At 36.4% G+C, this 72,089-nt stretch overlaps 3 protein-coding genes across 5 annotated transcripts; all 3 read right to left on the reverse strand.

Annotated features, from left to right (window-relative positions):
- Window positions 1-18,357: 18,357 nt before the first annotated feature.
- Window positions 18,358-46,449, reverse strand: LOC142344042 (ankyrin repeat domain-containing protein 13C-like). 3 transcript variants are annotated; one of them, XM_075395509.1, is made up of 5 exons: window positions 46,297-46,449; window positions 45,522-45,836; window positions 38,610-38,854; window positions 19,923-20,183; window positions 18,358-19,232 (listed from the first exon to the last, which is right to left on the reverse strand). In XM_075395509.1, exons 2-5 carry the CDS (start codon window positions 45,791-45,793, stop codon window positions 18,457-18,459), a joined length of 1,554 nt encoding a protein of 517 aa, XP_075251624.1. In that variant the 5' UTR covers window positions 45,794-45,836; window positions 46,297-46,449; the 3' UTR covers window positions 18,358-18,456. The 3 variants fall into 3 exon arrangements, with proteins under 3 accessions (XP_075251624.1, XP_075251626.1, XP_075251625.1); XM_075395511.1 differs by having other exon boundaries at window positions 46,282-46,441; XM_075395510.1 differs by having other exon boundaries at window positions 46,256-46,439.
- Window positions 46,450-52,086: 5,637 nt separating this feature from the next.
- LOC142344043 (histone H2A.Z) lies at window positions 52,087-53,103 on the reverse strand. Its single transcript, XM_075395512.1, has one exon. The coding sequence runs from the start codon at window positions 52,944-52,946 to the stop codon at window positions 52,560-52,562; it is 387 nt and encodes a 128-aa protein (XP_075251627.1). The 5' UTR covers window positions 52,947-53,103; the 3' UTR covers window positions 52,087-52,559.
- A 1,537-nt stretch (window positions 53,104-54,640) lies between these two features.
- LOC142344641 (tropomodulin-1-like) lies at window positions 54,641-56,400 on the reverse strand. Its single transcript, XM_075396455.1, has one exon. The coding sequence runs from the start codon at window positions 56,361-56,363 to the stop codon at window positions 54,762-54,764; it is 1,602 nt and encodes a 533-aa protein (XP_075252570.1). The 5' UTR covers window positions 56,364-56,400; the 3' UTR covers window positions 54,641-54,761.
- Window positions 56,401-72,089: the final 15,689 nt, after the last annotated feature.

Here is a 72,089-nt window from a genome sequence, read left to right on the forward strand (position 1 = left end):
GTAGGTAATATAAGTACAAAAAACAACTATTGAATATTTTTTTTGGAACCGGTCTTTCAAATGCGTTATCGCCGGTAAAGTACATATGAAACTTTCTGTTTAGGCCCGAGAGAAAATTGGTTTAAGGCAAAAAAATTTTTGACTCGAATTTTTGAAGTTTAGCTGTGCGTTACCCTCAGTAGGAGTGCTGTTCTGCTATAGAATGCTTCTTAAATGGATCGAAAGGCTCACCAAATTGACATTTTACGATTTTCGACATGTACAAATTAAATCAACAAAAAACGTAATTTTATCGCTATGCAAAACGTAATATCAGCTTTTCTGCCTCCCATGCCTGTGTGGTCCAATTTATCGCACTACTGTTAATTAATGTTCATGGTATTTAAACACTATTTGTAATTCAATGTGACAGGAGTGTGTGAAAAGTCTCATTTCAGGAAAAAAATGGTACAAAACATCATAAACACCAAACTGGAAGTCCCTGGAGGCTATATTGCTACATGTTTTCGTGCCCAATACACTAGTCACACTTGGTGTAGGCAATATAAGTAAAAAAAAACAACTATTGAATATTTTTTTTGGAACCGGTCTTTCAAATGCGTTATCGCCGGTAAAGTACATATGAAACTTTCTGTTTAGGCCCGAGAGAAAATTGGTTTAAGGCAAAAAAATTTTTGACTCGAATTTTTGAAGTTTAACTGTGGGTTACCCTCAGTAGGAGTGCTGTTCTGCTATAGAACGCTTTTTAAATGGTTCGGAAGGCTTACCAAATTGACATTTTACGATTTTCGTCATGTACAAATTAAATCAACAAAAAACGTTATTTTATCGCTATGCAAATGGTAATATCAGCTTTTCTGCCCCCCTACAAGTGTGGTTCAATTCATCGCACTACTGTCAATTAATTTTCATGGTATATAAACCCTATTTGTAATTCAACCTGACAGGCGTGAGTGAAAAGTATCATTTCAGGAAAAAAAAATCGTACAAAACATCATAAACACCAAACTGGAAGTCCCTGGAGGCTCTATTACTGCATGTTTTTGTGCCCAATACACTAGTCAAATTGGTGTAGGCAATATAAGTCAAAAAAACAACTATTGAATAATTTTTTTTGAAAACGGTCTTTCAAACACGTTATCGCCGGTAAAGTACATATGAAACTTTCTGTTTAGGCCCGAGAGAAAAATTGGTTTAAGGCAAAAAATTTTTTGACTCAAATTTTTAAAGTTTAACTGTGGGTTACCCTCAGTAGGAGTGATGTTCTGCTATAGAACGCTTTTTAAATGGATCGGAAGGCTTACCAAATTGACATTTTACGATTTTCGCCATGTACACATTAAATCAACAAAAAACGTTATTTTATCGCTATGCAAAAAATAATATCAGCTTTTCTGCCTCCCATACAAGTGTGGTCCAATTCATCGCACTACTGTTAATTAATGTTCATGGTATATAAACACTATTTGTAATTCAATGTGACAGGAGTGTGTGAAAAGTCTCATTTCAGGAAAAAAATGGTACAAAACATCATAAACACCAAACTGGAAGTCCCTGGAGGCTATATTGCTACATGTTTTCGTGCCCAATACACTAGTCACACTTGGTGTAGGCAATATAAGTAAAAAAAACAACTATTGAATATTTTTTTTGGAACCGGTCTTTCAAATGCGTTATCGCCGGTAAAGTACATATGAAACTTTCTGTTTAGGCACGAGAGAAAATTGGTTTAAGGCAAAAAAATTTTGGACTCGAATTTTTGAAGTTTTACTGTGTGTTACCCTCAGTAGGAGTGTTGTTCTGCTATAGAACGCTTTTTAAATGGATCGGAAGGCTTACCAAATTGACATTTTACGATTTTCGCCATGTACACATTAAATCAACAAAAAACGTTATTTTATCGCTATGCAAAAAATAATATCAGCTTTTCTGCCTCCCATACAAGTGTGGTCCAATTCATCGCACTACTGTTAATTAATGTTCATGGTATTTAAACACTATTTGTAATTCAATGTGACAGGAGTGTGTGAAAGGTCTCATTTCAGGAAAAAAATGGTACAAAACATCATAAACACCAAACTGGAAGTCCCTGGAGGCTATATTGCTACATGTTTTCGTGCCCAATACACTAGTCACACTTGGTGTAGGCAATATAAGTAAAAAAAACAACTATTGAATATTTTTTTTTGGAACCGGTCTTTCAAATGCGTTATCGCCGGTAAAGTACATATGAAACTTTCTGTTTAGGCCCGAGAGAAAATTGGTATAAGGCAAAAAAATTTTTGACTCGAATTTTTGAAGTTTAACTGTGTGTTACCCTCAGTAGGAGTGTTGTTCTGCTATAGAACGCTTTTTAAATGGATCGGAAGGCTTACAAAATTAACAATTTACGATTTTCGACATGTACACATTTAATCAACCAAAAACCTTATTTTATCGCTATACAAAACGTATTATCAAATTTGCTGCCTACCTTACGTGTATGGTCTAACTCAACGCACTGTTTTCGATTATTTTTCATGGTATTTGAACACTATTTATGATTAAATGTGACTGGAATCAGTGAAAAGACTTTTTTCGCCATGTACATATTCAATCAGTAAATACGTTGTTTTATCGCTACACAAAACGTTTAATCAACGTTTCTGATTGTTTTCAAGTTTAAAACTACTAAATTTTTGTGACGGTTATCTTGCAAGATCTTGCAAGATTCTTGCAAGATAAACGTCTGGATCATGCATCTTGCAAGATAAACGTTGTTTGCAAGAGTCTTGCAAGATCTTGCAAGATAAACGTTATTTGCGAGAATCTTGCAAGATCTTACAAGATAACCGTTGGAGTTCGTATGGGGCAATTCTTTCACATCGCTCTTCAATCAGTGAAATTTTCTCCAAGCAGTTTAATTATAGCTTGAAGTTTTGCTTCTTAAATACAGCATTACTGCGCACTAAAGCAATTATATTATGTTTTAAAGTTGAATTTTATGTTTCATTTTAAATAATTGCAATCAGATCAAAATTTTGCGAAATGGTTGATGAGCAAGGTCTCATAAATGACGCTTTAAATATACCAAAGGAAAAATATAGCAAGTAAGGTTAAACTTTTTTTGACATTAAACATTGAAAAAGCCGCAGAAGTAATTGAAATAACAAATTTGACGAAAATACATATCTGATAAGTTGTAAACTTGTAATCAAAAGGATAGACAGTTTTTCGTGCCTGACACTTGGCAATTCAGATAACAATATAAAAGTTCCATTTAATAAATTTCTTTGTTAGAGCTCGAATAATGTTGGTTCATTGATGAACCAACAATGATTGAAATCGCAAACACAGATTGAAACCGGGCAATAAGAGACGAATTACCAAAAATAGTTAAAAGCGTTGAAAACTTAAGAAGTATAAAGAGAGAATTTAGAGTGAAAATCAAGAAGCCTCAGCAATTTCAAAATAGAATAACATAAACTTAATCTGATTCTCGCCTGACTTAACATTTTGAAACTATTTGCTTTCAACAGGCAGTACAAGATTGATCACAAAAGCAGATTCTTTAAATGCATTTTTGATAAATGTAGCATAAATTTGCCTGTAAGCGAAAATGTCTAAATAGCTGTCAATTAATTGCAAAGCACAGGCCGCATAAAAACCGTAAACTCTGAACGACAGATTAAACAATGTTGCATGAAAATGTTGCTTCTACCCAATGTGCTGAAGAGGTGGGCAGAAAGAGTCGATCGAAGCAAAAATCTGTTTGACGAAATGAGAAAAAGGTACCCGGATAAGTCCTAAAACGCAATTCAATACATTCAACTAACAAAAAACCACGCCACCATTTTTTGATTTGATAACGAGAGGAATTTTTACTATTGATTAACCAATTGAAATTTAAAACTCGGAACAAAGTAGTGAATCTAATGAAAGATCACTTCCTAGAGCTATGATTGTCAAAAATTCATTGGAAACTTACTTGTTTAGACGCTATTAGAAATGTGCGCTCTACGAAAGTAAATACAGAGCGCTATCTAAAAAGGTAATAACCAATTAACTATGGCAAAATGAATCGAATAAAGTAATAACGAGTTCATAATAAATTTTGGCCTTACCATCACAACTATAATGACACGTGATCAATAAAATAAAATATTTACCATTGAAAAGCATCCTAACTCAATTTTAAAAATTTCCTTTCGTACATTGTGAAAGAACTATACAACAAAAACTTTTATTAAAACTCTAAATTGCTTAAAATTGTCGGATCAATGCCTTTCGAAATTTTGAAGGAGTTAAGCATGTGCAGCAGGGCTGAAAAAGTAATTATCACTAAAAGGAGCACAAACTAATTTTAAATCAAACAGGGTAACCAGAAACTAACAACCGAAAATTCTTAAAGCTCGCTTCTCACCATTTAAAAAATGTTAAAATTTCGCTTCAGAGCAGTGTCTGTCGAAATTGATGTAAAGAACAGAGACGTACGATAATCTTAACGCAAATGAAACGCATTTTGTTTTGCAAGTGAACAAATAAGTGATTCTTCTGAATTTCAAAGTAGATTTTCACGCCCTATGATTATAATATAAAGTAATAATTATATATACTTTTAATATTTGAATAACTCCACCTTGAATTAAATCGAGAGTAATAAGTAATTTCAACAAAACTTCCAAAATATTCAAAATGTGTGAGCAGTTGGAAAGGGACGCTCCTACCGAGCTCCAAACTCCATGAAATTTAAATTTTGGAACCTTAAAATATCTAACTGAGCAGATGACGCCTCTTGTAACAAATTTAGTTTGATAAGTGTTTTTTTCAAGAAACAAGTTCGGACAAAGACAAAACTCATTGTTGAAAAATTTTGGTTAATCAATAAAATCCCCTGAAAACAAATTATTTGTTGCTTCTGTTCGAAATCTTAAGGTTGCAAAACTAAGTGCTTAATGCACAACCTATTCATGTTTGGTTGGCGTTCTATCCTTTTTGATTTTGGACCAATCAGTTTCTGGAATGTGTTCATGTCCCTTTCAATGTTGGGCATAAGTTATCTTCTTACGTTTTGTGATATTTCTTGAATTCTTTTGAACATTTCATCATTTTAAGGCCCTCGGATTTTGTTTCTTTTGCAGTTATCTTTTACAATAAAGCTGGCCATTCATGTTAACGGAGGTAAATGATTTGCTAACTGTCAATTATTTGCAGCACACAGGCCGCAAAAAACCCAAAATTCTGAATGAAGGAATAAAACCACAGTGATGGAAAACATTAACTTACCTTATGCGTGTGAACAGGCGGGGAAAAAGTCGAATAAAGAAATGATCTGTTTGACAAAATGAAAAAGCATACAGTGATAAGTTAAGATGCTTAAAAGGTTTAAAAAAACTTAAAATGCAATTCGAATACTAAAAATCTCGCCAACATCTGTTTGATTGGATAACAAGAGACAGTTAAACCCTAAAAGCCTAGAACAAAATAGTAGATATAATATAAAACCACTTCCTAGATTTCCGATGGTCTAATGTTCATCAGAAAAATACTTGTTGGGATACTGGTAGGAATATGCGCCTTACGAAAGTAAATACTAAACACTATTTAAAAAGTTAACGCCAAATCAATTATGGCAACATGAATTGAAAAAACGAATAAAAAATTCTTAATTATTTTCGGCGTCAAATTTATAGATAGAACTATCTTTTACACTCGATCAATAATAAAAATAATCTACAATTGAAAAGCATACAAATTCCTAAACAAATCTCACTCCAGACTATGAGAGATTAATGTACAACAAAAGGTTTTTTTAATAAAATTCAAAATTGTTTATATTAGGTATCTGCAACACCGTTGAAAAATATTAAAATTCACAAAAAGGAAAACATTAGATTCAACATCAGACATCAAAAAATAATGAAACTACGACCGCAAACTCTTAACAATCGCTTATCACTATTTAAAAAATCTCTAAGTTTCGTTTCAGAACAAAGTTCTTCGAAATTAATGCAAACTTTAGCGCAAATAAAACGCAAGTACTTCAAGTGAAAAAACATTTGTTTAACACTGTAACGGCTGCTCTCCTACCAAAGTCAAGGGAAACTTTACACCGCCCAGTTCGTTTCAGCGGTTTGAAATCTGTCCGGATACTGTGTTTTGCAGGTAACTTATGTGATCTGTATTATCCGCTATACTGTAGATTACCGTTGCATTACTTGTTGCTCAATTAATCCCAATAACTATTGTTTCAGCTGTGCTGTTTAACAAAATTGTTTCTCTCAGAATAACAAAATAACTCAATTTTTTTTAGTTTTTGTTGATAACGAAACTTTTAAATCAAAAATAGAAATTCTAATACAGACAATTTCTAGCCCTATAATGTTGCTATACTTCTGAAAGTTTCTATCTCAAAGATTGCAAAAACAGTCCGAAAAAATGTATTTTTAACTGAAAGAAAATAATAAATTTTATGACTATAATGTTAGCAAGTCTCTCTATTGATTTCAAGTAACACCAATATTAAACTAGAGTAGCCTTCGTTAAAGCCATTAAAAGAAACTGACTCTATGCTTTGCACAAAGCTTCTCTCACTTAGGAACTTTGTTCCTCAGAAATAAAGATTGAGTATATCGAAGTTAGTTCTCTTTTCACAAGTCAAAATTAAGTCACAACTGTACAATAACTAATACGATTTACAGAGACACGACAAGTAGTTTACCGCTCAAGAAAGTTTGCTTCAATACGCACTGTATGTCAGTTTAATAAGACAAAATTATTGAGTTTCAATTGACTTTTGGTAGTTTTTCAAGCTTTATTTATACTGCCGTACATGTCAAAATTTCATCTCTGATTGGTTGTAGATCACTATGTCGTAAGATTCTCTGAATACACTGAGTTTGGGATTTGGGATGACATATAGGGTGCCCCGCAATATCTGAAGTGGTAAGAAAATTGCAAAATTCAACGAATCTGGAATACAAGTTGTGTTTCTCTTACTTCATTTGAGCTCAATTTTTTTTATTTTGAAAACTTGAATACGTGGCAATAAAAGCGTAGTTTGATTTTGAGATCCAGTTTAAATTCATGTATGACAATTGCGTACTAATAATAGTTACTAAATATAATTGTTGAACAAAGTGAACAAATCCGGATGGCTTTGACAGATTAGATTGTAGCATTAAATTTCGCTTGTCATGCTATTCTTGCTTTCCTACTTGAAATGGCCCTGAAGCGCTGTTCAATTTGGTTGTTGAATTGGTAAGCTCAGCTGCCACATCAACGGCCCAGTTTGTCATCGCGAAAACAATTTTTACATGTGGTACTGGCGCGAGCTTAACTACTGGTCTCTTGTAAACTCCGTCGTTTGTTCTAAATTTCGCTGATCAAATCACACCGTCGATTCCACCGATGGTCTCCGTAACTCGACCTAGGTGGTTGTAATATCCACGCTTATTGCTGTTTTCGATCATTCAAAAGGGATCGCCTTCTTTAAAGGTTTCGTTCTTCGTAGATCAACAATTTTGCCTGTTATTCAGAGTTGGCAGGTATTCTTTACGAAATTTATCCCATTTGAGATTTGCATATGCTTGAGTTTGCCGGAAGAGCTTCCGATGATCCACAAATTCTTCTGCGCTTGGTAGATAGCGTAAGCAAGAGTTCTTGTTGCCAAGCAAGAAGTGATTGGGGGTCAAGGCTTCTAAGTCATTAACTTCTGAACTGACAGGAGTCAAAGGTCTTGCGTTCAATGTCTGCTCTACAATACACATTGTAGCTGAAAGAACGTCCACGGTGACTGATCAGTTCCCCAACAGTACAAATATTGCTTTCTTGCAACTTCTGACCAACCGTTCCAATACTCCTCCAAAATGAGGTGCTGCGGTTGGGTTCAACTTTTATCTGATTCCTCGTTGAATTAGATGTTCTTCGATCCCTTCTTCGTTCCATGCCCCAACAAATTCTGCAAACTCTCTCTCAGCTCCAACAAAGTTTGTCCCGTTTTCAGTGATAATTGAATTCGGTTTGCCTCTTCCCGCAAAAAATCTCAATTGCATTGAGTCAACTATCTGTGTCCAAACTAGGTGCAACTTCTATGTGCACCGCTCCCATAGTTAGACAAGTGAGAGAAAACACTGTCGCTTTTCATTTCATCGCTCAGTCTTCACAATTAAAGGGCCAAAGTAGTCAACTCCATCATTTGTAAAGGCTGTTGAAGCCTCTAACCCCTCTTGGGGTAGATCAGCCATTAATGGTCCTATCGTTCGTGCTCTGCTTTTTCTACAGGTAACAAAATGGTTCTTGGTTGATCTTAAGGCGTTCCGTATGCCTAGGATCCACATCTTCTGCTGAACAATGTTTCTTACATGCTCAGTGCCTTCGTGTTGATTGTCCTTGCGCTCGTTTCGCAAGAATAATTCAACCGCGTGATGTTTCCAATGTAGCAATAATGGATGCTTTGCATTGAAATCCAATTGACTTTTGCCTATTCTGCCTTTGGCTCGAATAAGTCCTTCTTCGTCTAAGAAGGGTGAGAATTGTAGGATTTTGCTGCCTTTTGGAATTTCCCTTTCAGCTTTGAGAGATTTCGTCTCTTCACCAAACTGTTCTTGTTGTAGTAACTTGAAGATTGTTGCCTTTGCTTTTTCTCTTTCTTCAATGTTGACTACGAGTGTTGCAGGTTTGTCTTTGTTCAATGCTCGCTGTACGTATGCCACTGTATTCACTATTCTGTTAAAGTTTTTGAATCTTTCTCACTGGATAACAGATTTCTTCTCTTGAGCCTGTGTAATGAAGACTGATGAGGGTATATTCTCTTCATCTGAGACAAATTTTAGGTTCACTTGATCTGGCCAATCACTTTCGGGCCGCTTCAACCAGGCCAGCCCAGTGAGCCACTCACTGCTCTTGAGATCCTCAATTTTGTTTGCTTTGGTGCCAATGTCCGCTGGGTTGTTGACACCGCTCACATGTTTCCACTGTGAAACATCAGGCGTATCCAGTATCTCAGCCACTCAATTGACCATAAACACCTGTTGCTTACGATGGGAACTGTGTATTCACTGCAATACTGTAATTGAGAATGATCAAAAGCTGCAACTAGTTATCTTTATTTTGTGTTCCTTGACTGTCTGTTCCTTCAATCTCACTGCCATGACTGCCGCTTGAAATTCCACTCGTGGTATTGAAAGATGTCTCATCGATTCCACTCTGCATTTTCCTTTAACAAGTGCTAACTCAGATGAGTTTTCTTTTGGTTGTGAAATTAAATATGCCACTGCACACATCGTGTCCTCAGATGTGTCAGCAAACACATGAAGTACAGTTTTATTCCTCTCTTTGTTGAAGTACCTTCTATCAATGCTTGTCTCAGCTACAATTGGAAGTTGTTTTTTTATTGGTATTTCCATCTCAGGAATTCTTCTTCTTCACCAGGCTTCATTTGGTTGTCCCAATGTTTTGCATTCTCGGTTCAGATACTTTTCAGAAGTCTTCTCATGTGAACACTGAACGCAGCAAACAATCCGATCGGGTCGAAAACTGAGAAGACCAGTGACAGAGTCTTCCTCTGTGTTATGGATGCGTCAAATTCCTTGTTCGTACCTCTGCCGACTTGAAGACTATCATCGGTAGCAGTCCATTGTAGTCCTAGCACTTAGGATCCCTCCGTATTGGGTTCCATTTCGACTTGTTTCGTGTTGCTTATTGACTTCAAGTCTTCCGGGATTGCTTTCGTAACTGCATCGTTGTTGCTTATCCACTTCTTTGGTTCAGATCCATGTTGTGAGAGACAAGGTTTTAGTTGATTGAAGACTTCGAATCCTGCTTCCGGGGTTTCTACCGACTTGATGAAATCGTCCATGTGGAAAGTGTTTTGTATTGCTTTTACTGCAATCGGATACTTTTCTTCGTTGTCTAGTCCCATTCGCTTGAGAGGGTATATTTTACTTCGGATTCGTCTAATATCTTTATGAATCCCATTTCTACAATTTTATATATTGACTGTTGATACAAATCCTTCTAGTTTGGGTCCCTTTGGCACCTTCACTCCAGTTAGTAAGTAAAGCTGATCCAAGGCCGAGCGGTAGTTTTTGGGTAGGTTTAGCTCTGGTTCTCCACGGCATTCCCACTTCGTAACCGCTTGCCTCTGAATTTTGTCGCACCTTTTAGCATCTTTTGTGCCTGCAGTTCCTTGTTTGACTGACTGACGACGTTGATTTTGGAAGCATAGGTTTCAATGTCACACCAGGTGCGGATAGTTTCAGCCTTTTTCACATCTTCTGTTAAAGCAAAATGACAAACATTTTGTTTTCTTTTGCCTGTCATGGGTCCACTGACTACCCATCCTTGCTCTGTTAGAACGGCGAAGAGTTCACTTCGTGTTCCTATTTTTTATTCCAATGGGCGTTGTACCTCGTAAGCATCTTGACCAAGGATGATGCCAGCTTCCATCAAATTGAAGCTTTTGTTGGGTAGAACACTCAAGTGATTGAAGCTTTGCTTCAACTTGTTGTAGTTGTAGTTTGTGTTTCCCAAGGAGATTGACGTATGTATGAACGCTTTGATTGAAAGCACCTTTGCATGTAGTCCCTTTATTTTGAGAGGAACCTTTTCTGTCTTCAGATCCTTTGTTCCGTGCATGCCAGCTATGTTCAGCATCACATCAGTGCCTCGGGCTCGTAACTTCTCTTAAACACTTTGATTGATGAATGAAACCGTTGATCCCCTATCGAGGATAGCATATGTGTTCAGCCTGTTGCCACAGCTCTGTATTGAGACAGGAACTATCTGAAGAAAGCTCGTGACTTCGTTACTCCGGTTGATTAGTGCTGTGCTTACGTCAACTGCGTGATTGGCCTCATCCACTTGGTTTTCTGAGTGTAGCAATCGGTTGTGCTTCTTGATGAATCCATTGATGTCGCACACATTGACTTTACAGTCTTTGATTGCATGTCCATTGCCTAGATATCCGTAACATAAGCGTTGCTTCCTCACTGCTGCGTACCGATCATTCACACTCGTGTTCCTGAGTAATGAGCAGTTCCATTTCTTATGAATGCCATCAGCTAGCCTTTAGTGATCACTTTGCATTTGCTTCGTTTCTTTCACTTTCGAACTAGCACTGAAAATTGAGAGAACCGTTTTTTTTAGAACCGTTTGTCTCTATCTGTGCCCTTTCGGTCTTCTTCTCTTCGCTCTCCCTTGAAAGCTGAAAACCCTTCGTGCACGAATGCTATCCTAGATAGCCATTTTTCAAACATAATCAGATCAGGCCAATCTTTATTTTTATCATCAACATAGAACAACATTCTCTTTCAGGAATTGAGGTAGTTTATCTACAAACATATACAGTGTCGAGCTTGATTGCCGATCACTAATCTGCTTGTACTCTTTGAAAACATTCACAAAATTCGGAACAAAAACTGAGAAACTATTCAGACCTGTTGAGTCGTGAGATTTCACCTGACTAGCCTCGCGAAGGTTCTCCAGCTGTGCATCAATGATCACATGAGGCCCTCCAAACTTCCTCTCCAGAACGCTCCATGCAGCACCATGAAACTGTCCAGAATAGCCTATTCCAAAGATTGCTGACCTTGCTTTGCCTGTCAGTAGAGTCTTCAGATGGCTCATCTTCCCTGAGTCTGGTAATTGGCCTTGATCCACTGTAGCAATGAACATACTTGGACACTCTGGCCATTCCAGAGGGTTTCTGTCGAAGCTGTTAACCTTCAGTTTTGGTAGATTACTGCTATTTGAATAGCCAATGTTGCATCGTAGACCAGCTCTGGATGAAATGTCTCGATCTTCAACAATTGAGGAACGGTCTCGTGAACTGCCTTATCGTGTTAAGTGCCTATGCCTGCTCACTTCAGGGGTTACATCGAAGCAAGCTGCTGATCGAACTGTTGTTAGAGGATGGTCGATTCTACTGGCCCTGTCTGAGAGATCTCTCTTTTTTGGGGTCCATTTGAAAGGTGACTTGTCTCGAGCACTGGTTGACTGAGGACAAACATCATTCTTCTGTAATGCTGTAATTCACTTTGCGCTGTAGCTCACGCTCTTCCTCCAGTAGCTGATGCTTGGTTTCCAGTTCCTTCATTTGCATTTTCAGCTGTAGCCTCCTCCGCTTGAACCGTGCGTGTTCTAATATCATTTCGGTTTCGAAATCGAGATCAAATTTTTCATCTTTTTCTCGCGCCTTTGTTTTGCTGAAGATGTTTCCGAAACATTCTGCATCTCTTGACCGCTTGCTGTTGCTACACTTTGCACTGTTTGAGCAACTGGATTGTCTGTTGGGTAGTTGTTGTTACTCTCGGTGACGTTCACTGCTTGAGTTGCGTTGCTTTGCTCTGCATTCATTGTTGTTTGCTTGCTTTGGCTTATGTATGCAAGCCAACGATAGTCCAAACCTGATTTACACTTCTTTGCCTCTTTCAGATGTTCCTCAACTAAATTTGTTAGTTAGGGCATAAGCTTGTTTCGACTTTGCAGTTGCTTGGATATTTCTTCCGATAGAAGGTGAACAGTCTGTTGGAAGAGGACCTTTAGTTTGCTGGGTCGATCTGAATCTTCAATTATTTTGTAGCCAATCCTTGTTTTAGTGTTAACTTCTTCACTAAATCTTCACTAAATCTTGGAACTTCTTGTCGTACATCGAGCTGTTGATTGAAGCTCCTCTCTGTGGGTTGAGCTGTTGATTCTTGAGCTAATGATTCTTGAGCTGTTGATTGAAGCTCCTTTCTGTGGGTTGTGCTTGATTTGCCTATTTGCTGTTTGCATTGTCTTTGCATATTCTTTGCTAAGCTAGGTAAATTCTTCAACGTCTTTTTTGAGTTGCACTCGCATCTTTCGCTCTGCCTCCCTGGCGCTGCGCTGATGACTTGTTTGATTCTCTTTGGTGGGCTGCCTTCGGCACTCTCTTTGTCAGATTGGACAGCAGTTTGCCTTCCACTGTCCGGGTAGGCAGACCAAAAGTAACAGTTGCTCTCCTATCAGAGTCAGTGAAAATTTTACACCACTCAGTTTGTTTCAGCGATTTCTAATCTGTCTGGATATTGTGTTTTTACAGTTAAATTTTGTGAGCTGTATTATCCGCTACACTGTAGATTGCCGTTGCATTACTTGTTATTCTACTAGTCTGAATAACTAATCTTTCAGCTTTGCTGTTCAACAAACTTGTTTCTCTCAGAATAGCAAAATAATTCAAACTGAAACAATCAAATTTTTGTTGAGTTTTTTTGTTAATATCACAACTTATAAATCGAAAACAGAAAATCTATCGACACGTTCTAGCTCTGTAATGTGGCTATACTTCTGCAAATTTTCAAGGTTCTATCTCAAAGATTCCAAAAACCGTCAAAAATACTGTAATTATAACTGAACGGAAATAATAAATTTTCTGAATATAGTGTTAGCAAGTCTCACTATTGGTTTCAAATAACACCAATACCAAACTAGAGTAGGCTTCGTTAAAGACAGTCAGAGAAACTGACTCTATGCTTTGAACAAAATTTTTCTCACTTAGGAACTTTGTTCCTCAGAACGAAAGATTGAGACAACATTAATTCTATTTTCACAAGTCAAAGTTAAGTCAAAACTGTACAGTCAATAATATGATTTACAGAAACAAGACACAATAAAAATCAATTTACAAGAAAGTGTGCTTCAATACGCACTGTATGTCAGTTAAATAAGACAAAATTAATGAGTTTCAACTGTTTTTTGGTAGTTTTTCAAGCTCTATGTATGCTGCCGTTCATGTCAAAATTGCATCTCTGATTGGTTGTAACTTCATGTATGACGATTAAGTACTAATGATAGTTACTAAATACAAATGTTAAACAAAGTGAACAAATCCGTATGGCTTCGATAGAGTGTAGCTTTAAATTTCGCTTGTCCTGCTATTCTGGCTTTGCTACTTGAGTGGCCTTGAAGCGCTATTCAATTTGGTTGTTGAAATGATAAGCTCATCCGCCACACACACATCCATTGTAGCACTTCATGCCCTAAAACTATTCGTGCTATTCGTCTTATTATCGAGCTCCAAATTTGACGTCAATGATAATTCCAAAGCATTCAAATTGAGTGAGCAGTTTAAAAGAGTTGCTTGTACCTAATCTTATTGTTCGTTTGAGCACTGTTTTTACAAGAAACAAAGTTGGGCAGAGAGGAAACTCGTCATTGAAAAACATTGTTTACAAAACGATGTACTGTTTCTGTTTTCAGATCTTAAGTTTGCGGAATCTAGTACTGAATGCACATTCTATTTTCTGTTTGGTGAACGTCCAATCAATTTTGAATTTGTACCAAGCTAACATTTGTTTTCGTTTGTTAAAAGTTGGTAGAGTTATCTTCAAGCTTTTTGTGCTATTTCTTGAAATGTTTTTACCAGCTGATCAGTTTGGCCAGATCTGACATTAATGGACTTTTTGATTCCCAAAAACAGAACAACTGCAAAACAATTATATAAATGGGTAATGTAACTTTAAAAAGCTGATCAAATTGACTGCAGCCAAAAGTTGTCATTTATTTTTAAAATCTTTTCGATACATTCAATTACCGGAAACAGACAGCGGCCTGAAATTAACGTATCGCTTGGTCTGTTACGATGCTCAAAAAGTTGTAACCTATTCTTAAGTTTTAGAAATATGAGGGAACAATTATTGTAGTATTAAATGACCAAACTGCTGTTCAGGAAATATATTCCATTTTTAAAGCCGTTTTACCATTTGAAGAAACGCTAAGAAGCAGGTTATCTTTGTGTCCCTTCATTATAGTTCATATTTTATGTTTTAATTCCTGGGCTGAGGTGTCGACCCAGAAAAAAGCAAAATTGCGTAAGATTGGCGCTGAATGCGTTGAATTTATGTATTGCGGCTGAGCTTAACAACTCAGAAATCAAATTGAATAGCGCTGCAAGGTCATTTCAAGCCTTAAAGCTAGAATAGTGTGACAAGCGAAATTTAATGCTACATTCTATCGAAGCCAAACGGATTTGTTCACTTTGTTCAACATTTATATTTAGCAACTATTATTAGTACACAGTCGTCATTCATGAAGTCAAACTATAACTCAAACTCGAACTACCTCAACAACCAGCAAAACAATACTACGACTTAACAGTATTGCATCAGATTCTTTGCGATTGGATTGCGAATCAACCTGTTATTGATACAGAATATTCGACAAAACTTCTACATGGTTAACAAATTTCCCATGACATCAAATTTACACTGAAAAAGTGACGTTATGGAAAAGTGTTCACATTCTGTCGACATCATTATCTACAACCAATCAACAGTTGAATTTGACATGTAAATCCACGTGACTAGCAGCATAAAAGGAGCTTGAAAAACTACCAAAAATCAGTTGAAACTTGTGAAATTTGTCTTATTAAACTGACATACAGTGCGTATTGAAGCACACTTTCTTGAGCGGTAAAATACTTGTTATCGTGTCTTGTTTCTGTAGATCATATTAGTGATTGTACAGTTTTAACTTTACTTTGACTTGTGAAAAGAGAATTAACTTTGATATTCTCAAAACTTTCTTTCTGAGGAACGAAGTTCCTAAGTAAGAGAAACTTTGTGCAAAGCATAAAGTCAGTTTCTCTTACTGGCTTTAACGAAGCCTACTCTAGTTCAACATTGGTGTTATTGAGGCCAATTGAGAAACAAAAGCTGATGATTAAATTAACTCAGTATATTCAAATCTGAGGTGAAACTTGTTGTGTTATTTCTCAAAGACAATTCTACCGATTCCGTTCATTCCTTTTTCGTTTGATTACTTGTGTGACAATGTTGTGCACTGCCAAGTTTGCTCAATTTTGAATCATTACTTACCGAGTTATTCAACATTGAAATTTTTGCCCATGTATTAAGATTGGGTATAAAATATAAAAGGTAGCCCCACCGACGCAGTTTACCCAGCGTTGTTTAAATTTACATCAGATAGTAGGCCTACCTAACGTTCTTAACCCTGTGAAATTTTATCTCACTAGCTTTTGTGGTTAAGGAGATATCACTGAAAAACCTCTAATTTGAACTAATTTGCTTATTTGGAATTTTGGACTTTTGCTTAATTGAAGCAAAGTTATTTGTTATTCAGCAAAGCTAAACAATTAGTTATTTGAAATTATTGAGTATCAAGTAATGCAACGGCATTCTAAAGTATAGCGGATAATACAGTTCACAAAAGTTAACTGCAAAAATACAATATCCGGACAGATTTGAAACCGCTGAAACGAACTGGGCGGTGTAAAGTTTTCCTTGAGTTTGATAGGAGAGCAGCCGTTACATTATGTGCGATATACCCTTGAGCGTAGATCGTACATAATTTTGCCTTGAATATAACCCAGGTATTACATTATTTTGCGTTGAATTGAGCGTTGATCTTACATAATTAAAGAAATTTTGATCTTCACATAAATAATAAAAAATGTGGTTCTTTGGAGCAATAACGGTATGGTGGCACAGTGGGAGAAGAGGTGGCAAGAACACAGGAGGTCAATAATACCATTATCGCAAAAATAGCTCTAGACGTTGCAATTTTGTAAGATCTACGCCAAAATCTACGCAAAATCGTGAAAGATCTACGCTTAAAAACGCAAAATTGTGTAAGATCAAGGCTTAGAAATGCACAATTCAACGCATTCATTGCAAAATTTATGGTGATTTTTCTGACTTGTCAACGCATAACAGTTATAATTTAGGCCGAATTCATTGAGATAATTTCGGCAGGGTTTTAACGCAGCAAAACAGATCAGTGCCGGCAATCTTTAATTATTATACGTTTATCATAGAGACGTTTTGGATAAGGCTGAAAAATGAACAAAGCTGATTAAGGCCCTCAGATTTTGTTTTCTTTTACAATTATCTTTTACATTGAAGCTAGCCATTCATGTTAATGGAGGCAAATGATTTATTAATTGTCAGTTATTTGCAAAACACAGGCCACAAATAACCCCAAAGCTCTGAATGAAGGAGTAAAACCACGTTGTAGGAAAAAATTAACCTACTTAATGTGTTTAACAGACAGGGGAAAAGTTGAATGAAGCAAGGATCTGTTTGACATGATAAGTTAAAATGCTTAATAGGTTAAAAAGCTTGAAAAGCAATTCGAATATTTTAAAGTGACGAAAGATCGCGCCAACATCTTTCTGATTTGATAACGAGAGATAGTTGAACCCTACAAGCCCAGAAAAAATTAGTAGATCCAATATAAGATCTCTCACTAGATTTCCGATGGTCTAATGTTCATCAGAAAAATACTTGTTGGTATAATGGTAGGAATATGCGCCCTACGAACGTAAATAGTAAACAATTCTTAACAAGTTAACGCCAAATCAATAATAACCGCTTGAATTGGAAAAACGATTAACGAATTCTTCTTTACAGATAGAACTATCTTTTACACTCGATCAATAATATAAATAATCTACAATTCTCGGGCCGAAGTGTCGACGCTGAAAAAACCAAAATTGTTTTGAATTGGGGATGAATGCGTTAAATTTATGTGCGATTTACGCTTGAGCTAAATCTTACATACTTCTGCCTTGAATGTAACGCAGGTTTTACATAATTTCGCATTGAATCTAGCGTTGATTTTTAAAAAAAATTTTAGGAATGTTTATTTTCAGATAAATTATAAAGAATGTAATTTTTAAGAGCACTAACGTACGGTGAAACATTGCGAGAAGAGGCGACAAGAACGCAGGAGGTCAATGGTACCAGTCTCACAAACAGAGCTCTAAACGTTGAAATTTTGTAAGATCTCCGTTAAATTCCACGCATATTTATGTAAGATCTATGCTTAGAAACTCAAAATCGCGTAAGATCTACGCTTAGAAACTCAATATCGTGTAAAATCTACGCTTAGAAACGCAAATCTATGTAAGATCAAGGCTCAGAAACGCACAATTCAACTCATTCACCGAAAAATTTTGTAATAAATTTGTGGTGACTTTTCTGACTTGTCAACGCTTATCTGTCATAATTTCAGCAAAATTCCTAGGCCTGGGTTTTAACGCAGCAAAACAGAACGGTGCCGGCGATCTAAGTTTTATACATTAATTATAGAGAAATTTTGCAACATTATTTAACCACTTAAATTATTTGCCTCTTACAACTTTAATGGCTGAAAGCTAGAACAATTATAAAGAGCCTAAATAGTCTTTATGAATACATTTCAATACCTATTATTAGTAAGTGGTATCGACAAAATGCAATAAAAACCTGTTTTAGAATCTATGCTGCTTTAAAGAACGTCTTCGTAATGTTTTCACGCATAAGTGGTCACTATTTGTAACGAAAATATTTATAACAAAAATTACCGAGAAAGCTTAAAATTGAAAATAAGGGTTTTAAACGGCTTAAGGGCGGGAAAGACTGAATAGATCCAATTTTATTCAAGAAAAAAATATGAAGCATCCCTTATTGAATTCATTCTTTATAAATTTAACTGACATTTCAATCACTTTTTTTAAAGTTCGCTGACTAGTTCACAGTCCGCTGGAAGTTTGAAGAATTCCGGGTCGCTCTGTGCCCCATCTGGTAGGTTCCAGTCAAAATCTGATATTTTGATATAAAACTTTGTAGTAGGTATTACTGGAATCTCAAGGTATACTGGAAATCCGGGCGGAGTTGGAACTGAATTGGTGAAAAATTCTGCAAAATCGTTCATAAGCTTTTTGAAGTCTTGCGATTCGACGCCAAAAAAATCGGTCAATTTTTCAGAACTAATTGGGAAATTGTTTGCTAGGGCCACTGACCCTTTCAAAGGCTTTTCCCAAGTAATAACTTTCATGGCCCTTCCAACGTAACATTTTCTTGCCATGTATTGCTCAAATGTTCCGGTTGTTTCTTTCGGGGGTTGCAAGTTACGCTCCGAAGCTGAAAAACTGGAACTTCGTTTGGATTGTTCTTGTATTTCGGAGACCAACTCGGGAGCTAAGTGTTCGTGTCGTTTGTGTATTGTTAGCTTGATTCCAGCCCATTTGTAAAAAAGTGTTTGGTATTGACCAATCTGTTCAAATTTCAATTTCCCCCGTTTGGTTTCAGCTGCGAATTTGATATGTTCTGTCCCGACATTAATGCACTCAACTGGTTGGCTTACAAGTTTACAAATTTTCGCCTCCAACTCTTCGTCTTTTGGCTGCTCATTAAAGTTTTTCACCTTGTAGACATTTCGGATCCTATCAATAATGGCAAAACTGTTTTTGCCGAATTTTGCAGCGTCGTATAAAAATGTGGTATGACCTTTAAGTGCACCTGTTTCCTTCTCCAATGCAGATATTTTAATTTTTCTTGGGGGTATGATCTTTTCTCAATAAAATGAGCCGAAATGCGCTATTGAACAGCACATTGTAACTCTTTCTATTGAGTTGTTTTCTCTTATTGCGCCTCCTAATGAATGCAGAAATCTTTTCCAATGTAGACCCCCCAGATGAAGTCCTCGACCGAAAAGTTATAGGTCAGACTGACTTCGGTCGTGGACAGGGGCTCAGACCGAAAGTCGGGACCTTTTGTTTTGGGTCGAAAACCTCATCCTGGCTCCTAATCACTTGTATCCTATTCCATCCATGGCTATTTTACCAGAATGGGGGTCTAATTTTAATACTCACATTTTAATCGATGAGTCTATATCTCTTTGTAAAAGTTTCTACTTTGCAAAAAATTACAGGTATTTATGTAAAATCCCACCTACACAACTCCAACTGCAATTACAAACATTCAAGGACTTTAACTGTTTGTCTTCAGAATCTCGGCCTAGCGTGTTTATCACTGCCCCAAAGCGCAACTGAGTTTGTCATTCATTCTGTTAAGCTGATATACCAGCTGGTGGTTAGCTAGAGCATACTTGTTGATAAATTATTGTTTCAGGTTAAAATAGGAAAACTACATCTAAAATGCTCGTAAAAAGTAAAAAGGAAACATTTGCAAAAAGACCTTTCATTTTGACTGTTTTCTGACTGATAGAGAATCCTGTGTCAATACGCATTAATTGACCCCTTTTGAATATTGTTACAGTATCACTTGGCAAAAATCTGGACACCAATGGAATCCATGATTTGACGCGCCATTTCATTTGGAGAAAGAGATCTCCAGTTTTTCCAAGAAACTTGTCAACGAAAGGCCCAGACTCCTCTGCAAATGCGGATTCATGTTTGAACCTCATTTTGAGAACTTCTTTAATGAGTTCGCGGTTTCCTAAAATGATCAGGTCGGTACTTACCTCTCTTTATCGCAAAAAATTGAACTGACAATGAACTTAGTCAATCAATGTATTCATGATCAACAATAATGACAATTAAACGCTACGGTACCAAAAAAATACGTACACCAGTAGTAAATAATAAGAGCGTTAAGAGCGGGGGGGGGGTATTCATGCGACACTAAACATGGGAATAAAGGGAGGGAGTGATCATGAGTGGGCATTCCTAGGATCTTGAGTATGTGATTTCAGGAGGTCATGCTGAAAGGGTGATCCTGTGATACTTAAACATGGGAATATAGGGGGTGATTTTAATTGGGTCTTTTACGATACTTAAACATGGGAATATAGGGGGTTTTTAAATGGGTATTTTTTACGATACTTAAACATGGGAATATATGGGGTTATTTCAAGCGGGTATTTTTACGATGAATAAACATGGGATTAAACGGGATTATCCTAAGCGGGCATAACAGTATAGGGTTGGAAGGATGGGGGGTGATCGTAAACGGGTCATCGTTGAAAACCATTGAAATAGGTTTGGTTGGATTTAATTGCAATTTCTTTCTCAATATTTTTTTGTTTTCTATGTATCTACCTATTTGCTTAACAACAAAAATTGGGTGATTAGGCTTCAGGTGTCATTTCACAAGGAGCGCTCAATGGCAACGATTGCAACGTTAGATTTGAAAAGTATTCACGAGCTATATCTTGAAGTGAAAAAAGAATATTCAGGGTATAGTGAAAGGTATCTGTATTTCTTAGCTACTTGTTTTTACCTGGATCCTGATCTGAATTTGGATATTGCTTTGAAGTTAAAACCCTATGGTGGTCTCATTGGCATTGACAATTCTACACTTGACAAATATTTCAAATCATACAAAATTTTAAGATTGCATGCTAATCTCCATGACGCTTACGGTTTTGTCTTTGAACACAGCGAAAAAGGACCGGGTTATTCTTACGTCTTGCCCTGTCCAGTCACAAATGAGTATCTCGGTCACGTGACAGGCATAGCTTTCTGCCTCTATGTGAAAACTTTTAAGAAAAATTTGTTCAGTTTATTGGAATGTTGAAACTGCGACCAGTTGTTCTTGATATTGAAGGCTTTCGACATAAAAAATCGGGTTTTATAATCAAAGAATTTTCTGTATGTACTCATAATTACAGCGATACAGTTTCTTTCCGACCCCCAAGTTCCTTCAATATACTTTCCTCAAGTGAACAAAAATTTTACCAGTGGGTTTCAAAATTTCTTCATGACTTGGCTTGGGAGAGCGGAGATTACCCCAAATGCTATTTGCAGCAAATTATTCAAAGCATCAAACTTCGTTTTCCCTGTGCCGATTTTTATGCAAAAGGAACTGAAAAAGCGGACACTTTGAAGAAGTTACTTCAAAACGACGTTATCAATTTGAAGACGTTGTTATGTCCAAAGGTTGAAAGCCTAAAATTATATCGCGACATACCAATTTGTGATCTACATGCAGTAAGTTGTCCCAAACGACAACGAAGCAGACACTGTGCTACTAAGAACCCCAAATTGTTTTACCAGTAGCTGACGAATGAGTCGTCGTTTGGAAAAATCAACTACATCTCTCCTTCAAGTGAATTTGTCTCAAAGTTTGACAGTTTACGGTTACATAACGGCTGAAGACCAGCTAACCGTTACATTTGTTAAAGAAGAAATAGTTGATACTCGTGGTCAAACTGTGCTAAGGAAGCAACAAGTTACCTGTACTGACACAAAAATAGAAACACTGAAAAAGTACCTTTAACTCTTGGAGTATTTCAAATTATACCATGTCTGTGCAAGAGAAAGCGCGAAGACTGAAACTAACCCCTTTACCTATGCCCAAGCATGCAGTACCAGTTCAGATATCTCCAACAGATGAAAGTCTTCCGGCTGAAATCAAGGAGCGCATCAGAGACAGCAACGTAGAGTCAGTTGTGTTTAGAGATAAAACTGACAATGTGAATGCAAACTATACTATTGCCTACCAAAAAACTGATAAAAATTCGCAATTTGTTTGTTATGAAATTTTTATTGTCAATTAAATTTGCATGAGCCTGACCTTCAATTGATTGTTTAATTTGAAAAACTGTTTCAAATGAACCAACCCGAGAACAACATTGACGCTGGGGGAGCTATAACTGACTTAGTTTTTGACGAAAATCACCAAGAAATCCGATCTTGGCGGTTTTGTAACTCTAGAGTTCCAAGATCTGAGGTCGTTTATTTTACGCAAATTTTCATAATGCTTTTTCTTATAGGGGTTTCTTTAGTCAAATTGGTGTTTTTTAAACTCGATTGTGAAGAATCAACATTCTGGTTTTCACTCCTCTCGTGCACAGTTGGATACGCTCTACCTAACCCGAAACTATGAACAAAATAATTTCAACTACCGATAGACTTTTTATGGCTGTTTGTGGCCCGTCATGTTGTCGAAAAACAGAATTGATTTTCAAAATGTTACTTCAAAACGCCTTCTCACCCAAGTTTGAATCAACATTCTATTTCTACCAGCATGACCAACCTAAATTTCAGTTCATTGAGAGAAAAATAAACATACAATTTAAAAAATTTTCCAGTTTTGAGCAAATATCAGAACTAGATGATCGTTTTTTGGTATTTGACGATTCATGTGAAGAAATTTGTAATGATAAAGACTTTTCTAAATTAGCGGTCATAAAAAAATCAGTGTGATTTACGTGAAGCACAACTTATTTCAACAGAGCAAATGGTCCAGAAGGATTGATTTTAATACAACAAACATTGTTTAATTTAAATCGCCCCGTGATGTTCAACAAATTGGTTTAATTGATCGACAACTCAACAACACACAATTTTTGAGAGAAAGTTACGAGTTAGCAACAAAGAAACCTTTTGGTCATTTATTAATTAATCTAGACCCAAAAACAACTTCAGACACATTACGTTACTCTTCTAATATTGTGCCTCCAGGCCCCTCAGTTTTTTACTTACCTTCAGCAAAAGCTGTTATTACAAATCTAACCGATGAAAGAGAAAGAAGTATGTATGCTTCAGCAAATGCTACAAGTATCGGATATCAAGCTAAAAAATTAATCAAGTCAGCTACTAAAAAATTTATTTATTTTCTTTGAGAATGCTTCCTGAACGTTGTTAATGGTAACGTTCCCATTAAGAAAAACTTGATAAAAACCGAAGAAAGTTCATTCAGAAAAATTTTATCTAAACAGACAAGTTTGAAGGCAAAAAAGAAATTTTTTGTAAGAGAAATAGAACTCATAGAAACGGTTAGCTTTGCTTGTTATCTTTACCTGAAAAAACAATAACGCATGCAGAAGAATTCGTTCTGATTCCGAAGCGATTTTTCATGTCAAAACAACCATTAAAAAGCGAAATTCTTGACAACCCTGCCTATAGAAACATAGCAGCTCAGCTAACACTCATGCAAAGAAATATGCCAACGGCAGCGTAGAAAGGGCAGATGGAGTAGTTCAAACAGCGCCAGTGTTAAGTGAGCGGGAAAAAGAAGTAGAAGGACCCGAAAAAATGGACTCGATTAGTGATGACAGCGATATTGATCTAGTTGTCACAAAGAAATCGGAAAGTTCCCCCGCAACTTTTGAATCAATAATGGCATTAGTGAAACTGAAAGAAAAAGACAAAATCCAACGTGCAGAAATCTTGCCTGATCTTATCCTCCAATCAGAAGCAGTAACAATTGGTGAGGAAAGCAAGGTACTGTACATCAATCAAGAACCAACAAGTGTACAAGTCTCCAAACTTTTGCATGATCTACAACAACCTACTAAAAAAATTGATCAATCAGAATACTCCCAAATTTTAAATGTTCTCCCGATTGAGCCTGAACTTGTTGCAAACACTTACGCCAAGCAAATCCTATGAAAGTGAACAAGAATTCCTCCCAACCCAACAAAATCCACAATCAGGAAGTGGTAATCCAAAACGGGCCACAACAGGAAAAAATGACAAAATCAATAAGACAAACAAAAAGAGAGCAAACCAAAAAAATGGGATCCCTGCTTCTTCTGAGATAAAAACATTGGAGCACCTTTATTCAAAAGGCCCTGCTTCTTTTGGTAGCCCAAAGCGACTTCATACACAAAGCAAAATGTCAATGGCTAAAGTGAGGTCATATTCAGAAACAAAACCGTCCTTCACAAAATACCGCTCAATTCGTTTAAAGTTCCCAAGACTAAGAGTCATTGTAAAGGACATTAATGAAATTTGGCCTCTGGATTTAGCCCATGTTGATAAACGTGCAAAGTACAATCGAGATGTCAAATACCTTTCGGTAGCAGTTGACTGTCTGTCACGATACCTAAGAAAGGAACCAATGAAAACGAAATATGCGACAGAGGCAGCCCAAGCATTCAAAAAAATGATCAAGTACAAACAACCATTAAAGGTATGGGTTGACGATGGTAAAGAGTTTCTTGGAGCTTTCGAAAGCTTGTGTGAGAAAAGAGGGATTCATTTATATAGCACCTTTAGTGAAAAAAAGTCTGCGTTTGCAGAGAGAAACATTCGCTCGCTAAAAATTTTCATCTACAGATACCTTGAAGAAAAATGGACTTACTCTTATATTGATAAATTGGGTTAGTTTGTGAACACAATTAGTTCACGTGTTAACCGGGTCACCAAACTTGCCCCCAATAAAGTTACAAAGAAATATGCCCCAAGACTGGTCTCCCTAAGTGCTCAATTAAGTATCCTTCAAAAACCCAAGTTTTATATCGGAGACTTTGTTGGAATTGTCAAAAAGGACAAAGCGTTCAGAAAAGGATACAAACAATCCTTTACTGACGAGGTATTTGAGATTATAGATATTCCAACGTTGTCACCGCCAACCTACTCTATTATTGGCGCAAACAAAGCAAAAATAGAGGGTAAATTCTATCAGACAGAATTACAACTGGTTCGTGAACACAGCAAATAAATTGGCGCGCAATCAATTTGAAGATGAGTTCACAGTTTATGTTATATCGTCTGCATCGATGCAAATATTCAAATCAAACACTCTAGCGTCATTTAAAAACTTTCTTAATGATGAAATTCAACTTTCTGGCGATTGGGGGGTAGCGTTAAGTGAAATTTTTTTTCCAACAAAAATTGAAAACGTTGTGGAGGGGGAATTTATTGCTTTCAGCTTGAAAGAATATGAAGAAGCTACGAAAAAGGCTGCAGAAGCCAATGTTATCTCACGACCATACAATGGATCAAAATTAGGGTTTATTCCAGGGATACTTGACAACGTAAGTCAACTTCTAGCGTTAATTAGGCGTCCAGCCGGATTGCCTCACTTTTCCTTCAGAGAAATAAGAAATTCTGGAAAATACGAAATTTTGTACGGAAAACATGAAGGGATTACGTTTTTTTAAGCAAGGAAATTCCAAGTATCTTTGGTTTTGAGGGAGTTCCTGATGGCAATGGTATTCATATTGGCTATTAAATTAACACGACTGCAGATAAGTTAATGAAAAGTGACGAAACGAAAGCTCATTATGGAGAGCTACCAGCGGATCTGTTGGCTGGTAAACATTTGATATTTGTATATGCAAACATTATTGAATATCAGTAGGTGGGTGATGCCAAAGCGCCTTTTTTACGAGTCATTGATTCAAAACAGCGTTTAAAAAACGGTAGTGTGTGCGAAGTTGAGCCAACACATCGAATAGTTTTTTCGAACTTGGATTACAAAAAGCTAGTGACAAACACAATTCAGTCCATTTCTATTGAACTGCGAACAGAAACAGGTGACTTGGTTCCCTTCTCGGGAACAGGACAACTTCTCTTGACGTTACAATTCAAAAAGTTTTCAAGTTAAAATGGATTCATATTAAGCAAATCAAGCAACTTCTTTGCCGCATTTTTCTGGCCACTATCGACAATAAGGTAGTGGCTTTTGAGCTTTGGCTTCGGGCATTGGTCGTGTTGCTCTGCCCTTAGCACGTCGATTCATTCTACCGACTGCCAAACGTACTGGAAAGGAACTGTTGAAACAGAGTGTTCCAGAGCTACTGGACGTAGTAAGCAGTAAAAAATCTCCAAAGCAAGCGCTCAAAAACACAATTTCTAAAACAGTTAAAAAGCAGACTGGTGGATCACGAAAAAGAACATTACGACAACGTAGACTAAGAAGTTGGTCAAAGAGCTAATCCAAAAGGTCAACAGCAGTAACCAAACGGAAAAACATCAATTCCATTCGGAGGCCCCTAAAAAGAAGTCGGTCAGATTTTTTCGCCAAAGTTAAGATGATCTCTAATTTATTGCCAATAGAAGCAACTCACAGTTCTCCGGATTTATTTGAAAAACCAGCTCTCTTAGTAACGTTTGATGGAAGTTTCTGCTAAAAATTGGGACCTGTCTACAGTCCAAATGGACCTATGTTAGAGTTTGAAGTCTCTGGTGATCGGAATAATTTTATAGATTTACAAAAGATTTTTCTCGAAATCAAATGTAAAATTGTTCAGTTGTCTGGAGCTTATTTGAAACACGATGCAGGAGCTCCCACTGACAAAGCGAAAACTGATGCTCCATACTTTTGCAAAAATGTGTTACATTCATTGTTTTCTGATTGTACGGTATCTGCTAATGGACTGAAAATATCAAATTCCAACGGAAACTGTGCGCACAAAAATTTTACCGAGACCGAATTTTCTCACGACAAGGACGCAAAAAACACATGGCTAGCATGTCAAGGCTACTCATTCGAAGAAAACCCGGCTACGTTATCGACAACAGAAATTGACAGGAGGAAAGAATTAGTTAAAAAATCAGCCGAATGCGCTTTTTATGGAAAAGTTGCCGTTGACTTCTTTACCTGTGATCGAAATCTGCTTAGCGGTGTTACGCTTCGCATTGCCTTCCGACACTCTATTGATGATTTTGTCATCATGTCCGATGACCCTGCAAAACATTACAAGGTAGAAATTTTAGAGGCCAATTTGTATGTAGTCACGATCTTATCCCTACTCCGAAACCTTAACAAAAACGTTTTTGGCTTCAGCTGGTCTTCATAGTTGGAAGCAAGAGGATATTTTCTCGCGGGAACCAATCCGCAGACTTGCAATTTGTTTAAACACTAACGAAGCTTTCTTAGGCGATAACAGACTCAACCCAGTTCATTATCGGAAATTTGGTCTCGAACAAATATATGTTTATCGCAACGGACTGCCTGTAGCGGATAGTCCAATATCAACAGATGACGATAAACGTCTTTTTTTAAACACAATATCCGACTTGGCTTTTATTGACAACGGTCATGGAATTAAACTGAGCGAGTATCCCAGCCATTTCCTTATGGTTTTTGACTTAACCAGCACGCAACAAGCTTCCCATAATTTTATTCATCCCGAGCTGACAAACAGTTCAATAACCGTTGAGCTTAACTTCTCAGCGGCTCTTCCAAACAACATTGAAATTTTTATAATTGACGAAAAAACCAGTACAATTTAGGTTGACAGTGCACGACGTGTGTCGAAAAACCATATACTGACAAACTAATGAACGAAGACGAAGTAGGTGATTTAATTCAGCACTGCAAGCTACTGAAGCACAAATTTCTGGGTGTCTTTGCAGCAAACAATTTCCCTAAAATTTTGCAATCAAATTCATTTATAATAGTCAATGCATCAACGTCTGATAATGCTGGAACACATTGGCTCCTATTATGCGTCAAAAACAAGACGCCGATTTTTGCCGATCCCCTGGGGCAACCAATATTGTTCTATAAGGATGTATATCGAAGACTGGTTTCTACCCAATGAGACGTTCAGCTATGTCAAGTTCTAGAAAACCAGCCCATTCAAAGTCGTGGACTATTTTGTATTTATATTGCTCATATTATTTTCAGTTTTCAGCCCATTGTTAAATGCACTGATAATGATTTGATACGGTTTCCTCTTCATATGATGATGATCTAACACTACTAATGTTTGAAGTAAGTGTTTGACGTAAAGTTTCACTACTGAAATTATCTGTTTGAGTTTGTTTGCCCGGCGAAATCATGTTGTGCAATGACTTCTGCACCACCGTTGTTTTCACTGACTTGACAACATTTTCATTATTTTTGTTGGAGTTTCCAGTAGTTTTGGTCTGGAGGAGTTGCTGTTGTGATGATCAGGTTTTTCTTCGTTTTAATGTTGAAATCAACCGCTAATTTCAATTTAAAAAAGACATCGCCTTTTGTCTCCAAATCGGTTGCTGATGAAAACAAGTATCGAAAAGTTGTGAAAAGAAAAGATACGGGGAAAGCTTTGTTTTGCTTAAAAATGTCATCGTAAGTTGTTGCTGTCTGTTTCTGATGTTTAGATTTTGTTGTTGTTGTCAACTGACAAAATGCTGAATCAAAATGAGAACACACTGCAAAAGTTTTCACGCTTGACAAATTAATTTTTTAATTAGTGACTAAAAATTTGAAGTGCTTCTGAAACAGTTTGAAGTAACTAGGTGAACGCTCAAACATTGCTTCAACCATGACTTTTACGTTGAGCTTATTTTCAATTTTTTAGCAGGAGAAGGTCCGTCAGTCTTCAATTTTGATTCTGCTTCTTGTGAACTGATTGGAACAATTTCCCTAATTTTTGGTGCTTTTTTTAATAAGTTTGTCAAATTCTTCGGTAGTCCATGAGAGACGTTGTTGAAATTCGCAATTGTCGTCATTTTTCGTGAATAGTTTCAGAAACACATATAAAAGAAACACATACAAAGAAAGTTCAAAGATCAAATTGATAAGAAGACATAAAACAGGTATCAGAAAATTTGGGGTCATAAGAATACATGTAGAAAAACTACTATTCTATAAAGCCCTTGTTTGTTTTGCACGTGCAGTAAACATATTTGTTTCATGAAACTTTATTACTATTAAGGTCAGAGATCAATTTGATAAGAGGCTATAAAGTTTACATTTACGTAGTAGGAAAAGTGGGCAAAAAAAGGAAAATTCAAAACATATGTAGAAAATACTATTCATAAAACAGCATAAACCTAAACATGGGACATATAAGTATATATGTCGTTAAACGTTGGTTTTCTGGTGCACAGATAACAGCTAACTTCAATAAGTTTGTCTTCCTGTGGGTAATATGCAAGGGATCAAAATCGTAGATAATTGATTGAAAACAAATTTGAACTAAGGGAACCATATAATCAATTTAGTTATAACACTTGAGACCATTTTCCTCAGAAGTTAAAGTTGCTCTCTCTCTCTCAATCTTTCTTTATCTGATTTCTGTTGCTTGTTTAAACAATTCTTCAAACTTCAAAACTTCAGAATGTCTTTTTACATGATCTCTTATTCTGACGAGTCCTGGCAAAAAACTATAGTATATCAGACCATGTACGAAAATTATGTTGTTTTTAAATTATGTTGTTTCAACAGTACAAAGACATTTCTATGAAAAATTGGATTAAATCAGACCGCTTCATTATACCAAAATCAATTATCGATTTTGTTGCTACTTTGCCGGGAAAAAGGTTACCTACTCATGGAAGTGTTATAACTTCTGGTGGTATAGTGATACCACAAAAACTGCAGTCGTGTGAGCCTCAAGACATTGCAACATTGCCCGATGAGACAAAGCAACTTCTCTGCAAGTACGATTGCGATTGCGTGCAACTATTCGAAAACCAACTTGGAGCTCAAAATGCTCGTGACAATTTAGCCAGTCTTTGGGGCATTCAATTGTCGCCCACATCACCAGCAAGTTCTTCAGGACAAAGCTTACTGACAACTCCGCTGAGTGACCCTAGCGCTACAACAACGCCTCATAGCAAAAGCCCGTCATTTTTTGAAGCACTCAGTAGAGATCAAGTTCCTTGGATATTTGGAACTGGACAGACAAGCCAGGAAACACCCGATACTACAATGTTTTCAGAGGCAAATTTTAAATCGCCAAAAACACCAGTTCTAGAGAGCGATGGAGAAGACAAGACTATCACACCAAACAATTTGAAGACGCCTAAAGTATGCAGAGCACCTAAAAAAAGAAAGTCGGACACTTCTCTGTCGGTGCTTTTTGAAGACTAGACTTTTCATCAGCATCACTTGCTCTGCTTAAATATAGAGCTTCCCATAATTTATTTCTCTTGTGTGTTTGTATGTAAGCGTTTATTTGATGTTTATACATGAAAATTTTGCAAAGATTTCAAGTTTTTTCAAATTGAACATGTTTGAACTTGTTCTGTCTTTTAAATTATCCCATAAGCAAGAACCTAGAAGAGTTTTAGCCAATGGAAATTACGCTTAAAACTTAAGTATCAACTTTTGTTTAACTATACTCCTTCATGGAGTGCTTTGACTTGGATTTTACAAAGTTTTTCAACGTACAAACAGTAAAAATTAGTTGCTTCAGCATATTAAAAAAAACAAGAAAAACAAAATTTTTAACAGTTTTTCTCTGGTTACGCAATACATTGCATATAGTTCTTCGTTTGCAGTGTTGAATAGCAGCTAATTTTATCAACTTATCCCTAATAAGCACTATTGTAAAACTAAATAAAAAAAATTTCACAAAAAAAAAATTTCTTGGAATGAAAAACCAGCAATTCGTCATAAGATTTTTAAAATTTCTTTGGATGCAAACGATAGGTGTCTTGATATAAAAGGTAACAATGCTAATAACTCGCTTTGAAAAAAAACTGAATGAAAAGCCACTAAAAATAATTTAAAAGAGCCAAAAAAATGTAAAATTCAGGCTGAAACTTTGACGTTGTACTAATTATACATCAAATGACAAGGCTAAACTATTAAAAATATGGTAAAAGAAGGATTTGGTATCATCAACTAATTGCCAACCGGCTGTTCCCATGCTAAAAAAGAAGATGTTTGAGAAAATATTTTTGAGAAAAACTTTAAAAAACGCAATTTTTTGCTATTTTTTTTAACATATTAACAGTAACTTTTGACCCCAAAAAAAGTGGGCTCCAAAAAATAGTTGGGATGAAAAGGAGTGTTTCATTGGCATCCGCAGACAATGAGCTAAAAAACTCTCATCACACTCGTCAAATTTAGACAAATAATTAATGAGTTAATTAGCCTTAATTAAGAGCTAATTAGTGCTTAATTAGCCTAATTACTAATTAACAAAAAATTTGATATTTTTGCAGATTTTTAATGCCCTCGCTATGCTTGACAAGTTTGCTCATAAGCATCGAGGTCGAAAAACTGCTCCTTAACCGATTTCCAAAACATCTGGCCATTCATGTCCCATTAACATCTGGCATTAATTAGAACACCAACTACCTGATAAAAAGGAGTTAGGACCCTGTTTTTCGCAGTTTTGCACTCCCCGGCGGCATCATGTGAAGTTCTATTCTGAGACCTGTCATCGAAAAATGCGTTTAAAGAAGAAACATGTGTAACTGTCATGTAATTTTCATGTTTTGACAATTTACGACTTGATTAACAGAAAAAAACTAAATTTTTTCTGATGATGTTGGAGCAATTTTTTCAACGGAGCCCTACGTTTCATGACGCCACAAGCATTTTTCATTCCCACAACTTTTGCGTAGCGTTGCTGTAGCATCCACTTTCAGAAAGTAGTCAAACAACGCCCTCATATGGGATTTTATTCAAAAAGAACATGTTTAATTGCAAACCAATTACATTTTTTGCATTTAAAAAGTCATCGCATTCTGTCTATCGGTTGCCCGCTCACCTATTCTCATGGTATCTAGAGAAATAAATTGAAAAAAAAATAGCTTTAAGATATAAAACTTTACAAAAATTTGAAATAAAATAAGCCCCGCCAAAACCGAAAACCATGTTGCAGTATTTTAAAATTTCAAATTTGGCGCGCAAAGTATTCCATGGTCTACATTTCGGTAAAAACCGAGAAAACATTATCTGTTCTTTCGTCTCTCAAGTTGAATTGTTATTGTTCAAGCAAAAGCTTTTGTTGCTACCCAAATTACAAAACTCAAAAATGGTGTACCTTTGCCGTTATTGCGATTCTGCACTCAGTACAGCTAGCAATCGGACTAGACATGAACATCATTTCCACCCGGATGAACGTGGTTTACCCACTTACCGGCGTTCATTATGCGAATTTACTTCGTGAAAAATCTCGAATCTCGAGCAGCACATGAGGACCGAACACTCGCGATTCCTCAACTGTTGCCGCAGTTGTCATCTTGGGCTTAATGACTCTCACTTGTATGCTCAGTATATGAATTCTGTGCACTCTCTACCCGTTTTTGGCGAGGAGTTTGAACCAAGAGATACGCCGACGGAGAGTGCGTTCAACGGTCTCCTGCGAACCTTTGAAACAACTGACGCAGATGAAGCACGTGATCTTGAAACCTTCATGCGTGCTCAAAAACCCAGAATCGACAGCCTCATAAATGAGCAGTTATGCCATGGGCCACAAAAGGTTCAGTTGTGTGCAAAACAACAGCTGATAAAGTACCATAACGACCCGCCTGATAATGCAGAAGGTGAGCACATCGAAATATACGCCAACTCACTTATGACTCCAGTCTATGCAAACGGTCTCACGATTACAGCCTACTGGGGATTGGTCGAAAAAATGATGAGCGTTTTAACGACATTTGCTTCGATGGGTAGTGGATGGGTACTGGAAAAAGTGTTGAAAGTTGATGTGAAATTCGCACGTTTCAGACCAATTCGCGGCTCGTCCTATATTGCATTGCCTACTAAAATTGCCAATTGTCGCTGTCTGCTCGACATTAGAAATCATGGCGACCAGCAGTGCTTCAGATATTGCTAAGTAGCAGCATATCATCTACATCACGTAATAAGTCTGGACAGAGTTGATCAGAACTACCAAAATGCCGAAACATCCACAACCACTTACAATCAACCGGGAATTCATCAACCATTAGGTGAATTCGATATGCCTATGGGCTTCGAGGATATTCTCGAATTCGAAAAACTGAATGATGTTCCAATTAATGTGTTTGGCTACAATAACGGGCAACTTTTTCCACTCAAAATTTCGTCGCATGAATCTGAATTTGTAATGGATTTACTTTTGTTGTATGATGGCGATCATCACCACTATGTACTGATTACTGACCTTGTAAAAGTCGTTTGCTACGTACGACTTATTGACGTTCATTATTCTTATCAAATCTGTCGGAATTGTTTTTGGATATGTCGAGACGGCCTCGAAAGTTACAATGTGCACATGACTAACTGTGGCAACAACGCTCCCGCAGTTATCCACATGCCTTCAAGCAATCAAAATTCATACAACTTTACAAACCTCTCTGCAACTTGTTTCGTACCTTTAGTAATATACTTCGACTTTGAGTCCTTTCTCAGACCCGTGTCAGGATGCAGAGCAACTAGTAGCAGAGCATTTACACAAATAAAGGAGATTCATGAACCGTGTGGGTTTGCGTTAACAGTAATTGATCACCACTCTAGCAAACCAATTTTTTACCAAGTTTACAGTTCTGAGGACTGTATGGCTAATTTTGTGAAATTGCTACACAAGCTTGCAAGAGATATCCACAAGCAAAAGAGAAAATATCCGTTTTTCAAAGGCGACAGGAGAAGTTTGGACAAATCTCAAGCTACACAATGCTGGATTTGTGAGAAACCGTTTTCGAAAGTCGAAGATCAAGAAAACTCGATTGACTTAGACCATTCTCACTATAGCGGCAATTTTCTCGGGTGGGCGCATGAAAAGTGCAACCGAGCAAGGAGACACATCAATTTCACTCCCGTCGTAGGTTATAATACACAAAATTATGACCTACACCACATTTGCCTAGCTCTGAACAACTGTGAACCAACAACGACCATCAGCGTCATACCAGCCACGGACAAAAAATACATATCTATGACCTTTGGTGTGCTCATTGACACATTTTTTAACAAAAAAGGGACAACGGTGAAGGTGTATGAATATCTACGGTTCATCGACTCCTTTAAACTGATGAATAGCTCACTTGAAAAACTCCTGGAAATACTCCTGGAGAATCAATTTGCAATAATGAAGTCAATGTTTCCGACGGTCTCAGGTGAAAATATTCAGCTGCTAAAAAAGAAGGGCTACTATCCCTATTCGTATATGAGTAATCGTGCCAAGTTCTCTGACACACAACTACCACCACTAGAAAACTGGGAAACACCTTAGACGGTGGCAATGTGAAAAATACAGATAGTAATTTAGCTCATGCAGGCAGGATGTGTGAAATTCTTGGCTGTGGAACACTTCAAGATTACCACGACGCTTACTTAAAATTAGACTGTGCACTATTGGCCTGCGTCTGTGAATTTCACCGAGAATTGAGTTTTACTACCTATAAGTTGGACTGCATGAACTTTTTTACTTTACCCAATATGGCCAAAGAGGCTTCATTGAGGATCTGCAAAGCAAATGTCGAGTTACTGACAGAGCGAGAACATCTAGATATGATCGAGCCTGCAATCCGCGGGGGCGTCACATCTGTCTACGAAAACCGGCGCTTCATTGCTAATAACCAATACATTCCAAACTACAATAGCAAATAAGATCATCAATTCGGTTTCTGTGTTGATGCGAATAGCTTATACGGTGGAGTGATGCAACTTGAAAAACTCCCCCTCGCAGAGTTCGCATTCAAAACAGAAGTTACAATTCAAGAGGTCCTAGACACACCCGACAACGCCAGCGTGGGTTATTCTGTGGAGGTCGATCTTTCATACCCACCAGGATTGCATGACGATCACCGGGATTTCCCCCTGGCCCCTACCAAGGACATTGTTGAGGAGGAGTGGTTGGGAGAATATCAACTCAACTTAAAAGAGCAACACAACCTGCCCACATCAAAAGTGATGAAATTATTACAAACGTTTTCTGATAAAGAGAGATATGTGGTTCACTACAAACTGCTCAAACTGTATATTGAACTTGGACTTGTAATCAAAAAAGTGCATAGAGTGCTGCAGTTCCGCCAAGAAAGCTGGCTATCACCGTTTATTACGTTAAACAGTGAAAAACGACAAGTCGCAGCTAATAAGTTTGAGGAGAAATTTTACAAGTTAATGAACAACGCTGTATACGGCAAGAACTGTGAATCTAAGCGACGCCGCATTAAAATTACAATCACGCGTAATGCTGAACAAGTGCTGAACGTAGTGTCTAAGGTCAAGTTTGACCGCTACATGATATTTGGTGACAACATGGCTGCTTTGACGACACGCCCAAAATCTATCTTTTAGAACACTCCGACTATTGTGGGAGCCACTATCTTAGATTTGGCGAAATATCACATGTATTATTTCCGCTATCGGGTCATGCGTCCAAACTTCAATTGTCGCCAATTATATAGTGATACGGACAGCCTCTTATATTCTGTTCAAAGTCCAGACTTCTACAAGCATTTATCAGAAAAGCCGCAGTCAGTTCTGAGCCATTTCGATTTTTCAAACTACCCGACTGATCATTTCTTGTTTAATGCCTGTAACAAGAAAGTAGTCCTTAAATTTATGGATAATTTCGCCGGCGACTACATTACCGAATTCATCTGCTTAAAGCCAAAGCTATACTCCATTCTGTCAACAAGTAAGTTTGTTCTCTTTGAAATCAATAATAATAGTCTTACTATAAATATATATATAGTTGGTTAGTAAACATCTGGAACTTGTTAGTTTGTATTGTTATTATATAGAGGGTTAGTAATTAAAATAGCGCCTATTTTTTCTCATTTTCTTTCTATTTTTTCAGGTTGTATAAAACTCTCAGCAAAAGGGGTGATGAAGGCTGCGCAACTACATCTACGGCACGCAGACTTTGTGAATACCTGTCAGGCAACAGTGTACGTGCAGAGAACACCCGGATTGTTTCTGACCACCACTCGTTGAGCACAGTAACTGCAAAAAAAATCTGCTTGTCGGCGTTTGATAATAAACGCTACATACTACCCGATGGCATAAAAACCCTCCCTTTTGGCCACTATGAACTGGGCGATTATGCCATAGATGAAATAAATTGGAGCGACAACGATGTGGAGTGGGATTATGAAAATTCTGGCGATTTTAGTGACTTACAGCTTAGTTCAAGGCCTGAGTGGGATAACAGTTTCGTTGTGCCACAATCGTCTCCAAAAACCAACACCCAAAGCTCCCACACATGGCAGCCACCCAACCCTGGTTTTCTAGCTGCGGAGTTGATAAACGATTCGGATATTGAGAGCAATGATATGGTCGATTTTCATGCAAGTTGGGATGAAAACTCCAGTCCCGATAACCCGTTTATTAATTTTGAAGCAGAGGAAGCCAGTGAAAGTGAACCAGAAGAACCAGTGTTTAAAACTGCAAGGCGTTATTAGACCATGTAATTAAATTTAATAGCGCAGAAAAGCGCACGCAAAACTGAACAGGTCTTGATTTTGCATGGAGTTAGGTAGTTGGTTTTAATTTAAATTGATTGAGTGTTTTGAAAGCGCTAAGACTACTGAGAAAGCGGCAAGAAAGAAAGATTTGAATAAAGCGGAAAGGAAAGGTTTTTACATGTACAAACTATTCAATCCCTCCTAACCTAATTCCCACTCATGATCACTCCCTATATTCCCATGTTTAGTGTCGCATGAATACCCCCCCCCCGCTCTTAACGCTCTTATTATTTACTACTTACACCTAAATGTAACAATTTTTTGAGAAAACGTCAGAAACAGCAAATAAAGCCATATTTTCATTTCTAATCAGTTCGCTACTAAACGAGTTAATATGCCTTAAGCGTTTTAGTGTCTTGTAGACTATCTGTATAGTTTTAATACATGTGTCTCTTCCAATTTTATTCAAAAATTCTATCACTTTCTAGATTATTCTAAGTGTCTGTTTTCGCAATCGCTGCTTCAAAATCACTCATACGTTTCCAATTGGATTTGGCCCAGACTATGTGCACGAAATTCCAGCACCTCCTTCTCAATTTTTTGAATAAATTGTTGACGATTATTGCTTTTTCTTCATAATTTCTCAAAATTTTTACATGAGCTAAAACGTTTAGCTTGTTTAGACATTGAAGATGTTTCTGTCCATTTAATTTTATTGCACCACAAACCATAAGAAAGCGCTTGTCGGTACTCTAATTAACAGATTTTGTGTTCCATTTCGTGGCCAAACTCGTAAACTCCCGTTTCCCGAGATGTGCACGCTAATCTTGTTAGATAACAATCATTGAGCCAAGAGAAGAAAGGTTTCTTGAGAGCAATTAAAAAATGAATTTAAGTGAAAGCAATTGCGTTCTCTCCATTGCATTTCTTGACAACACTAAAACATTTTTAAGATCTCATCTGAGTGTCCTTCGGTAAATGGTCTCATATCAGGAAAATGAATATAGGTCATTTTGATGCGCTCCAATAAAGTTAATTTAGGCGTTCGCCTGCTCCATTTCTCAGTATCTCTCATGTAAGTTTTTACACATTCTGTTCTGGATTTTGATCTCACGTTGAGCAGTTCAGTTTCACATATTTGTTCGAAAAATCTCGCATTTTGCAGCGTAACAGACAGGCAGGAAAAGAACAAAGCTGTACATAGTTGTTGCTATGATAGTTTTTACTATGAATTAGTTTGAAGAATCACCCAGCACCAGTTGGTCTTGGGACACAAACAATCGATGGCTTAAAATAATGCAAATTGACTAACACAATTGAGTCCTAACTTACAATAGTTACCTACCACCAGTTTATACTGCCCAAATGATTGAAAAGCACCCAAGCTATTGCAGTTCTGGATTATCACAAAGTAGAATTTAGATGTTTTTGGCGTTTTTAGGTATAGTATTTGTAATAAATAGTTGGATCGTTTGCCTGCTTTTATTATTCAGTTAGACTAGACTTAGTACAGGATTTGGTATATGCAGATGTGGCAGTAAATCTCGAGGGTATCGTTAAGGTAACATGTTATCAGCTTTATCGAGGAAAACTATTTGACTATTGCGCAATTAAAGAATGAAAGCTAGCATATTTCAGTGAGAGGCATCTAAAATTCAACATCCATACTGAGTCGCCCAAAAGTGGGGATACCTTATATAGTTGAACCAATTGTGCGCAGATCTTGCAGAATGATAGCTGAAGTATTAGCGCTTAAATCATGTGTCACCCAGAAAGAGGGGATTTTTATTCGTCAATTGGTTCCCTTCAACACACCCAATGAGAGAGAATTGGAAAAAAAATGTGTTGACGGAAAATATGAAAACAGCAATTGAAGAAATTTGTGAACTAAAAGGAGCACTTTAACAGAATTAATGGACTAAAAATTTAAATTATAAAAATAATGTTTAATCAAGTAATTTTCAGCTTTAAATATTATTTCAGGGATGAAAATTATTTTGAGAAAAGAGCACCTAGCTAATTATATGTAACAAAATTAAAACTCGACAGGTTCTTGATAACTTCACTTTTCCTCATCTATTATTAGTGATTTGAACAGATGCTTTCTATTATTTAAGTAACATACCTAGAACCACGGCTTCATCCAACACAGACCAGCTGAGAGGAGGCTGTGCCTTGGTGTGCATGTGGAAGTATTTGGGATCCGCCTTCTCCAGAAACAACTTGATGAACTCCAGCCTTCCCATTCTGAATGCCAAGTGAAGAGGAGACAGTCCGTGAATATCATGGATTTTTAGTGCTTCATTCAGCTTCTCCACATCGTTTTGCCACACTGTCTCTATTTTGTCCACGTTATTATCAAATACGTCTCTGATAGCAAATTATTGTTTCTTTATGACAGTTTCAAACAAATCAATATTTCTCTACATGACATGCCATATTTGAAATCTTGTTCACACAGCATAAGAAATGAACGTTTCTGACAGGTAGCCGTAGGGGGAAATGGTGGAACTTTTACGTTTTCTGACTGGTAAGATCGTTTTTGACCGTTTTTAAAATTGAAATCATAGTTTTTGATCGCTTAGGAAGTGACCGTTTCTGAGCAGTTCTTAAACTTAAGAAATGACCGTTTTTAACCCTTTTATTCCATGAAATCAACAATTTTGAGAACTTTCTGAAACTAAGAAATGATCGTTTTGAAAATTTTTCTAAAGCGCAGAAATGACCGTTAGTAACCATTTTTTATTGGCATTTTGACCGTTTTCAGCCTTTGCTCTAACAATGTCTGTTTCTGATAACAAAGAATCATGGAATTGCAAAAGTTGTGAAATATTTGAAACTTCTACGTACATAAAGGACTTAAATTGTCGGAAGTTGAAAAAAAAATCGAGAAATATCGACCAAAACTTTGGAATTTTTTTTTTCATTATGATAACAAAAACTTTTCCGGTTTGCATTTTGGTTTTAGAGGAGCCTTTATCACCTCAAACTCAATATACACTTGGCTGATGGTTTGTCGAAAAAATGGAACAATGCAACCTTTTTGATTTTCATTTTCTAGTATTTTGGTGGGAAAAATAATACTGAATATCTTGACCAAAAAAAGCAACGAGTTATTTTTAGTCACCAAATTTTATGTTCGCTTTTGTTTGGGAAAAGTGAAATCAAATTTTTTTTCTTCCCAAATATGCTACAATTTAAATGTTTGTACATCTCATGCTATCAACTGACATTGAAATGATGAAAACGATGAACCCAGGCCCAAAACCGATAATTTGATTAAGGCTTCCTGTTACTTGCAGAACAGAGTTTCAGACTATTCGCCATTATTTTTCCGCAATAAGTATCAGAACCTAAAAAACTAGACTGAAGTTTTCAAATTTTTGGCGAACAACGCCCATTATCAAGTCTCTCGCTGTAACTGAAACATGGCCGACCTAAAAGTTTTATTCTGAAAGCAACATTCTAACGGCTTCAAAAACTTTCATTGGACAAGCAGATCAATCAGAACGAGGGCTTCAAAGGGAAAAGGGGTAGAGAAGAAGTTTTTGATCCAAAAAAGTTACAACCGGTTTTTGGTCAAATTTTGTATCAGTTGAGTGACATATTTTCGAATGCGTTTGGGTTCAAAGAAGTGAACATCTGAATAATATACTATTTGCTAACGAAAAACTTTTTCTAATGCCAGAACAAACGTTTTCTAATGTCTTGGGGTCTATTTCATTTATCAATTTTTTTAATCGAACTATGAGGGGCATATACTGTAACGTACAGCCTTATTTTGCTAGGAAATTTTAACTCGAACTATATGAATAATACAGAAAAAGGTAAAGTAGACATCGTTGGGTCAAATTCAGGACTAGAATTTTTTAACATCAGTGATGTAGTCAGATGTACTGAAAGAATTTTTACGGTAATTGATCACTGTTTCATTTGAAAATACCACATTTTCGAACAACTCCTTCTAACAGCGACCAATTTCTTGTAATCTTGATACTCAAACCTTGCAATGTGAGTGATAACGTGCTAAAGACAAGAAATTTGAGACTTCTTTAAAGCTCTAAACTTGTAAGAGATTTTGCTCCTGCAGAGTGGTGGAAAATGTAACAATGTGGTAACGATAATGTTATGTTTGGATCATTAATCAATAGTTCTGAGAAAATTGTTGAAAATGCGTACCCAACCACAACATTAGGTGATCGAAATTTTAATATCTCTATAGCACTCAGACCATGACTAACACAAGTATTGAGGAACTTGATTTTTCATTGAAAACATGGAAAAAAACGTGACATTGAGACGTACAAAGAATATAGGCGTTGACGAAAAACATAAAAAGGGACTAAGAGAGGCGCACAGCAATTACTGCATCAATTTTTTTTCACTGCCACCAACAAGTAAAGAACAGTGGCGTCTAATATAGAGGAAGTAGTACAACTGCAAAAGAAAAGTATGAAGTTTGGTCCAATCAGATTAGATTGGATTGTGAATGTTCAGACCTGGCATACAATTACTCTGATAAATAAATTTATTCAAGATGCAAATAGAGAAGATTTCTGTTCAGTTATGTAGTCACAGGACGATAAAAAAGCAGCGACACATAGTGAAATAATGGTTCCTCTCATAAAATCATGCTAACGTTGCTATAAGCGTACATCTACCGTGCGCATTAAATGAGTGCACTAGGGGGGAATTTTCCTACCAAAGCGAAACAAGCCGTCACATATTATGTTGAATAATTTAATTTTTCCCGGAAGAAAAGAAAGGCTGTTTTTGTTTCTTGCTAGCCGCAGACAAAAAATAGAATTTAATGGCCTCTTCGCTGATCGAAAAAGTGTGAATCACGGTGCGCCATAGAGAACTGTTTTAGGAGGGCTCATTTTTCTTTTTATATGTGAACAATTCTTCAACTGACAAACACCAACGAGAAAGTAATTCAGTCTGCTAAGGTCATTAGCTTTGTCTGATGTGGAAAGGAAAGTAATTTACCTGGAAGAGTGAACGAAATCTTGCAGAAAACAGAAGAATATTTAGAGGTGTCCAAACTTACTTTGAATACAAATTAAACCAATTTCATTTTTTTCCCGCAACGGTCCCAATTTGGGATCTTTTTCTAGTAAAAATGAAGGTTTCACAGCAAAAAAAAGTTGCAGATACCTTGATATTTAAATTGACAGCAAGCATATTTTTGATGAGCAGCTGAATGAAAGGTAAAAAGAAAAGCCCAGGCTATACAATCAATATACATAACAAGAAATTACATTTGTCTGTTGAAATCACGTGTGCTTTCACGCTGATAATCTTTTTAAAAAATTATCTGAAAAGAATCTGCAAAGCATTATTCGCAAGATTTACTGAAGTATAAAGATGTGCTTCTTAAGTAAAAATATGACAGTGCACAAGATCTGCTGTTCTAAACCAAAATCTTACATACTGAGCTCATAATATCAAAAATGTTCGTAATAAATTTCCATTATGACATAATCAAACCATAAAATTTCACGGGTATATGAGTCTCCTCCAGAAAAACGTCTGGACCAAAAAATGTCTCCGAAATAACGTCTCCAAAAACATTTATAGTTCGAAACCAACTTTGGATAGTCAATGCATACAAAATTGGACTGAAATACCACAATGGCTTCGGTAATAAAGAAATGAAGAAATAATTAAGAAAATGCTCAATGAGTTTTTCGGTCTCAAAGCAATTCCTTCTTTCGATTAGAGACATGGGAGCTTTCAAATGTGATTTATATTTTTAGGAAGAAAAATTTTTCGAAGAAATTCATTTAATGTAACTTCTTAACGCAATTGATTGATGTTTTTAAATGTGGGCTTGAATGAGTTGGAGTATTGCTTTGTTGCAAGTACATTTAGTGGCATGTTTATATTTTCAATTTACTTGTTTTAAAAAAATCTAAATTTTAACTCCGTTAAGTATCTCTTATGCCAACTTAGAGATTGAAATTGTTAATTTATGAACTGAAGATATCAATTTTTAAAATTCTAGGCCGATCTTTGAAGATAAGTTATTCACCCAAACCAGAGCGGGGGGGGGTTATCCGATTTCTTTGATAAAGATTACTCTTTTTTGGTTCAATTTGATACTATTATTATTAGGTATAATATTGAACACAAAAAAGAGTAAAAAAGAATATGGATTGAATGATGCCTCTTTTTTTAGCCGTGCCAGAGATGGTGGCTTTGGGTTTTCCGACTTTAACCCCACCCCCCCCCCCCCCTCAATTTAGTGGGCATATAAAGAAAAACGCAATACCGTAAATAGACCCTCAAGGAGACCACACTTTAGTGGGAACGCTATAATGGGAACGTCCCCCGCCTTTCGTACATGGTAGTTTAGATTTTATATTGCGAGCACGATGCTAATGATGCAAGTTTTAGCACGAACTACTGTCTACAGTAGATCTGAGGATAAAATTAATCAGGGACTTTGACATGGGTCCCCTATCAAACATAAAACAACTAAGCGTCGAATGAATTGCATTCGAACGACAAGCTGCTGGGGGGGGGGGTGTAGGGGCTTGCTACTTGAAGGGGGTAGGTATGCACGGGGGATTGGAAGATAGATGGGGGAGAGGTGGCGGGTTCTGGGGGCACAAATGGAAAAGATCCCCGTAACCTTATGGAAGTCAATGCCAGATAGAGCAAAAATAATCAAAAATTGAAAAAAACAGGCAAAAATCAAAAACTTTGGAAAGCAGTGACGCAAAACTAAGAAAAAATCATATCTACAGGCCAAATCCTTTAACTAAAGTGTCATGAATTTAAAACCGATAAAAAAAATTGGATTTATTCTGTTTTGCCCCCCTGCTTAGTGGGTTAATATGTTTCACGCCCCCAGGCTCACGTGCTATTTTTGACATAGTACCGTGCTATATAACAACATATAATTTGTAACTGTGCGCCGTGAAAACACTGGCGGCCGAAATAGAATAGATCCAAAATTTTCACAAATATTCACAAATTCACTTTAACCTTTTAGAAACAATTAGTACCCCATTGAATGAAAACGTTGGCACAAAAATTCACAAAACAGTTCACCATACTAGAAGGCCTATCAGAATTTAATATTTATGACCAACAAGAAAAACTACAACATTGAAGACGAAAAAATAAACTTTTTTCGAAAAGCAGGTGTAAGAATCTTAAAAACGGTTGCTATAAACTCAAGCGGACAATTTAATTCACCTATTATTCGATAACAACCGAGGAAAACTGCCAGGAGATTAAAATGATAAGAGAGCAGGATGTTTTCCGTTTGTTCCCGCCCTAGTATACTCCCCCCAGTTACGGAGCACGTGTCATTGCATATTAATTCATTATATAAAAAAGACAATTGCGTCTGGGGGTTGCAAATGATATGCAACCACTACGCTGGAGGCACAAACGGAAAATATCCAAAGAACAATATGAACAGCATAAACTAATAAAACAATAATTTGTAAAAATCTTGAAAAAACAAAAAACGGGATCTATTGTGTTTTGGGCCCCAGCTTAGTGAGCATAAGTTTTTTATGACCCCCGACGCCCGTGCTACTTTCTTATAGCATCGTGCTATATAACAACATATAAATTGTAAATTGGGGTCCCAAAAAACATTGAGTGGCCGAAACGGAATAGATCCAAAAAACGTTTAGGTCAAAGAAAAAATAACTGAAAACAAACGATCAGTGCGAATATTTGGCAACCGATGAGACTTGCCATTAAGGAGACAAATTGAGCAACAAAAAATGTCATACCGAAAAATTCAATGACATTTCTTGAAAAGAATGAAAGTCAAACTCCTAGAAAGAATTACTTTTGAACTGAGACAAAAATATTTATCAAAATAAATCATATTAGTTACCTATGAGACCTGTCCCTAATGAGGTTAAATGATAAGACAATAGTAAGTACAACAAATACTCTTGAAACTCAAAAGAATCATTAAATTATTATGAGAACAAATAGTGTTAAAGTCATAAAACAACTAGCCATACACTCAAACACCTAAATAGGTTCATTTATCCATCATTAGCAAGTAATTGTACTGCCATTAATGATACTTGGTGATAGGACAAGAAAAATAATAAAAAAGGAGCAGAAATCAATACTTCTATTAGATTTTATGACAACAAATAGTGTCAGTTTAAAAAAGATTAGTTCGTCGACGAGCTCAATCTGTTTCAAATAGGCGCCTTTAGAACACGTATGGGGTCTTTCCCATTATAGCCCCCCCCCCGCTTAGTGGTCAGAGAACCTATAGCCCCCCAATCATGGTGATTACACCATAATGGGGGGCTATAATTACATGGGGGGTATAATGGGAAAGACCCCACTTATGTGCCATATTAATAAATAGCCCCAAGCGAAGAAGCACTGAAAGTAACAATTAAATTTGTTCAAATACCAACTTTTCACTCCACTTTAAAGGTATTTGGGAAAAAAATCACGCTTCAAACTTACTGGCATTTTCGCTCACGTTACTACGCCAGCTTGGTTAAGATCACCACCAACCATGACTTCTGACTGACGTGAAACAGCCGACAAAAATGTGAACAGATCTTAAAAAAATAGAGAGCACACCAATACAATCCAAATACCTTGCATTGTAAAAAAACTTGTAGAATCCCAACACTCCTCTTTGAGTCGTAAAAAGACCAACAATAAATGCTTCAAACTTCATTCAAGAGCAATTAAATGTAGAATCGTTCCCACCATAACTCCTCAGCACCCCCTACCCCCGCCCACCGCTTAGCAGTATAGCCCCCCCCCCCCCCCCCCAGTACGACTAGTAAACCATAATGGGGCTATAGGGCTATAGTTTCTAATTTCATGGGAATGGGGCTATATGGTCCTACCTCTTCTCAAGTCATGTATACATGTATACCATTATTACTGCAAAAAATATTAATTTGTTGACACAAAGTTATGAAAACAAAAAGGTTGCTCAGGGGAACAAAACACAGATTTTAGCCGGGCTTCTCTACAGGAGGGGTTTTAGGTAAATGGGCAAATTGAAAAAAAACAATATGCAATCCTGTTCAGCTCGTATGGGTCTGCTTCAGATGGCTCTGCTGCTGCATTTTCAGCATTGGTCAAGTTGTTCCACCCTCTACTGGCCATAGATGTCACGTTCTTCCACAGTGTGGGAGTCTTCCTCTCCCCCTCCATTGACTCATCAACTTGCATACTGGACCCATTTGGCTGCTGCTGCTGCTCCTCATCACTAGAGCCTGGCTGACGGTGTGTTTCTTTGGCATCGTCAAAAAATCGCGAAGCCAGAGATTCTTTAGTGGGAACGTTACCCATGTTAAAGTAAAGTCAGAATGAATGTAGTAAGTTGCGGATTTGTCTAAAATAGCGGCTCTTTCCCATTATGCACCCCACACCCCTACGCCCCACACAGCTTGGTCAGCTGTAACGTTCAGCCCCCTTACCGTATTTTTACCATAATGGGGGTTATCAAGGGGCAATGACCAGAAGAACACTAATAGTTGAGTATATAATTGGAGGTCAGAATGTAACTTTTACGAGTTGGATTTTCCCACTGCACGCCTTCCCCTGCCTCCAAAAATAAAATCTCAATGGAGAGAATGAGCATCTAATCCAATTCGGATTCTCCCCATCAAAAAATACCCCGGCAATTTTAGTGTAAAAACAGAAAATGGTGCGGAGCTTAAGGGTTGTTTAGGTGAAAACCACCCCCCCCCCCACCCCACCACCAACCACCATCACCACTAGCGTATTTGTATTATAAGGGGCTATAATTACACTGAGGCTATATTGGGGGAAAAGACGAGGAAAGAGCCGACGAGGTGAGGTCCGTTAAGTTCTCAAATTCATTAACAGGATATCAATAATTTAGTTTTAGTTCAAATTTTGGTTTGTTTTTCTTTGTCTCTATTGTGAAAGAAGTCCTAGTTGTAAGTGAGTAGTTTGTGTGCACATAAATATGCACGTGTATGCACGTGCATCACTTTCACAATAGGTGATAATTTACCCTTCATCCATGATACGCGCTCAATTGAATGAAACATGTCAAACAATGCGGTTCTGTCCCTCATCATCCTTCAACGTTCACTGATTTGGGGGTTGGTGTAAGGGGTTATATAACCCCCCCCCCCCAGCTTAGGGGTTATATAACGCCTCCCATCCAAAAGATCCTAAAAATTGCATGGTAGCATGATGTCACATAACACCGCAATATGCAACGGGGGGTGGGGGGGGGGGGGGGGGGGTCATAGTCGGCACGGGGGGATGGTTCCAAAACGGAATATATTTGACATTCATCATACTTGGTCCGTGTATTTACTCAAAGGGGAGTCTTTCCCATTATACCCCAACTTAGAGGTCATATAACATAACCCATATAACGCGGAGGGAAAGAACCCATATTTTTACATAAACATTTCCTGTAAAATAGACCGTGCTCTGTAACTGGGGAATGCACAAATTACGGGATGGGTACAACCGGAAAAGATCCTATTTTTTAACATTTCCTTTACACGCAATGACAGCTGCCAAAGACAGCGAGCAACTGTATTTCTGTATTGAAACTACACTTGTGTCTCTCACTTCCCTTACAGCTTTGTGGTCATTTAAAGTTTTCAGGCCACCCAATTAACATTTGTATGCCAAAATTGTTGACAATAATTCGGGTGGCGGTCTTTATGGGAGAGTTGTTTCTATATCCAGTTTGCAGCTTTCGATTTGTAGATAAAACAAAAATCTAAATTGTTTGTTAGTACTCCATAATTTCAGGCTCTGCTGCTCCGTCTGAGAACCCACTCCAACTGATTCAGCTCGAATTGCGTACAAACAAAGCAAAGCAAGCAAAAAATAATAATAAATGACACTGATCAGTTATACAAAATAGATCTATTCATTATTATTGTCGTGTTCTATAAGACGAGTCGAAAGAACTCATTGAGTTTGAATTAAAATTGGTTCTGAAAATATAAAAATTGTAGGGTTACTTTATGGTGCTTGTCTATGCGAACTAAATCGAAATAAGGAGGCCTCGTAATGTGCGTTTGCACATAAAGTCCTAACTGCTTAACCACGTTTTTGACTTAATTGTCTATCAAATGAGGAAGAGATAGAAAATTTTCAAAAGTTCATATTTTGTTCGAAAATAATTGGTTTAATAATTTGGTTTATGCACAAACAACTATTTAAATTAAAGAATAACTCTTTATAGGGCCGATGATACCTGCCATTAAAGAGAGTAAGAGACGAGACAAACGACAAAATCAAATAAAGATACCAAGCATTAAATACGACGAAATCTCAATACATATCTATTTTTAAAAAACTTAATGCAAGAGTCAAAATAGCATCCAATTAAACCAAATTAAACCAATTGACTTGCATTTAAACAGAAAAGGCATGGCACGTGCCATTGTTCAGTACATTTAACAAGTAGACGACAGAAACAAAAAAGGGCAAATTCAAAAAACACGTTTGTACTATTTGAAAACAATTAATTTCAAAGTCACGAAAACCATTCGCTATCAACTGAAAAAATTGAACACATTCAATTATACTTACATACGAAATCATTGAAGACTATCGTTATCTAGAATATATAACGACTTCAAAAGAACAAGTTAAAAAAAATCAAGAACAAGTTCGAAAAGAAAAAGTCAACAAAATTTGCGAGGAAATGGTGTCCAAGTCTAAGAAACCATAATCCATTCACTAACCAAATATAATCAATTGCGTCTCAATTCAAGGCCACTAATGCAAAATCTGGCTGGTTATTATATTGTCATTGATCTGATAATCAGACAAGACAGCGAGAGAACGAAGAGCTCAAAAAATGGAAAATGTCCCAAAAAGGAACTATGAAATCTCAAAGTATCTACGACAAAACCCCTAAATTAATTCATGAAACAGCCAGACTGCTATAAGATTAATTGGAAAGATAATGCGACTTTTTTTACCGAGACTACGCTAAGAGGTGACAGAAAAAAGATTAAATGTGCCAAATCTCAAAATAATTGAACAAACTCTTCATAAACATAAGTTATAACCAAAAGTTTCCAACTGAAAATTAGTAAAAATCAAAACGTCTCACATACTTGGGAAGTCATTAGGTTTTGTCATTAGCGAGACTCAGTCTAAACACTACAAAGCAACAATGAAAACCGACAGAACTCAAAATGTTCACAATTTTTTTTAGCAAACGGTCAAACGGTGTTGAAGCAAAGAAAAGCAAAAGATTTTTGATGAAAAAATCGTGTAAATTTATTGATTCTCAATTGCACGCAATACTAACCTGTCAATAATTCAGCTTTCATTTGAAACCATTATTTTCTGTTATTAAGTTAAAACAAACAAATGTTATAAATATTGAAATGAAAGTACACAAGCCCATTTAAATCCGAAATAATTAATGGTTTCAGAAATTCCACAGTTCGACAACAAATTGTCTTGTTTTTGTTGGATTTCAATTGAAACAAAAAATAGTGGCAATTGTGACAAAAAGAGTTATTTTAACCAAAAAATCATATAAAAAATAAATATTGAATATTTTGTTATGCTTCGGGTTATATTAGCGGAAGATTTTTATGTATCAACTGAAATAATTGGATGGTTGCGTAAACAACTCCATAGATACCGAAACAGAGATTTGTTTGGTTCAACTTAGTGTTAGGATTCTAAATAGAAGATCAAATGCTGTTAAAACTCAAGTACACTTTAAAACTCATGGACATTTGTCGGAGATATTAAAACCATAAGCTTTACTCAGAAAACACAATATTTATTCACGGGACGTTATTTGCACATAAGATTTAGCTCGCAATAATTGAATTTTCAAATGATGGCAGACTTGCCTGTTGTTATGAAAATGTGCAAAGAATTACTTAAAAATGGAAGACCCATAGTATATTCCGAATCATTTTTCATTGCAGAAATCACTGAGTAGACTAAAATTGGCTGGGCTCAAGTGTTAGAAAACCCAATTGTTCCAAATAGTTGCCTAATAGTTTTTTAGCAAACAAAAGTCATGAAATAATAAAATTAAAAGCTTTTTTAAAAGGATTGACTTAAATTAGCGAAAGACCGGTAAAATGTCAGTTCTAGAACAATTTCTCAAACAAGAGGTAAAAACAGCAATTATGTGAATAAACGGAGACCGTGATAGCAGTGTTTACTGTATTACCATTCAAACTGGAAAAGTTGGCCAAATAGGCATTTTTGATGCAATTTCGTATGTTGAAAAGCTGATTTCTTAAAAGCCTAGACGAAATTTCCGCCAAAAACAGTTGTTTCAAACAATCAAGCAAATCCCTTTAAAAGTGAAACTAATGAATATTTTTTAACAATTTTGTCATGTATTTTGGATTAACAGATCAAAGTTTCAGCAAAAATTGCGAAAAATATGAACAAAACAACGGAAGTTAGTCTAATGTTCACAAAAGATGTTCTTAAGATGAAATTCTACGCTTTAAAGCTTTCTAATGATATTACTACAAATCTGTTCGACGAATATATCGATTGGCAAAAACTGACAGAACCAAAATCCCATTTGAGTATATGGTTTCGGCTCCACTAAAGTGGGTCGGGAGCAACAAAACTCAGATTAGCGCAAAATATTTCACATGCTCGGCATGTAAAAAGATTTTGGTTCCTGTATCCCGAGTTTTATTAGGTCTTTGTTACATGCAAAATATTCATCTTATTTATTTTTGGCACGCGGCACCAGAATAAACAATCAAAATTTTTGTTAGAAGTCAGTACGAACAAAATTCTCTAAAAAATTAGCGCAAGACTCAAAAATTCCGGGATTGCTGATTGCTGTAACAGATCTGAAAGGTTATTCATGTTATAATTTTGGCCCTGCAACGACAGACAGTCTAGTTCTTCAATATCTTGATGCCGGGCTGATTTAAGTTATAAGTTAAGCTTGCTCATAAGTGGACACATGGAGACTTAACCACCTATACCATTTTAAAATGAATTTACCTTGTTTTGAAATTACGACTGTCCGTCCTCTGATTGCCATTGTCCGTTGACTAATTAGAAAACAAGTGGACAAAAATTTCTCACCTTTCAGTGTTCACTTACTGCTAAATTAAACTGCACTGAATATGGAAATGACATTGAAGATAAGATAGAGATGTTATGGCCGTAAGATAAATCAATCAAGTCTTTCTTGCAAAAGCATACCATCAATAAACCGACATAAAATCTTAGTACCCCTAATAATGGAGCTTCTGCTGTAACACACTGTCGAAAATAAGATGTATCTTAAATCGAGCTCACTTGTGAGTTTTTATGAACCATAAAAGGTGTCTTATGGCAAGCAATTTGGCCAGCTTGAATGCAGCGTCATAATTTCGCTAACGCAAATCCACAGACCGACGCTAGCAAACTTTTATCAAAATGTTTGTCAGGAATCCATCACCTCTGTACTAGTGTTTAACTACCAAATTCAAAATGAATCCATTGCATTTTCAGGAACAATTGCAATTTTTGCTCCTATAAACAAGTTTTTCGTTTATATACTCTCCGAAATAAACAAATCTCTTCAGGAGCCCATCCAGGAGTAACTTTTTTCTTTGAAATTGATTTGTTTAAACAATGTTATGTCGCTGGTAAACAAATTCAATTCAATTTAACCACTCTTTACATTAATCTGTACGCAAGCGCCTGAGCTCAACCTATAAAACTCTTTTTGAGAAACCAACCCATACTTTTTGATGAAGTCGTATTATTTTACATTTTGCTTTTTATCTTAATACTTCAGAATCATCAGTTTTTGTTTTGTACATTGCATGGTATCCAGCAACAATGATAGAGCACATTGTCATTTTACATTCCAATATTCATTTCGCATGCACGCACAAAGTCAGCACAGTTGACTGCTTAGAAAACAAGTAGGCAACAATTTCACGCCTTTTAGTGTTCACTGACTGCTAAAATTGTGTTGCAAACATTACAGTCAATGTATATTAGATTTAAATTGCATTATGCTCAGTTAACACGTTTTTCATTTGCTCGAGGTTGCCTTCTAAACATGGCATCTATTTCTACCATTTTCTCAATTGGTTTAAGAAATCGTGGAATTCTTACAGGGGCAGAAATAACTGGAATGTCAACATCTATTTATTTTGTTTGAAATTCTTTTTCTTTACAGCTATATCTTTTTTGCAATGATAGTTTTCAATACAATTCATATTTTTTTGTACAAAAATATCTCCATTTTTCACCACAACCTTTCCTTTTCCAACAGCCCGCCAGTTTACATGTATCATGTATGCATCTTTTCATACATAGTAAGGCAAATTTCATACATATTCACTTGCATTTGTAAGGAGTGAATATACTAAAAATAAGTGACTGTTTTAAAATCCTATAAATTTAAATCTATCGTGGGGTGATTTTCTCTAGCGTTAAAATTTTTGAAGCAATATTTGTGTCTGTTTGTTAATTAGCTTAATCTTTTTTGTTTGATATTTCATGTATTACTTTGCGCTGATACTGTTTAACATGTATAAAATAAGTCCATACACAGCGGTTTGTTACGACTGACATTTTATGAGATTCGGTGTTTTTAATCCCCTGTTTGTAGATTAAGCTGCTATATGAAAATGTGGTGACAGAAATAGATATATTAACTTGATATACATCACTCTATCAATCATTTAATCAAACAACCTACCTTCATACAAATGAACAACGAGGTCAAACTATAACATCAAACAATTTAAAAACTGCCGAGCAAAAAATCAACATCACAAAAGCATCAAACTTAAGTATTACAAAAGAAACACCGATTCAAAATGAGGTACATTACTGAGTCCAGTTTTGCTTTTAAAACTCTTTCAGGTTTTTAAAAACGGAATCTGTTTCCTTTTTCACTGCCAGGACATAATTCAACAGTCTTTAAATTGTATTGCCTTATCATTTGACAATAGATACCTTCATTACTCGATACCCTTTGAAAGCAATTTCAAATAAAAGAATGCTACTCAGTTGATTCAGAATTAAAGTGAGCAAAGGTTTAATAAACAATGAAATTAGGATGTTAAGGAAACAGTTCCACCAATCTGTTCAGCTTGTCGTTTTATATTTTCCCCTGTGATCCCTTTTTACCAATTAGCGATTTGTGGATGTGAGGTATAACACCACCACCTGCAATGGTCGCCTTGATCAAGGAATCGAGCTCTTCGTCACCGCGAATGGCCAGCTGCAAGTGCCTCGGAGTGATTCGCTTGACTCTTAAATCTTTGCTTGCATTGCCAGCCAACTCCAGCACTTCGGCTGTTAAGTACTCCAAAATTGCAGCACTGTAAACAGCTGCAGTAGCTCCCACCCTGCCGTGTGAAGTTGTGCGAGATTTGAGGAATCGGTGGATTCGACCAACTGGGAACTGAAGTCCTGCTCTTTGTGATCTGGACACTGCGGATCTCTTCGCCTTGCCGGAATCTTTTCCTGATTTTCCGCCTGCCATCTCTGAGAGCTAACTCTTATATTAATCTATGCTTAGTATTTGTGGTATTTGAGGTAAAATAGCTACGCTAGCAACGATAAATATTTATTAAGTAACTACTGTGTCGCATGTACAGCTCTGAAATAAATATCAACAAAGTAATTAACTTTTATTAGTCATCAAAATTATCTACAATTATAAACATTTGGCTCAATTATTAACGAATAGCTAAACGAGTTCTAATTAGCACTTGACTGATAACCAAAATTCAACAAAATTGTTCAAATTTAGTCAAATTGCAAAATTTTAATTAAGACCAGATCTCAACAACGCAATGTAAATTTCACTTGGTCTATCTATATTCAAGTAAGCTTGCGTTTTCAAAACCAATTATACACTTTTAGGCCGAATTTGAATCCCCTAAGTGACTTTTTACACGACCCGTTTTCGTTCGCTAATCTGGTTGAGATTTGAGCATGAAAATTTGCTTATGAATACATTGCCATGTGTACAGCGCCAACGACCATCATGGTTCAGTTTATTAATAATAATGAATGAGCTATAAGTTATAACCACGATATGCCACCTTGGCTTCAAGTCTGCAAACACATTGCAATTGAGAGTGCTCTGACCCCAAACTACAGTTAACTTCTATTGTCTCTCTCTAGTTTACTTAGTCAACACCACAAGGCTTCTCGCATTCATTGAAAGATGGTAAAGGGGTTCAAGTGAGGCATGTTAGAAAATTGAGGCATGTTCAAAGTTGTTTAATATCAAGACTGTTTTGGAAATTTTAAAGCAAAAGTCTCAAGTGCAAAAACTAATTTAGTAGACCACCTAAAATTGCAGACTAGTAATTTCTCAATAAAATGAGTACACAGAAAAGATGCAAAACTTAAACGATTTATTGAATGTTGATATGATCAATTTAAAATGCTCTTAGTTTTGAAGTTCATTTCCAGGATTTTACGTGTTTGTTAATGAGTTACACAGCATATGCTGCATGTCATTGAAACCGGCCCTCAAATATCTGTCTTCATAAAAAAAATTTCGATAACCATTCACGCAATTTCACCTCGATGCAATCAAATGCGAAATTTAATCCTGGTTCTCCAAAAACAATGTATTCTGTAAAAGTTAAATTGGCATAACAAATTAGATTATCAAACAGGATTTTTCAACCAATTTATTTCCAATGCCACACACGGAATTTTTTGAGCGGATTCCGAATATTTCACTGAGATGCAATTTCGTTTAACAACGCTGCAATTAATATGGATCCACCCAAGAATACTTTAATATAAATTTTGTTAGGTGAAATTAGAGCATTCAATCTAATACAAAATGCTTTAAAATAAATTAATATTTCTGTATCAAAAATCTTGCGTATCATTGCCAATGAAGGGAACACGTTGAAGCATTCGCATATTGAGTTCACCAAAATTTTGTTTGAATACAAATAAAAACAACGGAAGTCTATGTACGTATGATGTCAGTATAGGCTGATAGATTTGAATGAAAGATTATTTCTAAATGTATAAATTTAAGCAACTGCTTCCATAGAAAACCCCGTAAAATACGAAGGACAAAACAGGCCATTGCAAGATAATCGAGAGATCAACTGACATGGATCCGAGGCCTTAATCAGACTCTTGGGGAAATTATTCAATGCACGATAGATAGGTTAAAGGAACCTTCCTAAACTGATTCAAAATATTGCAGAAAGTAACTTGTTCTTCACAATCCCTAGGGCCATAAGTTTTATTTTAAAAAAGTGGGGTTTTTGGGGAAGCAGTTTGAAATATGTTTACAATTTATTACCGAGCACATTCCTAATTACATAATGCCTCCGTCGTCGTCATCATCATCATCGTCGTCGTCATCGTCATCATCATCCTCATCATCGTCTTCCTCGTTTTCCAGGGATTCATCTTCATTGCCAGCGTTTGAACCACTTTCATCGTCAAGAGCTGCACCAGTAGCGCTAGCACCCGCTGTCGTTTCATCTTCCATCATCGTTGTCAAGTCTTCCGTCAGATCCATAGATACTGGACGTCTAGGATCTGGTATTCCCAATCGTTCCCATCTGGGGACCATATCTTTCATTCTGTCTTTGTAAGAGTCTGGCTTGGTGGTTACTGCTTGTTCTGCTTCCTTTTGCTCAACCTCGATCATTCTCTCAAGAATTTTAGCCATCTGTTCCTTCTTACGCTCCATCTGCCCAGTATGCTTGTCGTTTTTCGTACTTTCTTCCGGCTGTCTTGCTGTATCGTCAAGATCACCTCTTCTAATTTTTCTGCTGATTTCAACATTACGCTGAATAGCGGCAGTAGCTGTATTTCGGGGACCTGGTGCATCAAAGTTATATCCGAATTTTATTAGTGTTTTGTTCACTTGAAGGATCTCGGCAAGCCTCATTTCCACAGCCTGTCCAGCTTTGGTAAACTGGTTTGCGATTCGTAGCTCTTTGAGGGTCGTGTTGCGTTCAATTGCGTCACAGATTCGCAAGACTCCCCCACTGCCAGACAGGAAATTACTTTCCAAGTTGAGAACTTCGATCACATCGTTGTTCTCAATTATATCAGCCAGCGCAAATGCAACGCAGTCTTCCATTCTCGTGTTAGCCAACAAGACTTGTTTTGCTGTTCGGTTGTTCTTAAGCGCATTGAAAAGATTAACAAACTTTTCCTTCGAGATGTTCTTAACATTGTTCAAGTTGATCTCAGTCAGACTTTGATCATTATCGGAAGCACGTTTAATGACATCATCAACATTGGCATTGTTAATTTCGTTACCAATAATCAATGGGATGTCCATCTTGACTGTACCACTTTTGATTTTAGAAGGCGTCAGTGTGTCCATTTTGCCAGTGGTTTTCAAAGCTACTTCCTCTTCAAGGCCACTCGACTTTTTGCTGTCTTCTTGCTCAAATCGCTCTTTCTTGTCTTCTGCTAGAATCAGCTGGGCTGCTTGATACTGATCCTGGTTGACAAGATGGCCCAGACCCAACAAGGCAGCCATGTCAGCGATATCTTCTTCACTGGCAGCATCGATCATCATTTCCCAGTCCTCGGCTTTAGTAATTTTATCTGATATTTCACTGCGTACTTGATACTTCCTCACCTCCTTCTTAGGCCGCCAAGGCTTACCCTTCTTTTCCCCAGTATACGGTTCGTAGTGATCCTTCGGTTGATATTGCTCGGCTTGTTTATCTAAGAAATTCAGCAACTTATTTCGATCAAATGTATCTGTTGGGCTCTTATCAGAGTGATATGCCGTTCGCTCACTCGGTGGAACGCCCTCCCCACTTTGCAGCACTGCTGCGTTTGTGTCTAAGTCACTTAGAAAAATTGCCAAATCATTTATGTCTTTATCACTCAGTCCCTCCAAGATTCCATCAGTGGGGTCTGCTTTAGGCTCTTCTACGAATTGTGTCATTTTTACCTAAAAAGTAGCTACATACTTACTTTTACTGGCTACTAATACCTTCGCTACATCGCTTTTAGAGGCACTCAAAACAGACAAGTTTGAAGAATTAGCACAGAGCAAGAAATTTTATCTTTTCCCTCATTGCAGCCTTCCCTGCCCAGTAGCACGTGACATCAAGGAGTAAACTAATTTCAAGCGGAAAAGATACCTATTGTTTCAAGATAATAATAATACAGGATTTTGAGTTAACATAAAAGTTGTTCACTTATTTTGCAGTTCCTCAGTTGTTTTATTTTGTTTATAGGGTTGGTGGCCACATCTGCATATCGTTACATTTATTTTCTTCGGAATAATGGTTCAGGAAGAAATTCCAGTAAATCTTTTGAACAGTCGCTTTATTGAGGATAGCCCCAAAACTTTCATAACTTACTCGAATAGTGTAGTTGAAGAGCAGTTTCGTTCTTCAAAATTTTTGTTGATTTTATTTAATCGAGTTTTCGATAACTGAACTTTGCCTCGGATGTTCTGTTGAGTATTTTCACTAACTTTTTAATTTATACAAAATTTTCTACGTTAAAATATCTTCTTTTGATGAATATCAACATTAACAGATCATGCTATCACCCTTTAGTTATTACCAGGTCTGCGTAGCAAACACAGCAATCGGGACAACATATAGGCTTAAAACTGTGATAAACAAATTGTCATGAAAAACTAGCCTAAAGGTTGTGATAAACTTATTAAAAAGCCCGGCTGTTTAATAAGTCAATTTAGAATAACTGTTAATTAAACATCGATAAGAGATGCGTCCTACACGAAATAACTCTGCATACAATTTACTCAAGAAACAGGAGGGCAACAAAGATCTTGTTGAGTGTACTGGAGCCGGAGGTTAATGGGAATGCCTGCATCAACTGGTCAAACATCTGGGTGCCGACTCTCCTCCCCCAAATCTTTTTCGCAAGGCCGTTGTTCTGTGGTTTGTGTGTTGTTAAGGAATTGAAAAAGAAGAGTTGTTCAGCTTTGCAGGACCTGCTTTCAGTCATTGACGCTGACAGCATAGAACAGTACCGAAGCAGTAATTAGGTGGAATATTGGACAGAAGTAATATCTTCCGGTGTCACTTTAGCCCCTTCTTACATACGCGTGTAATCGAGACACCAAAAACAGAAATCAATGACTTTTTTTTTACCGCAGATGAGCAAATTAAAAGCTTTGTTTATGAATGCCCTTTAAAAACAGCGTTGGTTCTGTTTTGTTTACTGATTTGAGCTTCGGAAATCAAAAGAACATCATAATAAAAGTATTTTATCGGAAAAAAAATTTAAAAAAGCGTTGTTTTGCGAATCATTGTCAGATTTCCATGGTTCAGTGTTTATGATTGTTCAAAAGCCAATGATATGTTTAATGTTTTTCATTTTACAGTAATTTGTTTTATATCAGGTGCAGTGGAGAACAAGCCCTACCAAGGTATATTTAAGGAAAAAAGCTCAAAGACTTGAGGTCTGCTACATTCCCTTGTTTATATCAACGACCTGCCAAATCACAATAAAGCACAGTAACTTTTGGTCACGCCGACAATTACTAATTCCTTTGATCAAATTCATCACAATTAAAAGCAGACTTGACTTCTTTCCTCAAATGGGAGTTGAAAATAACTTGAGGTTGCATAAAGAAAAAAATAATTAGCTAAAAAAAGGGCGCACAACTTTGCCTAACTAATGAACGAATAACAAACGCAACAGAACGATCTGGAAAATATTGTTCGAGAAAACCTCAATTTGCATGAACATTCAATACGATGAAAATCGAAAGCCGAAAAGTCCTTTTGGTTCCTGAAAAGGAGCACCCACTGAACGACAACACTAAAATCGAAGTTAAAGACATATGCAGGATATGTTGTCCCTGTAATAACGCACGAATGTCTTGTTTGGTATGGAAGAAATTCAAAAAAAGCGCGAAAAGGTGAATTATAGGTACAAACGAGAACTACGAAGAACGCTTCATGAAAATAAGCACCTTCTCCGTTTGTGCCTCCAAGTACGTTATGCGCCCTTACATAGTAACTAATTGTGTTACAGTATGGCACGTGCGTCTGGGCGCGCAAACAAGATAAGATCCGAAACTAAAGATATTACCACTTTCACTATACTTTGAGCTGCAAACTGTTTTACTTTTTTTGACCTAACTGTCGGTAGATGGTATCAACAATGTTTATCCTATTAGTTTCAATAAACACAAATCGTACTAGACAATGAAAAAGTAGCGAATTGAAAATACTGATAACTAGATGTAGAGAAGAAGTAATTGTCAATTAAAATTTAAATTGATTAAAAAACGAACGTTTTCGAACATTGCAGTCATCGTCAGGTTTTAAAAATAAACGAAATCATTTACGAAGAATATAAACTTGTCTCTGACTCTAATTCTGAGAAATGATGTAAAAGAAAACGATTTGTCAAAATAAAATTACTTCCGATATTTAAAACAAACGTTTTTGAAATTTACGTTCATCGTCAGGTTAAAACTGTTTTAGAAACTGTTAAAAGATCAAATAAATATGTATTTACATTTGTCTGAGACCATACTTTAAACAATTCTAGGAACTATTCTAAAAAATTCGATAAAAAATTTTTCTATACATACAATATTTAGCCTTTTTACAACTCACATTTACATCCCTCGCCAATTTATTTGAAAACATTCCTATTCCGAATTTAACGATTTTGGCCATGTTCCTGTATTTTTAGGGTTATTCCGTATTTGCCCTAAATTTAAGTATACCTCTTGTGGAGGTTTTGCAAATTTTGTTTATCATGCACAAAATGTTTTTTGTCCTATGTATCCTCATCTAGTCAAAATTATAATTTGAACTAATATTTTAACGTGAGTTCCCGCCCCCTATATTCATCGCGTGTGTTCAGTGCGGGCATCAGCTTGCTGAGGTATATAGCTTCGATAATCATTAGTTTTTCTGACGTCCGACAGGCGTCCAGAATTTTCCATTCAATGTCATTCGTGGCACCGCGACTTTCAACCAGATGTTGACCCACCTGTGAATCCTTCTTTTGATCTTCTGTTATCCTTGTGGTAACATGTCAGCTTGTTTGCCCAACATATATGGATCGGCATCTATCACATTTAAACTCATATACCACGTGGGAAATCAGGTCTCTATCGAAAGATGATTTACAGGTGCGGAGGCATGATCTTAATTTTTGCTTTGTAAAAACCACTTGCAATTCGCATAGTTTGTTCAATTTGCCTGCAAAGTTTTAAGTAAGGATGCCTCTATATTGTAGAAAAATCATTGGCTTATCATAAGATTTAGTCTTGTTTTTTTGATGCTCCGCACACTTTTGGTGTTGTTCCCAATTGGTCTTTACCGCCACTTATGATCTTTTCTAGAGTCTGGTTCACAATTTTTGAAGACCAATCTTCTGGATATTGATTTATGGTCCAGCAAGTTTTGTTCTTTTCAAGAACCTTATCGAAGGCCAACCAATAAAAGGTTGCTTTTAAAACCGTATGAACCGGCCCTCCAATCACTTTTTTCTTATGGTGAAGTGGTGCACAGCTGTGAAAATTCAGTATTATTCCATTGTCAGTTGGTTTTTGATACCAATGACAAGTGATATTACGCTTGCTGCTCACATTTACGTTAATGTCAAAAAAGACGAACTCTCTTCCATGTTAATTTTTTCTAAAGTAAATTGCAGTTTGTTGTGAAAAGAATTTGCAAATTTTAAATACTCTTCCGGGTCACCACGAACCGTGCAGATAATATCATCCACCTACCATTTAACCAATTTCATCTCCTCAAAACGCCCCACTATCTGTTGGTTGTTGCAATAAGTACAAATCCAAACAACATCCTGCATGTTGGCGTATTCCTCATTCGATATCTTTTGGAATCTTGCATGAGACCAGATTTTTGCATGACTCACATTCTACTCCTCTTCCTCAGAAAGTCACTCTCCAGTTACATCCTTTGCACTTCTCGTTTTGGTCGGATCTGGAAATATTTTCATTGAGCTCTGGTTTTTGCAAAGATGTCTCAAACAATTTCATCCACACGTTTGCTAGTTTTACAGCCAGTGTTGCACCCATAGCCAGACAATCTGATTGTACATAACAAATTCCATTACATTTGAAATGAACATTTGTCACAGCAAGCTTCAGCAAAGTTTTCATGGCGGATCTTGGGGTATCTGGAGCTAGGTTGCTTGAATAGAGTTCCCTTAGAGCACTTTCTACAGCCTCTTCAACCGGAACGTTTGTGTACAAACTTTTCACCTTAAGAGATACTATCTGCTCGTCATCTTCAAGAGTGAGTGACTCTAAGGCCTTTCTAGCATCTTGCGTGTTGGTTTGAATGTTTGCGCCCGCTAGTTTCTGGAAAAATGGTGTCAGAAATCTGTTAAAGTTTTCGTAGCTTCTACCAGGTATCGAAAGAATAAGTCGGAGAAGTGTATCTTTTTTATGTAATTTTGCCAGGCTATAAAGCCTCGCTGGTTGTCAACTTGTTGACCTGAGTCTTTGATAAATTTTGCTATTAATTTTCCCTGGCTTCATTTATTGTTGCTGGCTGTTATTGATCTGTTTTTCATTTTTGATCACAATATCATCTTTTTTCTCCATTGATTTTTTGAAACTGATCTGAGTTCAGCACCTCGTCAAGTTTTTCCATGTACGTTGACTTCTTCATCACACAGAAACCGCAGCTTTTGTCAAATGATACCGCCAGCAGATCATTGGCTTTTAGATAATCATGCACTTTTTTACTTTTTTGACCCATCTATCCATTGGGGTTTCGCGTACATTTTTTGCGTACCATTTTGCGGACGCATCAATTTCACAAAGGTTCTCACCCTCAGTGTTATTCTCGCGTAACTCACGTACAAGATTGTCTACGTCTGCAAGGAAGTGCACCTCATTAAACTTGTCCCTCACCGGGTGTTATGGGTCCAAACGATAAGATGTCAAGTACAAACTTTGGAAGTTCACGACCATCAATTATCACAACATTACTATGTGAGCCATTCTGCAGCGCTCTATCCCGTCTCTCTGACAGCTTATCAAGTTTTCCATTAAGTCTGTTTTGAAACATTGCGGAGTGATTCCTCATTTCACGCCTAATGCTGCCAACAACGGATGGCATCAGTTCTGGTCTCACATTCTCCCTAAAAAACTCCTATCTGTTTCAAGTTTGTCCTTGAACACTTCACGGTCTTTCTCCGCACGGTTTATTTCTTGTTTCAGGAAGTTTAATTGAAAACTGTGCACCGCTTGTTCAGAAAAGTTTTATTTTTAGGAGCACGAAATGTCAAAAAAACCGGAATTAAATCATTGTTAAGGCATTGTTTTAAAAACTCAATCCGGTAATTTTAGCTAGTGACCTTATTTAGGGTTTTCAAGTAATCAAGATAAAGTTTGTAACAGTTTGATCTTTTCAAAATAAACCTGAGCCACGACTTTGGTAGCAGCAACCACATACCTCAATGAAGCTGAAGGACAGGGGCAATGAAACCCGATTATTCAAGAGCTCCTCCTCAGTCTGTGTCTGTTGCTTCTTCCTTGCCTTGGCTCTCGCTTTCCTCTGCCTTTTGCCCCAGTTCTTGCCTTTTCTTTTCTTGAGCAGCCCTCTTAAATTGTACTGTTGGCGTAGTTTTGTCTCCAGGGTCCCAATTTCCAACCCAGCCTCTTGATGCAGCTAGGAATACTTCCCTGGCTGCGTCTTCTTCTTTCTCTTCAAATTCAGGTGCTTGGTTACGCTTAGCACCAGTACCTCAGACTTCACCGGCACTTATTATCTTCTCTAGAGTCTGGTTCACAATTTCTGAAGACCAATCTTCTGGATATTTATTTTTGGTCCAGCAAGTTTTGTTCTTTTCAAGAGCCTTATCGAAGGCCAACCAGTAAAAGGTTGCATTTAAAACCGTATGAACAGTCCCTTGAATCACTTTTTTCTTATGGTGAAATGGTGCACAGCTGCGAAAAATCAGTATTATTCCATTGTCAGTTGGTTTTTGAAAATCGAAAGCCGAAAAGTACTTTTGGTTCCTGAAAAGGAACACCCACTGAACGACAACACTAAAATCGAAGTTAAAGATATATGCAGGATATGTTGTCCCTGTAATAACGCACGAATGTCTTGTTTTGTATGGAAGAAATTCAAAAAAAAGCGCGAAAAGGTGAATTATAGGTACAAACGAGAACTACGAAGAACGCTTCATGAAAATAAGCACCTTCTCCGTTTGTGCCTCCAAGTACGTTATGCGCCCTTACATAGTAACTAATTCTGTTACAGTATGGCACGTGCGTCTGGGGGCGCAAACAAGATAAGATCCGAAACTAAAGATATTACCACTTTCACTATACTTTGAGCTGCAAACTGTTTTACTTTTTTTGATCTAACTGTCGGTAGATGGTATCAACAATGTTTATCCTATTAGTTTCAATAAACACAATCGTACTAGACAATGAAAAAGTAGCGAATTGAAAATACTGAAAACTAGATGTAGAGAAGAAGTAATTGTCAATTAAAATTTCAATTGATTAAAAAACAAACGTTTGCGAACATTGCAGTCATCGTTAGGTTTTAAAAATAAACGAAATCATTTACCAAGAATATAAACTTGTCTCTGACTCTAATTCTGAGAATTGATGTAAAAGAAAACGATTTGTCAAAATAAAATTACTTCCGATATTTAAAACAAACGTTTTCGAAATTTACGTTCATCGTCAGGTTAAAACTGTTTTACAAATTGTTAAAAGATAAAATAAATATGTATTTACATTTGTCTGAGACCTCACTTAAAACAATTCTAGGAACTATTACTTAGCCAATATACAACTCATATTTACATCCGTTATCAATTTATTTGAAAACATTCCTATTCCGGATTTCTCGAATTTGGCCATGTTCTTGTATTTTTTAAGGTCTATTCCGAATTTGCCCTAAACTTAAGTATCTCTTTGTGGAGGTTTTGCAAATTTTACTTTGTCATGCACAAAATGTTTTTCGCCCTATGTATCCTCATCTAGTCAAAATTATAATTAGAACTAATAATTTAACGTGAGTTCCCGCCCCCTAATTAGTTAAGTAACATCAAATTTTTGAAACTATTTTTAGTTAAAATCAGATTTACAACATTTTATTTACACTTATTACACTAAAATCAATTGAATTTTTATTCCGGAGTTTTTGAAAATCCCGGGTATATTGCTTTCTATTCCTTAAAAAAGTTTTTACCTTCATTCCTATCTATCTGGTTTGCAAAATTGCTAATTAAACGTACCAGAAGAAATATTGAATTTCAGAAGTCAAATTTTTTGCATTTGAACTAACACTTCAATGTCAATTCCCGCCCCCGGAACTCATCGCGCGTATTTATTTTTGGCTTCAGCTGTCTGATGTAGATCGTTTCTATTGTCATTAATTTTTCAACCCCGCGACATGAATCAAGAATCTCCCAGACAATTTTATGCGCTGTACCACAACATTCAACGAGGTGTTGTCCTGCTGGGTTATCCTTCTTTTGATGCTCCGAAACTCTGGTGGTAACATTTTGGCTGGTTTGGCCAGCCTAGATGGAACTGCATCCCTTACATGTAACTTTATATACCACATGGGATTTCAGATTCTTATGAAAAGGTGATTTCAGGATGGGCCAGCAGGTTTTTAGCTTTCATGTTGTGAAAATGATTTGAATATCACACAATTTTTTCAGTCTACTTGCAAAATTTTGAGTAATATTTCTTCTGTTTTGTGCTAAAAATCTCGGTTCAAGCTCCTTATAGGTGAAACTTTTAATTTTTTTCTGATGTTGTTCGTTTTGTGGGGGTTTTGCAGTGACCTTTTTCCCTCGTGACTATTTTATCGAACGTCTCGTTAACAATACTGGAGGACCATTTACTTGGATCTGGACCACTCACTTTCAGTCCATATCTCTTGATTTTTCTTGAGAGCTAAATCAAAGGATTGCCAGTCATTGGTCGCATTTAAAATCCTTTGCACAGTCCCTTGAATCACATTTTTTTGTGTTGTAATGGTGAACATTTACGGAAATTTAGGATTATGCCGGTATCTGTGGATTTTTGATACCAATTACAACTTCTTTTCTTATCTTTGTTTACGTTTATGTTTAGATCTAGCAATCCCATTTCTCCACTAAATTTGGTGTCTAAAGAGTGAATTGTGGGTTCTTGTGGAGAGAATTTACATTTTCAAGGTAATCTAGAGGGATCACCTTCACGGTGCACACTATGTCATCTACACAGCGCTTGAAAAAATTCAAGTCCTATGTGTCCTTTTTGTATACTTTTCCGCACAATAGGGACAAATCCAAACAATGTCCTAAATGGTCCTGAAAACTACTCTTGGTGGGAGTGACGAAAAATTTATTTGGCATGCAGCACTCATTTTTTCAAAAATATTAGCAATGTTTTGAATCTTTTACACGCTACTGTACGAAAATGAACTGAGAATGAACGAAATCATATAGAAAGTATATAAACTTTTCTCTGACTATAATTCTGAGAAATGAGTTAAAATAACATCGAATTTTTAAAACTATTTTTAGTTAAAATCACATTTACAACATTTTGCTTACACTTATTACACTAAAATCCAATGAATTTTCATTCTCGATTTTTTGAAAGTCCCGGGTGTATTGCTTTCTATTTCTGAAAAAATTTTTACTTTCATTTCTGTATATCTGTTTTTATTTTTACTTGTTGGGTTTGACAAAATTTCAAATTAATATGTACTTGAATAAGTTTCGAATTTCAAAATTCGAAATTTTTGCATTTGAACTAATACTTTATTGTCAATTTCCGCCCCCGGTACTAATAAATTTCCGCCCCCGGTAACCATCAATAAATACTCGCGCGTATTTATTGATGGTTTCAGCTGTCTGATGTATATCATTTCTATTGTCATTAGTTTTTCAATCCCGCGACATGAATCAAGAATCTCGCACTCAATATCATGCGCTGTACCATAACATTCAACGAGGTGTTGTCCCGCTGGTTTATCCTTTTTTTGATGCTCCGAAACTCTAGTGGTAACATGTCGGCTGGTTTGGCCTTTATAGATGGAACTGCATCCCTTACATGTAACTTTATATACCACAGGGGTTTTCAGATTCTTATGAAAAGATGATTTCAGGATGGGCACACAAGTTCTTAGCTTTCATGTTGTGAAAATGATTTGAATATCACACAATTTTTTCAGTCTACTAGCAAAATTTTGAGTAATATTTCTTCTGTTTTGTATTAAAAACCTCGGTTCAGGCTCCTTATTGGTGAAACTTTTAACTTTTTTCTGACGTTGTTCGTTTTGTGTGGGTTTTCCCAATTCAGCTCAACCTAATATTTTTTTTACGTAGTTAAGGTACTGAAAACACTAGTTTACCACTTTTATGCTATCTAATTCTTTTAATCTGTTCAAAATGAACTTGCCTGCACCATTTCAACTTTTGCTACAAATTGCTTTAACTATCGCTGATTTATACGTGGTCCATTTTTATAGACATGATTTCATCATAATCAAATAATTTGATGCTTCAGAGTTTAACTCTAGTTCACAGTTTGGTTTAATTTTTATTGCTTGATGGAAAAAAGTTTTCTATATCTTTAACTATTTTTTGCTCAACTAATCTCTGTGACCGCGCTTGGTTTTTTGGCTATTCCTTATGATTTGGCTATCAAATTTCTGCTCTGATTTTGGCTCCTTAAAAAGCTGGTAGATGTATTTCTGTCTCCTTATTTGTAAGTATTTACTGTTTGCGCCTTTGTTGGTTCTTCGGATAATTTCTTAGGCCGGGAGTCCTTAACCATATGTCTTGCTTTCCCGCAAATGAGGCATTTGCGTTTTTATTGTAAAAAGTACTCTCCCGCCTCCTTTTAACATTCTCGTTGTCACAAGGCTATAACTTCTTTCTTGTTTTCTTCTGCATTTCCATCATGTGTACAAAAGTTTACAAGATATGTGAAGTTCTCATATTTTTTAAATACAATTTTAAGATCAATCATAAGATAAATTGTTGGTTCTATTTCTCAGACGACACAAAAGCTTGGAAGATATTTCGATATGTTCAAAAACTTTGAGAGCCAATAACTACATAAGCTTTTAGCAGCAGTCAATAGCTTGGGAAAAACAGAAACGAAATTGTAATAGACTACTTAACAAGAGCAAACAACAGGCAATAAAAAGTGACAATGGTGAATGGACATTGGTGAGCGGACAACATAATGTGACAATGGTGAACGTAACATTCTGACAACGATATCCATTTCACAAAATTTGTATGCTTTACCATAAGAAGGTCATTTCCTCTATTCTAGCTAATCCATTGCTTTAATAACAGCTTGTGTGCGTCGCTCAATTAAAATTTTAGTTAATTTTAAGGAGTTCAAACGAATTTTAAACTGTTCTATAAAACCTTAAAATTTCATTCTCATCCTCACTACCCAGGTTTAGGTCCGGACCCAAATTAAGCTATGATCTGACTATGCAGACTGAAATGACCTCTGATCAGACTTTCCAGACCGAAGTTGCCTCTGATCAGACCTTCCAGACCAAAATGATCTCTGATCAGACTTTCCAGACCAAAATGTCCTCTGATAAGACCGAACCCAGATCACTGTCCATACTACAGTGCGCTTGTGATCAGACCCAAATTCAGACATTGTCCAGACTATAAACAGACTATGATCAGACCATCTTCAGACCATGGTCCAGACTCAATTTCAGACCATTGCCCAGACCTTAATCAGACAATGATCAGACCCAAGTGCGCTCAAAATAGTCTGATCAGAGAAAGATTTTAATTATGAACAAATCTCTTAATTTTGCTAAAATATATAAATTTCATAAAAACCGGTGTTTGCAGTATTAATATCATTTAAGGAGAAGCCAATTCTGAAAATATTGCCAATGAAAACAAATTTTGACTGTTGAGAAAAAAATTTTATTTACCATACCCCTTAGTTTATAATTCTGACATAATGGATGAACTTAGACAGCTTTCCACAAGAAACGTCGTGGTCTTCAGTTAATCACTTTATTTGTTTTTGGTCGCAGCAAAAATAACGATAACATAGACAAAAATAATGAAGCGTTAGAAAATGTTGCAACGGAGTTGAGTGGAGTTTTTGATATTGACGTTGTTTTTTTGAATAATATACAGGAAACGAAAGATATCAGCAATGATGGAGTACACCCATCAGTCAGTCATGGTATACCTAAACTTGTCAGAAATATTTGGAACTTCTACGTGCATCTCGGGCTTACCGTGTCAGAAACTGAAATAAAACCAAGAATTATCAACCGAAACTTTGGAAAAAACTTTGATCACTATGATAACAACAATTTTTTTGGCTTCCATCCAAAACAAGCAATTTTACCTCCAACTCATTATAAATTTGGCTGATGGTTTGTTGAAATATAGAACAATGCGACTTTTCTAGATATTTTCAATATTCAGTATACTTATGGGAAAAGAAAATCATACTGAAATTCATAAGCGAACAATTGAAAAGTATTATTCCAACAAACCTGATGCTTGTTATTTTTTTAAATCAGTTGATTCATACTTTTTTGGTTTCTTCCTAAAACTGTTAGTTTTTTGTTCACTTGTACATCTCCTGCTGTAAGGGGACATTGAATTGAACCCAGGGCCTCATCTGGAAAATTTGATTGCGTATTGAAGTTACTTAAAAAACAGGAACAAGCCACTCGCCTTTATTTTTCCTTATTAATAGTCAAAGCTTAAAGAACAAGTTTGAAGAGTTTGCAAACTTTTTGCAAACAGCTCCCATTAATACGTTTGTTGCTGTAACTGTAACTTGGTTGGACACTGATTGTAATATTGAAAAAAATTTTTTAACGGTGTCGCGTACTTTCTTTGGGAAATGTAGATCAGACAGAACAAGGTCTTCAAAAGGCGGAGGAGTAGGTATTTTTGTCCCAAAAATATTTACTGCCAACAATAAATCAAGTCTTGAAACAATTGATGAGAGTTTTTTGGGATCAATTTGGGTTGAAATAGCTGACCCTCTGACTGAAAAATTACTTGTTAACTCTTATTGTCCAAACAAACGTCTTGATGACTATTTTCTTGGTTAGTTAAGTACTGAATTATCGGTGGCAAATAGCGTTACAGATAAACTATTTTGCTGGGAGATTACAACTTGAATTATCCGAGCAAGACAGAAAAAATTAAACTAGATGTTTTTGAGTAAAATTCAAGATTAGAAATTGTTAACATTAGGGATGCAATCACAGGTACTGATACAACATTTACACTTATTGATCACTGTTTCATTTCAAAAGATCAGATAATATCCTGCCATGTCACAACAACCGCTTTCAACTCCGACTATTTTCTTGTTATTTTCGAATCAAACCTCTCATTGAATTCTAGGAGTGACAACATAATAACGATGAGAAATTTTTGACTTTTCTCACGCTCTAAATTTAACAGAGATTTTGCCCTGGCCGGATGGAGAAGAATGTACCAATGTGAGAATGGCAAAGATATGTTTGATTCATTCATCGATATTTTTGAGAAAATTGTTGAAAAACACGCACAAATTCAGAGTGTTAAAAATGGGGGAGAAACTTATAAGACTTCTAAGCCCTGTTTAACACAAGAAATGAAACATTTGATTTCCCAAAAATATTTTTTGTTCAATAAATGGACAAAATTTCCTGACAGCGAGACGTACAGAGAATTTAAGCGCTTAAAAAACTTAGTTTATAGGAGACTAAGGGAGGCGCACAACAATTTTTGCATCAATTTCATCCAAAAACTACCAACAACTAAAGAACAATGGAAATTCATTAAACAAAAGACCAGTCCGAGTGAAAGCATTGTCAAGGTTGATGAAATCAGATTAGACAGTGGTGAAACTTCAAGGGAACCAAAACTATTGTCAATTGTCTAAATAGAGCATTTGCTAATCTAGGAGTTTTCAAAGGTTTGGATATTGCTTTAAATACCCTGATAAACTTAACATACCTGAATTCACATCCAAAACTCAGACTAGAAAAAAACTTTATTCAGTCATTGACTCGCTGGACGATAACAAAGCAGCAGGGCCTGGTGAAATCACAATTCGACTCATAAAGTCTTGCAAATTAGCTATAGGCATACATCTACAGTTCGCCTTGAATGAGTGCACTAAGGAGAAAGTTTTACCAACTAAAATGAAACTAGCTTATATAACACCAGTTTTCAAAAAAGGTGATCAGTTAGATAGCACAAATTATCAACCAATTTCTGTAACTCCGAGTTTTGCAAAAAATTTTTGAAGGCCTCTTTCTGACTCAGATGATGGAGTTCATTGATAAGCACAAAATTATAAGCAAAGAGCAATTCGGATTTCAGAAAAAAGTCGGCAACAGATGCAATTCTAGATCTGGTTGAAACAGTTTCGGCTAATTTAGATCAAAGCAAAGAAACTGTTGCTATTTTTCTAGACCTTGCAATAGCTTTTAATTCCATTTCGCTTAACATTTTCCTGAAAAAAATTGAAATTTATGGTTTTTCCCAGGAAGCGAAAGAATTACTGTTTTCATTTCTTGCCAACCGCAGACAAAAGGTAAAACTTAATGCTGTATTCTCCGATTGTGAAATTTTGAATCACGGTGTGCCACAAGGAACTGTTTTAGGACCACTCATTTTTCTTTTATATGCTAACAATTTCTCATCTAATATAAGCACAACGGAAAAAATAATTCAATTCGCAGATGACGCAAATATTGTCTGTTGTGGAGAGAAAAGTAGCTTACATGGAAAAATCACGGAAATTTTTACAAAAAACAGAACAATATATAGATATGAACAAACTAACTTTGAATACAAACAAAACGAATTAATCTTTTTCTCGCGCAATAATTCTGAGTTCGGATCTATTTTTTACAAAAACGAAGTTCTCACAACACAAAAAAATGCAGATATATTGGTATTCAAATGGACAGGAATCTTAGTTTCGAAGAGCAGCTGAATAAAACCTTGAAAAAGAAGGCTCATGCTAAGATCAATTTACTTTATAAGATATCAAGTTCCCCTGAACGCGCGCATTGTGCTTTTAAAATCACTTCTGCTTTCACAATTATCCTTTTCGGCAATCTTTTTTCAAAATTTATCTGCAAAAAACCTATAACGCCTTAACCGACAGATTAACTGGGGTATAAAGGTGTGCTTTCTACGCAAAAAGTATGACAAAGCGAGAGATCTGCTAATCCAGACAAAGACCCTACCAGCTGAGCTAATAATAGCAAAAATGTCGCTGATCAAATTTCCTTATGATATCGCTAGGCCACAGAACTCTGAAAGTTTTCACGGCTATCTGAGTCTTCATCAAAATACTTGAAAAAAAAACAATTCAAAATTAGACAAAATGCCAAAACCAGCTTTGGAATGAGTTCGATTGTTCGTAAATGCGTACAAAAATGGAATAAATTACCACATTGGCTTTGGTTGGCAAAAAATGGAAACGTTTTTGAGAAAACGTTTAATGATTTCTTGCTCTCACAACATGAAAAAATTCCTTTGAATAGTAACGTAGGAGCTTTTAAAAGTTATTTTTATTTTTAGGAAGAAAACAATCGAAAGAAAATTTCATAATGTGATTCTTTAAGAAAATATTTGATGTATATTATATTATTTTGTTTGAATGATACGAAATATTTTTTGTTTCAGGTATATTTAACCGTATGGTTATAATTTTAATTTACTTGTTGCAAAAAAGAATCAAAATTTCCTCTTGAGGGGACCGGCATTTGCTATCAGCTGGACTCCTTGCTTCTGATCAGACGAACAACATAATCAAATAACAAAAAAAAAACAAACATTAGTTACATCCAAAACTTAAATGTCCAAAAAAGACACCCACTAGCTGTGCAGTCTCTTTCTCCGCAAACAAAGTCCCTCAGTCAGCTAAAAACCTTTGTCTTCCAAAAATCTTGCATCCGGCTGCAGAATCTTGTTCGCCACAAACAGAGTTTACAGTCAGCTATCCATTTGGCATTTCCACAATCTAGCTACAAAAACCAAACTCCTTATTGTCAGTAAGAGTAGCCTAATCCAACTGAAGTACGCCCTGTTTTCCTTCAGAGGTAGTGTACACAACACAGCTCGCACACACTAAAACATCAATACCACTTGTTTTCCTTCTTGAGGAGTGGCGTTTGATCACTTCTTTGCTACCAGGCTTGCATCTCCTTGAGCCTTTATCAGTTTGTCCCGGTGATTTCCGGAGTATTCTGATGAATCGCGGAAACAAATAAACAAACTATTTTTAAGTTGGGTATTAAGTTGGGAAAAATTATTAATCTTAGAGAAATTGTGGGCGCTTAACCTGTCGGCTAATGAGAAGGCAGAGAAAAATTTTGTAACCAAATATTTAAATTGGAGTTGATAGCTGACAAAAACTATAACATACACAAATCTGGGCCTATATATATAAACATTTTTCTCCGTTTTTCTACAATCCATACAATTATCTTTGGTTTACAGCTTCTATTAATTATGGTGACATGTTTTCTAGCATTTCCTCATAGTGATTGATTAAAAGAAATAATCAATTGTTTTTAAATAACATGCTGAAACTGCAATTAAACTGAAATATCATTAAAATTGGCACCTGAAATCAGCACTCTTGTCCCAACAAAGAAAATGTATATGATGGGCATAGGTTCGGGTGAGTAAATTTTTCTGAAGT

The sequence above is a fragment of the Convolutriloba macropyga genome, chromosome 8 (assembly GCF_964194025.1).
Source record: "Convolutriloba macropyga chromosome 8, txConMacr16.3, whole genome shotgun sequence".
NCBI lineage: Eukaryota > Metazoa > Xenacoelomorpha > Acoela > Convolutidae > Convolutriloba > Convolutriloba macropyga.

What these genes read in the sequence shown, in the direction of transcription:
- LOC142344042 (XM_075395509.1), bottom strand. Translation starts at nt 45,793, where the DNA reads ATGGGTAACGTTCCCACTAAAGAATCTCTGGCTTCGCGATTTTTTGAC. An exon ending in GACCCATACGAGCTGAACAG is followed by an intron (nt 38,855 to 45,521) that starts GATTGCATATTG and finishes ATTTGCTATCAG; the next exon opens with AGACGTATTTGATAATAACG. An exon ending in GGATGAAGCCGTGGTTCTAG is followed by an intron (nt 20,184 to 38,609) that starts GTATGTTACTTA and finishes TGATCATTTTAG; the next exon opens with GAAACCGCGAACTCATTAAA.
- LOC142344043 (XM_075395512.1), bottom strand. Translation starts at nt 52,946, where the DNA reads ATGGCAGGCGGAAAATCAGGAAAAGATTCCGGCAAGGCGAAGAGATCC.
- LOC142344641 (XM_075396455.1), bottom strand. Translation starts at nt 56,363, where the DNA reads ATGACACAATTCGTAGAAGAGCCTAAAGCAGACCCCACTGATGGAATC.